Raw genomic sequence first — 72,089 nt, 5'->3', positions numbered from 1 at the left:
GTGAATTTTCTGGCAATTTTGGTTTACAGCTGCATTAAAGAGTGCCTATTAGGCTATTGCATCAATAAAGTTTGATTCTAGTTTTTTTAGGAGAGATAAAACTCAAATCTACTTCAGTAATTTTTATGTTTTGAGATTAATCTCATTACTTTTTAACTAAGGAAACATTTTGTTTCCAAAAAAAAGAGTGCCTATTACATATGATGCCAAGTTAAAATAAGAAGATAAAATCCGTGTTAATGTGACTGGATGGTCCAGGTAAAAAAGCAACGGGGCGCGCTTTTATGGTTTGAGTTTAGATAATATACGCATATCTTTCACTTTCGTTGAAAGAGTGCCCCCAGCCACTGTAGGTAAGATTCGTTTTTGTTAATTTTGGGTGGGTTTTTCTTTTCATTTGCATTTTTGACAACCATGTCCATTTCTGCTTAATCATTTCCGTAGCTTTCATGTCACCGAATCCTTGGTCAAAATCAATTTTAAAAAAAACCAAAGCCTTCTTCTGAATCAAGATCTGCGCTACAAACCAAAATTTTACATGTATGTTACCACTCGTATATATGCGTCATTGCTTAGTCCCAATAATTTCAATCACCAAAGTTATCTATCTATTTCGTTTTTGTTTTTTACCGTTTATTTTCTCATTTTTTGGAGAATTTTTTTTTGAAGTGGAAGCTGCTTGGACACCAAGTTACCTAAGTCATGAAAAGTGTTATCAACATGAAGTTCTTCTCTACTGTGCTGTGTTTGACTAGTTCGACTTGTTTCAGCGAACATATCCATGTGATCACTTCATTAGTTCATTAATATTAACGTACTTATGCAAATTATTCGTTCGGTTCTAAAACATTTACCTGGCAACGTGTTTTCATATATATATATATATATATATATATATATATATATATATATATACATTTAATATTCTGCATACAAATCTAGAACGACCGGTTCTGAGAATGTGAGGGCGCTTTTCATTTAATATATAATGTAACGTATAAAAATAATTATTATTTAATTAATGAAACTAATTGGTATTAACTTAATCGAAAGCATGTAGTGTTTACTCGAGTCAAGGGGTTTAATATAAGAATCAAACATCTGTTAGGTAGGAGAATAGTCTGACTTGGGGTCTTGAGGTGTCTCTGAAACTATTTTGTATTCACAAATTGCGGAGAACTTGACAATTTCTTTTGTCAAGAATGTCAAGTGTCTATCCACCATGGATATAAAAATGCAAAAAATATATATATTTCACTCACATAGGATATCTAGATGGAACTTGAAAGATTGATTAACTAAAGTTGTTTATATATATATATATATATATATATATATATATATAACAAATCCTAATATCAGATAATTATATTATGAATTTAATATCTTGTAGTTTTAAAACATCATAAATATAACTTTTAAGTTGATGGAAAAGTGAATAAACTTACTATACTTTTAAAAAAAATATAATTAAATAATAACATAAAAATCTCTGTATTTATTTTTAAATAATAATAGCGATATTCTCTTTGAACATTTTCTTTGGGATACTCTTTCTTTAATGGATTAGAATTGATTGAAAATCAATTATTTTGCTAGACTTTATTTCTGAGTTAATGCTTTTTAATAAATTTTAATCAATTAAAAAAGTATTCAAAACCAAATATTAAAAAGAATGTGGTTATCATTCCTCGTCTTAAATTATTGAATCAATGCAAATTGCAAACCTGCAGATCTTCTCCCGCTGTCTAAAACAATTTTTTTTTATGCATTTCAGTCATTGGATGGCATCTATCTTCACTTTCCCTGATCTGCTCAGTGATCACTCAAATTGGAAATAACTTTTAGTATAAGCGCTTTTTGAATCACTGCGTTCAAATCAATAACGTTTTTTTTCCCATGTTGGTGCCGTCGTCGCCTAATATTTGTTCAGAAAGTTCAGAATGAGAAGTTTCGTCCTCAAGCTACAATCACAATCCCACGTTTGCAAATCAAATTCCTTCTGAATCGAGGGAAATAAAAAGATCTGAAAATTTTATGCGAATATGAAATGACAATTGAATGATATTTTCAACATTTTTAAATGTATTCTTATGCTTCCTTTTCTCCCGTGACGTTTTTTTTTTTGCATAAATTATTTTTTTACAATTTCTTATAATTTTAATTTTTCTCTTAAAAATTTTGATATGATTGCTGTACTTACATTGTCACTCCACACGCCCCAACATCAAATGTACTTATAGCATTATTTTGGTCAAACAAAAATATTTACTGTACAATGTATTTATAATGATTATTTAGATTATGTAATATATTAAAGAATTAATCTTTAATTCCGGGTAGAGATATCTCATATTCATTCAAATAAAGACACTATTTTAATATTACATTTATATACTATTTTATTTTATTTTTTGTTATAAAATATATTGAATCTTTAAACAACAATAAGAAGAGTCAAAATTAACTATAAAATTAAAAGTATAATCACCTAAAAATATATATTTTATATACAAAATAAAAAAACTTATAAAAAATAATAATATAACATGTATATTTATGTTATTTTATATTTATCAATTAGTCAATGACCAATTTCGTTAAACATTTTTAGTTAACATTTTTAATATAAATTAATTTTGTCTTTTAACTAACTTATCTGATATTTTTGCTATTTTCTTATTAAAGATATTTTTAGTAATGAATCGTATCCTTTTTCAAGGTCTTTTCATTTACTATATGTTAAAAAAAAATATCTTTCCGATTATTTTTGTCCTTAGTCCACTTTCTTACGTATATAATTGTGAGACTATAATCTGTAAATCAATATTGACTAAGTAAAATCCTTTTCAAAATAATAACTCTAAATTCACCTGTAACATAACAAATAAAGTTATTTAAGAAGACTTGTGTTATGATTTGCTAAGAAAAACCATTCCGATAATGACTCTGTTATGATAACAATAAGGTTTGAATTTAAAATCCCATCTGAATTACTTAAGCTCTCTTCAACGACAATGACTCCCCTTTTGATCTATAAATAAAATTACTATGATTTTTTTCATATATATAAAAATGACATTTTAATGTTTAATCATTAGAAATGAATCATCATTGAACTTGTAGATTAATTGATCGACCGTGAGAAAGTTTTGCTTCTCATAATATCTTGTTACGTGACTTAAATATGATTATTTTAAGAATAACTGTGGTCTAGAAAGAAAAAAAAGACTAGAAACGAAGCAAATAAGCCAATTATCTTATTTATTAAAATTCCAAGTAAGCAATTAATTTTGACGAGTTATTAAACCCAAAAATGGATGCCTCCACATAAACAGATAACATTTTAGACGAGGGATATTACTAAAATCCAAACCCTTCAAAGACGAATAATTAATAATTGAGAAGAAGGAGTGAGGAAACAACGACCAATGAAGGAAAAAAGAGATGACGAATGCAATAACGCAATACTTTGAAAGCTACGTTTGGATGAAAAGGAGATACAGATGCCATTGTGCCCCACAGCTAAGCCAACTTTATCACAAAAAAACGTTTTTCGTCCAATGCGGAAGAAGAGAAAATTAGAAAAGGAAAGAAGTAAGTTGTGTATAGGTAGGATACACCCACTCATACGCTATTCCTTTCTTTTTCTTTTCCATCTCCCAAATTCTTTGCACTAATCATGCCATTTTTTTTTAGTTCAAGATCAATTGAAGATTAGTATGGGGTTGGGGTAGATAAGATAAAGGAAAATTCTACTCCTCTGTCATATTACAATGATTTGGCCTATGCTACTTTGTGGTTATATACATTATTAGAAAATATGATTTTAACATCGATTATTAATTAATATTGAAAATATCAACATTGAAAATAATACCGTTAACATCGTTTTACAAAATCGATGTTAACATAAAAATGACAACATCGGTTTTGTAAAAAATCAATGTTATATAATAAGAAAAATAAAAAAAGTCATATATATCTCCATATCAACATTGGTTTTTAGGAGAACCGATATTAGTAGTCAGCCAACAACATCGATTTTTACTAAAAATCGATATTATTTTCTGATAATCGACATCGGTTATTGGTAAAAATCGATGTTGTATGTTCACCAACAACATCAGTTCTATAGAAACTTATGTTGTGAGTAAAACTTAACATTGATTTTTTCAAAAATTGATATTAATATATACATACAACGATTTTTACTTAAAATCAATGTTGTTTTTTTCTTAATGTATTGTCTGTTTTTTTAATAACCTCAAATTAATTTGTAAATTTAAAAGCAGAACCATAGAAGAGATAATTTTTAGTCTGTTTTCAAACAAATTTTAACAGAAATTCCATAAAAAATTAAATATTTACTATGAATTAAAAGAATATTTAATGTGCATATTACATGAATTGAATTGTAAAAAATGTAAATTAGTTAAACTACAATTCTAAAATTACTTAAACACTAATTGTTTCATTTTTAACTTTCAAATAATAGGTTGTCCAGTGGATGCGAAACACCTTCAATCTCTCTGGTTCCAATAGTCTAGCATCATTAAAATACTGTATGATATAATAAAACATAAGTTAATAATATATAATACCAATCATAACAAAATGAAATATGTTTGAATTAAATAATTACCGTTTCCCAATTATTGTTGAAACTTCCTACGATTATAGTTGACATCCAGTGCGTAGCGTAATACCCACACTTAGTGCTACCTTTATGTTTATTACACTAAATACATTATGAAATTTAGATATTGAATGTTAAGTACAAATTAGTCTACACAATATTAAAATATAACTAGAAGCTCACATATTTTATGAAATCCATTTTTCCTTTCAATGCAGGTGTGGTGATCAAGAAGCTCACATGTGCATAGTATCTAATAGACTGCACATTACATACAAATGCAACAACAAAGCATAGTGACATGGAGAAACATTTGATTGAAGAATTAACAGAAGTTTTGTTGCCATAAAATAATTTGGTATCAAAGTCATTGCTTGCAAAAATGCCAATGTCACAACCCACTCTTGGGACATGACCGGCGCACAGACTATGACTTCCTTAGTCTGGCCAGCCTATCCTATACAACATAACCTGTAAAAGAACATAATATACATATATATATCTAGACAAATCCATATGCTGGTATCTCATCTCATCCATTTAATAACAAAGTGGATTATAATTACTAATCACCAAGTGTCTCAAAATATCATAAGTTCATCATCATCATATCTACAAGAGATAATCATTTACATTTCAAAATATAAGAATTCTCTCTAAATCTCCTACTACCCTCGCCCCTATAGCTGCATTATACTGGAGTTACAACCAAAATATCCATCAGACACAATGGGGACCTACCAAAAAGATAATCAAGTTCCTGGGTGTGTCAGCAAATCCCAGGAAATCGGTTACTCCACTACTGGGTACATGAGAAAAGAAGTAACATAAAGGGGTAAGTCACAAGGACTTAGTGAAAGCATAATATACTAAGCAGACATGAAAGAGAGCACCATTTAACATGAATCCTTCCATTTCAAAAGATATTAAAATGACATTTAAATAAATAATGAACGAAAGATACACTTGCTTTTAGAAATCCATGTACGCAAAGAATATACATTTCAGAACTTCTCATAACTTGGTATCCCAAAATAATTACTTTAAAATCAAGTACTTATTCTACTATGTGCACATAGACCACATTATCTCTTCGTTGTGGTGAACGGTAATTATATAATTACGACATTTAGCTCATAGGCTGCATTATCTCTTCGTTGCAACGAACGAGACATATAAATATACTATGAGAATTTAACTCATAGGCTACATTATCTCTTCATTGTAGCAAACAACATATATCATTTACTATAAAAAAAATCAACTCATAGGCTACATTATCTCTTCGTTGTAGCAAACGAAAATATAATCATTATATTATGAGAAATCAACTCATAGGCTACATTATCTCTTCGTTGTAGCAAACGACATATCCTTCATGAACTCAACATAAATAAAATTAAACAAACAGTTCAACATTCATCCTTATATATTATCAAGATCTCAAAATATATATCAAAGCTCACCAAAAACATATATTTTCGGAAGTATACTTGTTCCTCCATAAAAGAACTTTAAGGAAATCGCTAAGTATATTAGCTACTCACCTAAATAACGCAATCACTGACTTCTACCGCTGTTAGGAAGGTCAACCATTGTATTTTCCACAGAACCTAAGCATTTACATAATAGAACAAGGGATTAGACAAAATCCCCAATTTTAGCAAACCTAGGGTTTTGAGAAAATCACAATAATCTCTAATACTTGGTTTCTAACTCTTTTTCTCACAGCCCATGACTAATCAGTGCTATAACAAACTCATCTAACATAATGGGTCATAAACATTTACCTTAAAGAGATCAAACAGAAAAACCTAGAAAATGTGTAGTGTTTTCCCCTTTTTCCCGTCACCTCCTCGTGCTTGGAAAAACCCAAAGGTATAAAAAGCTTGCAAATTTCGAAACCATGGGAGGAGATAAGTGAAAAATCAAAAGATTAAATTTGGGGGGGGGGGGGGGGGAGAAGGGATAAGGTCAGAGAGGTGTGGCTATTGCAAGAAGAAAAAGAAAAGAAGTTTTTCGGAAATGGGGGAACTCTCGGGAGTTTAAAAAAAACTGCAGGGGAGTGGGTTTTGTTATATTATTATTATTATTATTATTCTTTCCTTTTTATTTAAACGGTGCGTTTCAGCCAATAAGTGAACTAAGAGTCATTTCTGTTGTAGCAAGAGTGGATGCCATGATATTGTTGCAGATTGTTTGAATGCCTAAAACCCCATTTTTCAAGGGATCTTGAAAACAATGCAAGGGAGTTTCTTGTGGAAAGTAAAGGTACACAAGTATCACTATCACACCATTGCTAGACAGGTGTACAGAAAGTAAAGGTAGCTTACAGGGAATTATTATGTCTTTGTCAGGACAAGTCTTTTGAAAATGTAACGCATAATATGTTGTATATGATACAACATAATAAATTTGCAGATATAATAACTATCTTGAGTTCCCAATAAATTATAATAGCCATATTTTACAGAAGAGCCTCCAAAGAAAATAATCCCAACCAACTTTCAACAAGCTAAACTCTAGTGAGATAAACAACAGAACATGGACCAATAAAAAAAGTAAGCAGAAGATTTGCTAAATTGAATTACAAAATGACTGGAACCTCAAATCCACCAATGTTTCTTTCAATAGTTTTCTAGTGACTCATTTATTGAGAATTTTTCATAGGTCAAGTCTGATTCAAATTCAAATTTTCTTTTAATGAAATTTTCCTTATTGATATTTTACTTGGCCATACTTGCAAGTTGCAACCTTTATGGATCATTTTATTTATTCTATACACAAGAAGTCGGTTTTAACTGGTTGAATTATTAAAGGTATAAGTTCATATCAACCTACACTGTCTCTGTGCCATACTTTTTCCCTACCACTAAACATTTACAAAGCAACACCTAGCTCTCCTTTTCATTCCTCAAAATCAGCCCCCCTACAACAATATGACATTTATTATTTTTTTAAGGTCATACAACAATATAACCTGACTTCTATAACCAGCATAAGCTAAAGAAATCCTTAACAGGATTTTAGTGTAGGTATGTGACAAGTGTCAGACCCTAATTTCATCCGGGTATAATGTTTTTATTCGGATATGATGTTTTGATCATTGCTAATCGAGTTACGATGTTTAACACTAGTTACAGTGCAAGACCAAAGGGTCGCATAGGGTTTTAATGGTTGTTTGTCAGTTCTAGAAACAAAAGCCACAAGGAAGGGGTAAAATGGTCATTTCCTAGAGTTTTTAAACCCTAAACTCGCCCAGGCTAGCATCTAGCTTTCCTAGGCCATGACATTTCTTTAGCCCTAAGCAAGCTACTCGCCTGGGTGAGCTTTTCCTGCACCAAATGGTTTTTTTTTTCTATAAATAGCCATGCAGAGGGAAGGGTTTAAGGGTCAGGAACTGAAGAAAACAGAGGAAAAACGCAGAAGGAAAAGAAGAAGAAGAAGAAAAGTAAAGCCGAGGTGCTGCAGAATTATGATTATGGATCATTTCCTTCGTCATTTCTCTTGTTAGCCTTGTGACCTACGCAATGATCGATTAGTTTTTCTTAAGGATCGGGTGTAATCTTTGTACCCTTATGTACCCCTCTTGATATTATATATGTAATATTTTCTACTCAAATATCACTTGAGATCGTTTCAAGGTCCAACGCCTTAATGAGTCTTTGTATGCAATTAAAATAAATCTTTTAAAAAAAACATAAAACCAATTCAACACACAAACATTCAGACTTAAAGAACTACGTAGGTTTGATTTCCTCATTGCACCTGAGGATACGTAAGAACAAGGATAACACCCTTGTCGATTAAAAAAATAATATTAAATAAATAAAAATAATATAATAAAAAAAAAGAAAAGAAAAGAAATTCATCGCTCTTGGAAAAATAATTAATTTTGTAGTCACATTATTTTTATTGTACACTCGATCAAAGGTTTTCGTTCTTCGTGACAGGTGCGTGGGGTGCTAATACCTTTCCTATGCGTAAACAACTCCCGAACCCTTATTTTCAAAATTCGCAAAACTCTTTTGATTTTTCTAACATTTTTCTTGAATAAACGTTGGTAATAACTCCCATTCGTTTTCTCCCTAGGAGACGAATGTTGCTTTCTTTAATTTGCTTTTGTCATCCTATCGTAAGGTAGGTTGCAATAGAAAGAACAAGACTAGTGTCAACTTTTATATATTACCAATGTGGATGTTCAAAGAGGGCAGAAGATGGCAAACAAAACAACGACAACATGTTTAGCATACACATAATGACTAGGTGCATGGAGACTTGTGCATCAGATCAATGACTATGAGCCTGTATGGTTCAATATATACTTTAGTAAATAACTTTGAAACATACTACAAAATCAATCCAGAGTTGATTTTTTAATAATTTAGGTAAACTACATGTCAAAGCTTTTCAAGGACGTATAATACCATATAAAGGGACATAAGCAACTGATAAATGAGCCTATAAAAGTCAGACTATAACATGGTTGAATACTTGAATATCTACTCTAGAACATCATCTAATGAAGTAGTGTTTTGTATTCATCAGTCCCTACCATGGATCTCTAGTCTCTATTAGACATTTACCAGCTACAAACAACTATTTGAACTTTTCAAAAGTAAATGTCTAATTAGATGAGATAGGATAAGTTAGCTATGTGGCCTACTAGTTAACTAAACAAAAAGGCTTAAGGAATCACTTAATACTCAATTAAAAGCCTTTAAATCATGGATTCGAGTCAAGAACAAATTCAATAAATCACTAGAAGGCACTAACAATAACAGCTATCTCTGGGAGTTACAATCTTACATTGTTTGAATTGTTATAGCTATCTCAGGGAAAAATCAATAAATTTGAAGAGAAAATGATTCAAAACTTACAGAATAAAAAATGTCCAATGGAACAACGAACTCGCGAACCTACTGGACAAGTTTTATGTTCACAACATTACCCTTCCTACAAACTCACGAACCCACGAACTAGGAGCCAAGAGTGCGTCTAGAACCTATGAAACAACGAACTCACGAACCCACTAGAAATATTAATAGCAGTGAAGAAGAAAGTCTTTACCTGATTCTTCAGCTCACCCGTGATTGATGAGCTCACTATGTTGTGTCTGTCGTTTCTTTTGCTTCAGATTTTCGATTTTTACTAAACAAAAAAAAGAGAATAGATGTTTAATGGAATGAAGAAGAAAAAATAAAACTTTTGAGACCAAGATGCATGTTTGAGCATCCAAATACCTCAATCGTGGCAGTGACAAACCCGAACTCATGGAGGAGCGCAGTTGCAGGTTGAGCGACAGTGACACGTAATACCGGTTTGCGGCAGTGACACGAACCTCAATGGCAGGTTGAGCGGCACAGTGAGGAGGAGACGACGGGGAAGAAAATTCTTTTGAGCTTGAGCGATGAGGAAGAAAGGGAGAAAGGATTTGTGAGACTGAGCGCGCGGCGGGAAAAGCATTTGGGGTTTTAACTTATGGATAACACAACATCGGTTTTTCAATAACCGATGTTAACGTTCTAAAGTTAACATCGGTTTTTTTGAAACCAATGTTAACAAATTAATGTTAACATCGAGCTTTGGCTAAACCGATGTTAACATCAACTAGTTAATATCGACTTTTCTGAAACCAATGTTAATTAACTCAACTTATTTACGAAAATGTCATTGTACTCTTGTTAACATCGATTTTTTAAGAAACCGATGTTAACCTTGTGATGTTAAATCTATAAATTCTAGTATTGATAGCATGACAATGGGTCCTATATTTGCAATATTAGTTATATTTATGTTGTATGATTGACAACAGATAATAACACCATGAAACTTTGCCATCAAAAGATTAATAATGGAAGCAAGAAGTTCTAGATTAAAGCAGGTTTGTGGGGACCCAATTGAGGCTCTTGCACGCGACATTATTCATAAGGTTATTTATATCCCAGTCCATTATTAAAAGCTTAATAAATTCATATTCATAACTAACGAACTAAATTTAATTAAGATAAAAATCGTTGCTCATTATTTTGTAATTAGTAGAATAAGTTTGTTTGGCATGATTTATTTATTATTTAAACATGCAAAACAAAATTAGAAAAAATTTATCTATTCCTTCAATTCTTTATTTTGACAGAGAGATTTGTTTGCTTAGTGACAGTCTTCATACTTCTGATGAGACCTCTTCAGTTTCAATCCGCTAAGAGCATTTTCTACCCACAAATCCACTAAAGTTTCTCTTTTATTTTTTAATAATATTTCACATTTTGTTATGATATCACAAATCCGCTAAGACCTCTACAGTTTCTCTTTTACTTTAAATAATTCAATGAAATTTTGATTCCAATCAAGCAACTCACAAAAGTTTCTCAAATGAATCACACAACAATTTATTGTATCATTTTGTTGCAAACATGACCCACTTTGTGAAAGAAAAAAATGTGCTAGCAAGGATAAACTCATTAATCAAATGGGTTGATTTCCAATGGTTTAAATTTGCATTCACGATTTGTCATACTTTGGAAGTCAAAAGAGCACTCCCCATTGAAGTTTCTCTAAGCGAAAAGAACTTCTAGCTTAGTCTCCAACTTATCACATGTCCTCTTTTGTATAAAGTTTCTCGCTAAGCGCAAGGATCACTCATTGAGCGAGCAGTCTTTAGTTCTCATTCTTTGACTCTTATTTTAGATGCACTAAGACTATGTAAAAATAGAACACAAACCTAATAAGTTTCCTAAAATTAACTACATAAAAACTAAATCCTAAAAAAAGGTAATTCTTGACTAAATGGAGCCCAACAATGCAATAAATAAGAAGAAAATAAGATAATCGTTGTAAAAATTAAGTACAAAAACAAGTATGCACAACAATTATCAAACACTCACCTAACATATAAAAATATTGTCTCTTATGTTTAGCACAAATGTTCCAATGTGGTCCCAACAACTCTTGATCAGGTTAGAGATTACTTGATTCAATTTAATAGTGATATTTTTAGAAAGTTGAAAGTCATATAAAAGGTATTCATGAGCAAACTCCATAAACATTAATTCTATGTTTCTCATTAACTTTCGTTGAGAATTAAGAAGAGGGTGTAATCTTATTTTGTCCTTGGAAAGACTTTCCTAGTATCAAAAGTCCATAAATTGCTAGGTCAAGTTAGGTGATAAGATTATCAAGTTTTTTTTTACTAGTAGTGATAGCCAGAAATATAGTAAAACCAATTATTACATAATTAGAAATATAACTCCAATTTCATGCATTGAATAAATTTTGAAGTTTGTTTTTTTTTATTGTTTCAAATTCAAAATTCAACCTAAAATTGTTAAATGGTTTGGTTTTAATTGTTCTTCATTGTGATTTTTTTAATAAAAAGGATATTATATTATAAAGTTTAATTTGCAAACTTCTTTTAGTATTCCTATGCTAAGTTATTGGTTGTTGAATCTTGGCTCATATTGTTAAATCCAAGAAATAATTGATTAATTTTCTAACATTAAAGAGAATTAACCAAGTAACAAAGTTTTCCATCACATATCCACTTACACTTATGGAATCTCAAAATCTTTGCATCATTTACATTAGCAAACAAGCATTTTAGCCTTGGTTTTGTTAAAAAAATGTTACAACCTATGTATAAAAATGTCACTACACAAGGTGTCTTACATATTTGCTTGCACAAAGGTCTCACCAATATCACGGATCATGTCCATTAATGGATCTCTTATATGTAATGATTCTCTTTAAGAAGAATTGGACTTCCCATTATGACGAGAAACATTTCTTTGAGAAGTTTTCAGAAAAATGTTTCACCTCACTCTTGTATTGGTCCGTCCCTTGTGTAACTACCATTTATTTAGGTATGATCTATAACTATCTAACAAAAATCACAAGTTGATAACATTCATTACTGGTTCATAGTGTAAACAACATGCTATTTATCACATGAATAAATAAAACAATTAACAACACATACATATGAATAAATCACCATTTTATGATGTTAAAAAAATCATATTGCTATGACTCAAAATAAAGAAATAAAAGCTACATGGTAGTTATAGCAAGAGTTTTAACACAATCTTAAAGATTTGACCTCTTTAGGTCCCAACAACCAAGTTTTTCTTCAACTTCCTTATTCAATCTCAAGTTTTCCCTGCACACATACATGCAACATAAAAAAGATGTTGCAATTTAGTCTTGAACTATAGTTGGATGCACTCAGTAATCTAAAGGTATATAAAAAAATCACCAATATGTAATTTAAGAAGGAGATGAACATGTGAGAGTCACATGTTGAGTTGAGATTGAAAAACTAATTATGAATACTGGCCAAGTTGACTTACACCATAATAGCCACTGCATAACTTGCTAAAATGACTTTTTGTCAATTATCTCAACACTTAACAAGGACATCCCAACAACATGGATCAAAATAAATAATTATAGAAATATAAAAATAGATAGTTGTTATACGATATAAAATGATAAAATAATTATATTATAACAACTAGAAACGTATTTAAACTTGTATGCATATGATTGCTATCCTTAGTCATTCAACAAAACTGTTAAAGTGCAGCAAATGCATCCGAAAGGTCCCCTTAAAAACCGATTCATAAGGGGGTGACCTACCCAGCTATATAAGCACTTATCATTTTCGTTAACCACCCGATGTGGACCACTGGGCAGAACCTAGCTCTGATAGGATGTTAAAGTGCAGCAAAGACATCCGAAAGGTCCACTTAAAAATCAGTTCATAAGGGTGTGACTTGCCCAACTATATAAACACTTATCATATTCGTTAACCACCTGATGTGAGACTCTTAACAAAAATTAATATTCTCCTTGAGAATTTGAATATAATCAAAGGTAAAAATATTGTTCCCATTCAACCAAATTTTCTTTATAAACAAGAGTTAGAATTTAAATCGTTAATCACTTAAGGGATATAAGTCCATCATCACTACTAAGATTAATTAGTTATTGATAAACATAATTAAGCCAATTTGATATTATTAGAGGCAATCTTAGCTAATTTATTATTATAATATTAATTTAGTAGTATCTCTCATACTCATATGTGATTTTTATAAACCTATTTAAATACTTCTATCAAAATTACTAAACTTATAATAAAAACTCTTTAATCAAAATTACTTCCATTTAAATATTTCTATCAATCTATCCCATATCCAACCAAACACATTCCATTGAAAGACCGATCAAGACTTTTCCAAACAATAGAAACATTGACAAATACTATTAATCAAAACAAAGTAAACTAATATTGGTTGGTTTGGTTGAAAGTCATAGAAGGTGGGCTGTACTTGATGTTACAGTGTTGTTGTCTTATGCGCTATACTCCCGCCACGGTGAGTCACCCTCACACCATTCACACGGTGACACGCCCACAGAAAAGGCTCAACGTGGATCCATGCATGATGATGCATCTGACACCGTCCAATTTCATTCGCTATTAATCAATGTGGTCAATGGACGGTGCTGCTTCATTCAATTTACAACAGTAACAATGTGACATTGTTTCGTTTCCTAGCAAAATTTGTACACACAGGGGGCCACACAAAACAAAACAGCCCACGGTTTATAATAATCAAACACTGTCTTACGGGCTTACCATTTATTTTCTCTTCAATCAAGATATTCCCATAAGGTCATAATTAAAAATAATGAAACTAATCTTTGAAAAGTAACAAAGATTATTGAAATGAATTATATATTTTTAACAAAGTCTTCTCTCTATACACACTACTATCGAATTAAATCTCAATTTTAAGAAATTCAGTCAACTATTACTTGGATTGGATTTTTTAAAAAAAATTCTCTCACTTTATCTCTTTTTGAAGAATGGAATACTTAAATATTATAATATTAATTCATGTTTAGGTTATTGCGATTTAGTTATTAAAAACATGTGTTTTTATGAATATTTTTATTTTATTTTTATGCCTTAATTAGAACATCTCGTTTAATAATTCAACTTCATCTCTATGAAAATATGAAAATAATTAGAGCAAGAGAATTGTTTATGTCTAAGACAAGACTTACGAGTAAAGTGTGATTCAATATATATTCTAAATTTTGGTTATAAGACTACGAATTCAAATCACCTTTCGCATGACATAGCTCTTGTATCTTTTTCTTTTTTTATAGCACTTCTAGATTCTTTAAAGTTGGATTTGATAATTCCAATTAAAAACAAAAAAACAAAAGGTGAGGGAGAGAGAGAGAGAGAATGAAACTATATAGCAAGTTGATTAATTTGTATTCATTTCAACATCAATAAATACTTTAATTTTTGTTTTATTGATGACTCAAATATAATATCAATATCAATATTTTAAAATTTTAATTGAACTACTGGCTTACTAATTAAACAGAACAATGAATAATTTGTTAACCGATTATATTTGATTTAATTATAATTCAATCACAAATTTAATCAGCTATATCAATCACATCATTTATTGAAAAATTTACCACTTCAATGTATATATAGTTCAATTTTTAAAACATTATAATCGAAGTTGACACATTAATGGTTTTGATTAAAATGTGTAACATTTAATTTACATTAAAGAAATCACTAGATTAAAACAAAAACTATGCTCAATCACAAAAATATATATATTATATTATGTTTTATATAGTAGGATTTTATAAGATGAATTGCTGAGCAATACTCCATCTATTAGCAAAATTGCAAAAGAAGAATGGTTAGCAATTAGTACAATCAAACTAAAAATCACGAGGAGCAAAGAATAATCTAATTGGAGAGAGAGAATGTGGGGAGTGAGTGGTGTTACATGTTGACCAAAGTTGTAAAGGTGACAATGGTTGACGTGTCATGTGTGTGACTTTTAAAGGTTATTGTCAAATGTGTCTGTCTGGGTATCTTCAACACATCCTTTGTCTCTTCATAAATGGTGTTTGACAGGTGTGCCCTCATTATCTTCCTACTTCCATTACCTCATGCTTCCTTCACCATTGCGTAATAAACCACTACCATGAAAAATATGTATTTAAAAATGAACTTTGCCTTTGGAATAGATGGAAATTAGTTCCCAACTTGCGGTACTAAATAAATACAGTAGTATCTGCTATTAGTGGGGACAAATGAATTTAATATTTTGGGAATATTTAATGGGCAATAATGATAAAAAAGAGAAACTATTCAATGTACAAAATATAATTTAATGTATGTCAAAGATCAAAATATTAAATACAGAATAAAATATTTAATGTCATATTATATTGTTATAGTATTAAAGATGAAAATATTGTAAAATATAATTTAATGGGCATTAAATATGAAAATATTAAGTGCAGAATAACATACGTTGGTACAATATTGATAAATTTTGTTATAATATAGTTTTCAATTTTAAAACTCATCTACATAATCATTTATTATATATTTTTAATAAATTCTCCAACAGTCTTGAATATAGGCGAAAAAATTAGTATAATTTTCATTTTTTAGATTTAAATACAATTTTAATTTTTCTATTTTGTTAAATTCGTAATTTTATTTTTTTATTTTAAAATAGAGATACTTAGTAATCTTATTTTAGAAAATTTGTATTTTTGGTCAAATTCTCAATTTTTGTCTTTATTTATTTTTATTTCTTATATTTTAATCAAATAAATTATTTTTTAATACCTTAAATAAATATATTTGGTTTAAAATTCGATTAAAAAACAAAGTAAAATCGAAGATTGAATCAAAATCATGAATTTTCTAAAATAAGGAGATCAATATTTCTATTTTAAAACAGAAAGAAGAAAATTAAGGATTAAAAAAAATAAAAATAACAATTATATTTAAGCTGTTTTTATTATACTATCAATAAAAAAAGTTTTTATTAACATCATAGATTTTGATGCACACATTTAATTCAATTTTATATTGAAAAGTATTCATTAGACTAAGGAAAGATTAATATTACGAAAACTTTTTTATGAAAATCTTTACATTTATTTATTTGGTTAAATTGATCTAGGGTTCTAATATTTTATCAAATTTTTAATTGGATTTCTAATTTTTTATTTTTTGATTGGTTCATGAACTCTTTTTTCAATTAGGTCCTCCGTCTAATTGTTTTTATAAAAAATTATCTACAAAAACCTAATTAGAAAGGCAGACAATCTGATATTTTTTGAAATGTATTGTAAGTACAATCAAGTCACTTGTGACAGTTATATTTTTATGTAGAAACAAATAATTATAAGAGAATAAGAGAATATCTGAGTTAAATTAACTTGTAGAGGTTGAAATCTAACATAATTAACTCAATTGTGTGAACAAGCTACAACACACTCTAATTAAGATGTTTGTGGTTAATTTTTTTTATGACAACAATTAATAGATAAGAGAATCCAATTGAAAATAACAAAATAATTTCAATTAAAATTGTGATAAAACTACAATGAAAACTAAGTTCATAAAATAGTTATTTTTTATAGGCAAATATTAGTTTTGTTAATAAAAATGATTAAATTTGTAATATTTTTTTTTATTTTCTTCTCCATTACCCATTCAACTCACCTTATATATCCTAACAAAACCCTCATGATTGATTTACTTTTCAATTGGTAACAGCTAATACTGAATAGCGAAACTATTAAAATAATTGAAAAAAAAAAGTGATACTTCAAGGTAAACTAAAACAAAAACCTCAGTTACAATATCTAATTTTCTCGTGTACTTATAAGGTGGAGAAACTTTGTTGTCTTTCACTTTCAAGTCACTTATATTATCTCATAGCTCTCAATTTTTATTTTGAACATATGTGAGGTACTGAGAGTGCACTCGAGAAATAACTTCAAAGTGTGGAATACCTAAGAAACAAACAAGCAATTTTTTTTTTTTGAAAGCACCTTCAGCAGCAACATTGACAAGGAATTATTTAGAGTACGGTTGCTTCGTTCGAGGCATTATATAGTGCATTGTTCAAAGTCTTCCGACAGAAGTTGCCTAACAAGTAACAACTTCAAATTTGACAAAACATTTTCGCACACATTGCTTTGCATTGTCCCACAGTTCAGGTGGATAGCATTACTTTATGTACCCAAAAAAATGTTTTGAGAATCAAATTGAATAATGAATTAGGAAAGCTTTCTACGTCATGATGCAATCAGTTTGCTGAGTTTAAGTTATAATTAAGTTACATTTGAATCGTATTTGTACTAAATAATATTTGAATCAGACATAACAAATTCATTATCTCACGGTTTCCCTACCCTGTTTATGTAAAAAATCAGTTAGGAGAAATCTGACCCTAAAAGTTAAAACAAATCTTAATATCATAAGAGATTAATCCTTAATTCTTGGAGAAAAAAAAGTACTCTAGGTTTATATATATATATATATATATATACTAGCGTGCACTAAATTTCTTCATTTTCTATAATTTTATTTTGTTTAAATGTTTAAAAAAAAAACTACACAAACCTTTCATTTTAATTTATAATATAAAGTCAAAAAAAATTATTCCAGTTACTGAACACTTTATTCTATATTACAATAAATTTTAATGATAAAAAATACATAACACTAAACTTAATTTTTACCATTGTTAATGTAATTGTCTAAAAAAATAAATAGTTTTACGTTTTTTGATGTGATTGTCTAAAAAAAAATTTTCTAAATTTTTTATGGTTTTTTTAATAAAAAAAATCCTATATGCTTAAAAAATCACTTGTTTAAAAATCACTTTTTTTTTATAAAAAAAATCACTTTTTTAAAGTTTAAATAAACCGGTCCATTGAAGCATTTGTAAATAGCTTTTGCATCACTCTTGACTTGTGTCATATAATTTGTTCAAGTATATACATGTTTAATGCTTGATATTCTCTAGATGAACAACAAGATAAAACACATTTTTGATAATCATACACTGGAAATCGATTTTGATTGCAAGTTTTTAAACATTGTGTGACAAAATTCAATTCGATAAAATCACGTTTCAAAATTAAGTCTACAAACACATTCATACACACATTTACTCACATCCTTTGTGAAGCCATATAAAGCAACTTATAGGTTTGGATATGGAATTTATAAACACATAACTGATGCATTTCCAAACATATGCTATAATAAGATATGTCCCCTGTTCCATTATAATTGTGGTACAACAGAAAAAAATTATCTCAAAATAATTTTCATTTTAACTTTTCAATATAATATTAATTATTTTTATCAATTATTTTCTTTATGATATTAATGGTGAACAATAAAATTTATAAATAAATTAATGATTATATAAGGTTAATTTTGTAAAATTATTATCCTCTTTTATCTATTTATTATTTTTTTATTTGTGTATAATGATTTAGAATGAAAATTATTTTGAAAGAGAATAAGTAACATGGAAAAATATGTTAAAAAGTGGGCTTTTGACCTTTTTTTCAGACTCCTAATAAAACAAGGCAACTACTTGGGACACCCTGCATTTTTGCTGGAACACTCAGCAGTTTTTCAAAATACCAAAAATAACCTTATGGGTATAAATAACAGGTTACATTTTTTCATTTCTGCAGCGCTAATTTTTTTCGTAAAACCTCACTCTCTTAGTGTAACTTGCTTCCGCTAGCCTCTTTTTTCGAGTGTTTGTTGTCTCCAGTAGTGTACGTGCATTGTTTACAGATATACAATGAAGTTTGGTGGTTTTTCATCGTCGGAAAAGAAGATATGCTTAATTTTTTTAAAAAAACATACGGATTGTAATACGGATTGTCAACCCGTATGACCATACAGATGGTTCATACGGATTGCTGATCCGAAGGGTTTTATTTTTTTTAAATTGTAAATATATTTTTCTTTTATTTTTTTTATTTTTTTGTAGTGTAATTTTTTTGTAATAGTTTTAGCAATTTTATAAATATTGATTTGGTGATATTATTTTATAGTGGTATAAAAATAATAAAAGATATTAATTTAGTAATTAGATTGGTAAAAAAATGATAATATATATAAACTTTTAAAAATTGCTAAAACTAACATTAGATTGCTAAAAAATTAATTTAGTAATTAATTGTAAATAATTTAGAAATTATATTAGATTAGTAAAAGTAACATTAAATTGCTAAAACAATTTTTTGTATACATTTAAAATATTTACTAAAGTTAATAATTAAACAATTTTGATATTTAACTGAATGTTATATTTAGATGTTTATTATGATAATTAATAGTTAAACAAATTTGATAGTTAATTAAATGATGTATTTAGATATTTATTATAATAATTAAAAATTAAACAAATATGATATTTAAGTGAATGATATATTTAGATATTTATTACAATAATTGATAATCAAACAAATTTTGTATTTTATTAAATGATGTATTTATTAGAATTTATATGATATTTACTAGTCATTTGTTTAATTATAATATTATTTTTAGTTTTTTATAATTGAATATTTTAATGAAGATATGTAGTGAAAATGTATTCTGTGGCTATATGATGTACAATAATTATTTTTTTAATTTTGTATACAACTAAATTTGTGTTGATAACAAATGAGGTGATTGTATAATTTTTTTTTAAGTTTTCTTTGTTTATCATTGAATTTGTTAAATGTTTTATTAAGATGGACGAAGAACAGTGGATGTATGATAGTATCATGTCTGAAGAAGTTGATATGAATGTTAAAAATGAGGAAGATGCTGGCGTGAAAGTAGAATACGTTGATTGTTTTGATGCCTTTAATACTTCTCAGATATTTGTCTAATTTATTGTTGGTACAGTAATTATATTACATAAATGTTAATTGATGTCAAACCTTCTTTGAATTGTGTTATAGTTATTTGCTACCCGTGATGAAGTTTTACATTGGGCTTGATTGGTGGCTCATGAAATTGGATTTGTTGTCGTGATAATAAGATCAGACACAAATACTAGTGTTAGAGGAAGGGTCTAATTTCTGTTAATAACTTGCAAAAGGAGTGGTGAGAATAGGCCTAAGAAAAATGATTTGGTTAGAACATGCATTGACAGTAGAAAATGTGGATGCCCGTTTATATTGCGTGCAAAGCCAGTTTTGAGAGGAGAAAGATGGATGGTGAAGTTAATTTGTGTGAGACTCAATCATAAAATGACAATGGATAAGAGTGTTTTTGTGGTATTTATAGATATTCAATTAGACTGCTTGTGTTATTTTTTTAAATAAATGTGTGTCACTTCCTATGTGTTGTCAAGTACAATATTGTTTCATGCTTTAATGTTGCATCAGACATGCATTGTTACTATCAGAACTAAAATAATTGAGTAGTCATTTCTATGTCAGTATGTAGGTGTAGTATTCATTTTTTTAAACACACACATGCAATTCACAGTGTGTTGTCAAGTTTGAAAATGATTTATGATGCTTAAATGTTGCAAAAAACATATATTCATAGTTTGTTAAGGACAAATTAATTTATTCCTCAAATCAATATTAACGACTAATTAACGATAAACGTATAACAAAATTTTGTATAAAATAATTAAAAACGTGTCCGTAAGTAACACATCAAAATTATAAATTAACCAAATGTTAATGTCAATAAATAAATGTACCAAATAAATAAATTATCCAAAAAATTAAAATTAACATATATATGGCAAAAAAAACTTCAATGATCGCCCGTACGCCACCTATATCTCGATCTATGACTTACAGTTGATTGGCCAATGTAGCTTCTCGCGATGCTTATATATTCTTCAGCAACAATATAGGCTTCTGTTCATTCGGTTAGGATCCTCAAGTTTAGTAACCTCTTCAATTTATCAGTAATTACTACATAACTGTCCTAGTAAGTGAAAAAACACAAACATAAAAATTATTAGTAATAAAATAAAAAATAAAACAACAAACACAAAATATGAAAAAAAATATATTTTCACTGTATGTCGAGGATGATGCACATTGACATCTACTTCATCAGGCGCCACTGTCGCCACCGGTTGCTGATGCACATCTGGTTCAACAAATGTGTCATATTATTGAACCGACAAAACTCTAGGAAGATCCCATGGCTGTGCCGAAGTCATAAACGGATGCAAAATTATGTAAAACCACTCCATGTAATTTGACGAACATTGATCAGGCACTATACAAATTTGCCCTACATGTGCAATATAGTCACTGAACTGTATCCATCTAGCATCCATTTATTCAACAGAAGCCAAAGGCGCATTGAATGTGGCGGAATGGTCTGGATATACCCAAACTGTCGTACAACTCTCTCTGGTCAATGAATGACCGTCAAGGGACCCCATCTAAGATGACAGGAAAACAAGGAGATGACCTCAAATTCTCTAAATGAACGGTGGTCACCAAACCACAAGATAATGGAGGATATACATGGAGAATAAGATGAAGAATAAGGAATTAAAGTGAATTAACCGAACAAAAAGATAGAGGAAACAAAAGAACATTACCTAGACGAAGATGCTTTGATACCACATGATGTAGCTCCATGTGGAGCCTGTAGGCCTTGGATATTCTTCATCAATGGAGTCCTTTGCTTCTTTAAGATTAATGGCAGCGGAATAGAGATGGAAGAAAGATGATTGGAGACGTCACTTCAAGAAGAAGATGAGTCAAGAAGAAGCTCACCACCATAGGAAGCCATGGATAAGAGCTTGAAGGTAAGAGAAAATGAGTGGAGGAAGAGGGAGGAGCATGAAATTTTGTGCCTCAAATGAGGTCTGAACTTTGAAGTGTAATTCACAAAACTGAAGGGAAATTGTTCGCTCTTCGACAAGTGTACCGAGTCGCACAAGTAGTATATACAGATTACTAATCCATATGGGTTTTTCTCCAAAAAAATTCCACTTTTTTCATCACCAATGCTTCAAACAACAACAATACAATGATTCAAACCCACAACGACAATAATGGAAGCAATACAATGATTCAAACAACCAACAACAAAAACAACGAATCAAGCAAAACAGTAAACAAAGAATAACTTACCTGGAAGAAGATGAACCAACAAAGAAGAAGAACAAGCGTGAACCAGGAACCATGAAGAAGATGAGGAAGCAATGAAGATGAACCATGAAGAAGAGGCGTGAACCACGAAGAACACGAACCAGGAAGAAGTGTGAACGAATGGTGGAAGAAGAAGCGTGAAAAAATGTCGAAGAAGAAAGCGTGAACGAGTGACTCGTACGGACGAGTCACTGTTTTTTTATAGTAAACAATAGATGAAAGATATTTTAGCCCTTTCACCTTGGTTGTTGGGTATCTGAGCAAAAATGTTGGGTGACCAAAGTAACTGCTATAAAACAATGGCCATGGACATTGGGTTGTTGCCCTTAAGCTCACAAAAAATAAAAACAATGGCCAAGGACGTGTTTGAGAAAAAAGTAAGGAAATAGGCTAACTCTTTAAAAGTCATGCAATTAATTTCATATCCGCCTTGATAGTTGTTCCCATGCCATGCTAGTCTTTATTAACATTGGGCCGCATGTTAATCCCTCTCTTCTATTCAAACAAAATAAAAACACTTTCCCATCATTGTTAGCCCCCATGCTCTGCTTTTATACAATTATACAAATTAAATTTAAGGTGGTTCCACAATTGGAGGTTGTTAAGAGTGTGTTTACAAGCATTTAATTTAACCTAGTTACAAACTTACAATGATACCAGCTTATGTATTGAAGAGGGGCTGTTACTTCCTGCACTTCCCAAGTTGATTCCGACACTCTTTCCAAAATATTTTTAGACCTTCCGAATTGGTCATTCTGGAAGGCAAAAAGGAAGTGCAGAGAGCAACGGGGAAGTGTAGGGAGCAATAGCCTTGAAGAGGAGGCCAAGCCTGTTAGTAGCCCAATACCACCAAACAAGGTCCAAACCCAAATAACTGTTAGACTATGAAGTTTTGTAAAATGGACTATGCTTACGCAGACAAAACCGCAGGGATAAATTTTAAAAATAAAGGGACTTAACTCAAACTAAGATCAGAATTCAACAGACCAAACCGTTGGGATAAAAAACACAATTAAACAACACAACAACAACAATAACAAAAACAACAAAAACCTCCTGTATGGTCTCAATGATATAGAATCCTAGGAAACACAAGGACGAAGCCTGCATTGATGAAAGTGCATACAAAAATTCTACATGCGAGTATTTGCAACTGCTAGTCTTAATGTTCATGTAAATTACGAAACATTTAAAATATTTGAATACAGCTCATGCAGCCTCTTTCCAAGCTCTTTATCTGAACTCTGAAGAATGATCAATGGACATAAAACTGATTAGTACTGTAAACTATTAAGGAATTACTGCAGCATTGTGTATACTCAGCAAAGCTATAAAGTAAAAAGATTGAAAACACAAAGACAACATTGTATATCCATAAGAACTATAGGATTTCTTAATAAAAAGGTAAATCTGTTAAAATCATATTAAAGGAAGGTTCTTGCTTGGCATTACAGATTGAGTCACCGAGGCAAGGTTACTAATTATTCTTTGTTGAAAGGTGGTGAACTTTATGGATATTTTAGCAAATTGTAACTTTATAATTTCCTAGGGTCTTTTGGTTTGAAAAAAAATTGTTTCATTTTCTGTTCATTTTTAATTACAGAAACACCACCTTGTTTTCATTTTATTTTTAGTTTCAAAAAAAGTTGTATAGGAAACATTCACAACTATTTAATAAAGCAGATATCCTTAGAAAGTTCTTAGGAATTTCCAATAGGTGCTTAGATAAAATAAGTTTGATTGTAGTTTTATTTAAGACAAAATTTAATGTTCAAGAATCCTTGTTCAGTTGTTCTACATTCCTCTTGGTACATGACAATGGATGTTTTTGTGTACAAATGAGGGCAAATTGACCTAATAGGGTTTATTTTACAAACAGTTTCCCAAAACGGGTCCATTTTGAAACAAATTACACACATGGTCTTTTTTACACTGGTTCTGCCAAACATGTTGGCGACAAAGTGAGTCACCATTCATGCTGGCGAGATAGCGCTGATGTGGAAGGTGTTTTGCCATTGGCATTGGCGAAACACATGAGGTAGGCATAGGTGTAGTAGGTTGCGCAGAGATCTGTCTCATCCCAAAAGATCTTTTTCTCTTTCTATATTTTTCTTTTCTTTTTCTCTCTCTATCCTCATGGCTGAGAATTTGGACGATGACGAGTTTTGGCTGTCGCCGCAATTCCTCGCCGACGATGATGTTGTCGTATTTCCGATACCCTTTGAAGCAAAGTTTTCACCTTTGTCTAACAATGCCGTTTTGTTCCCGTACAGTTCTCCCGTTGATTCCACCGTTGGTGGCTCCAGCGAGACCGAGAGCAACGAGGAAGAGCAACTTGTTGCCGAGTTAACTCGCCACTTGACTCGCTCCTCTCTTCAACCTGACACCGAGGCTGTGGTATGATATATAACTCTTGTCTTTCTTTCTCTTTTGTTTGGTGTGGGGCTCTGAGTGTTATTTCGGAGTTTTCTTTCTAATTTTTTGTAATTATTTTGGCTTTATTGCAGGGTCAGTTTGTGTCTGGTTCTCCTCAATCCACACTTTGCGCGTTTGGAAGTGAGTGTAGTTATGGCAAAGGGTCGAGCCACGGTAGCCCAGATGGTGTTTGCAAGTTGTCCTCTGTGAAGACCACTTGGGATTTGCTGCATGCGGCTACAGGGGAAGTTGAGAGGATGAGGTTGAAGCAAGAAGGTGTTTCACCATTGGCATTGGCTACACCTGCACCTGCTGCACTGCACGCCTAGCCTGCTCTACGCGCCTACCCCTGACTTGAGGTGTTTCGCCATTGGCATTGGCGAAACCCTCTCCACGTCACTGCCATGTCGCTGCTGGTATCGCCAGTTTGACTGGCGGAACACTCATGCCATTTCGCAACTGCAAATGGCGAAATCCTTTTCATGTGTCGTGTCCCATACATGTTTTGCCAGCATGCATGGCGAGTTACGTATAAAAAGGGACCCCCTCCGGAAATTGTTTCAAAACAGACCCAGATGGGGAATTAGTTTGTAAAACTAACCCCCTCTGGTCAATTTGCCTACAAATGAGTAGTTTATTGCATCTAATAAAAAAATGGAAGAGAGAACATGACAGTGCCTATTTACTAGTAACAGAAAGAAACCTTTTCTTCTTGTCTCATACCCACATGCATACTTGAATTTGTAAGGTCAAAGAGCTGGAACATAAAATTACCTATTTTGTAAGAACCTCTTTATGTGCCATAAATGAGAGAATAATATTCCACATCAAAGCAATAACATTAGCAGCAAGGACCTGAAATTATGTCCATATATTTTAAAATCAACAATAACATTAAAAAAAAAATGGAGAAGCAAATCTAAGAACTTCTAAGAAAATTGTAGATGCTATGGTCAGTGCATACTATCAACAACAAAAGCAAGCTGGGTGGTAAATTAATAAATATCCTTCTGCAAGTGTCAGCAAACATAACCAAAGATACCTCTATTTTACTGATTTCAGTGTGTGCATGTGAATGCTTGGTTTTACAAGCACGTACAAGTTAAACAATACTGTTTACACCCACCTGTTTAAGCTTGGGTACAACTTGTGATGGGCTTCCCTCCAGTGTCACCAATGTAGATAAGAAAACTCCGCTGAATATGGGTGAAAATAAGAACTGTGAAAATATTTCATAGCATTCAAAATTAAATTATTACACAAGCACAAAATCAATAATTGATACAAAGTGATAATAGACAGTGGAATGGGGGACCAATGGGAATATCCCACCTGATCAAGTACAAGCCGCAAAAGGGCACCTGATGCTCCAGGAAGTGTAACCAATTTACTCATATACAAATACCTATAGATCCAAAGCAAATGTCAGGAAAGACAAGGGAATGAGACTTAACAATTATTGAGCCTTCATTCAAACTCCTGTGACCGTGATATATGTGAAATACCTCCTAAACATACACATCATAAATATCAGAAATCAATCTTCATTGGATTCTTCTAATAATATTCATTAGGAATGAATAAATATTTACTATATTATAAAAAAAAAACTACACCCAGGACCTAAGAACATATTGCATTTATGATTACTGCCATTGGAATGTCATTACATTATTTATTATTAAAGTATTATAATTTATAAAAAAATTCATAATTAATAGACTATAAAAAAAGAGTCTACTTTCAGGCATAACAAAATAGATTCTAGAGCATTACCAGAAATGCAATGTTGGACCCACTAAAGCAAAACCAAGAAAAGTAAAGACAAATGTCCTCTTGAAATCCAGTGATGGCACTTTGTCTATCACAAGCTGCAGAAAATAAGTTTAAATTTATAAAAAAAAAATGGACATATATAAATGAATGCATAGACATACAATGCTTTGAAAAGTAAATTAAGTATTGCATGTATTGGCCTAAAATAATAATCCATTTAGAATCAAATTCAAATATAATGTCACATCAGGCTTGACGCCATAAGCAAAGAGGATAGACCAAAATGTCATGTAAGCCAGAGATAAAAATTCAAAAGAAAAAAAAGAGGAATCCCACTAATAAATTGTGAAAATAACAGAAGATACATAAGACATAGACATAAAGTAGGGCATCCAGTAACGCCCAGTTCTTTGTTGAAATTGGAGCTTAATATATTGCACGTATCTATCATCTTAAGGACTATCAGTTAGTTTGACAGTAGTTCAGCAGTCTGTCACTCCTGTTAAGTAATTTAAACCAGACGATCTTGAGCAAATGACTTGGCAGGGCTAAACATGTATGCTTTTCGTTGGAAGGTAATTAGCAGTAACATTGCACTACTTAGAGGGAATCCAAATCAATGTATTAGTAACTTGATAAGCCAACCCCACCATCAAGGCATTTCTTTTCCTGAATGTAGCTTAAACTCAATGTTCAAAATATTTTCTAACTAGCACTTTCAGTTTATGGCGAAATTATCATGAATGTTCTATATAAACAATGCAAATCTGATGTTGTTTGGATTTCTTTAAATGTTGGTTCCATAGTCTTCATTCATAATGTCACATCCTTATTCCAAACAACTCTTGATTCCACGAATTTGAGCATAATTCCATCTTCCCTGACGCTCTTAAATTCTAGGGGAAACTTTGCATAGTCCAGTTCTTTGACCACACACAAGCTGGCAAATTAACATAGAACAGAGCAGTTGAGCCATGCTCAAGTAACATAAAAATAAAATAAATACTCTATTCTACGCAAAAATTGTTTCTACGTATATCATACATTTTCAAACTGTGATGAGACATAACCAAAACATTTTGAATTAGTGTAATACCTCGCATAACAAATCTCCAATTAGATTCAAAATTGCAGATGTTAGAGCTTTCACGGCAACAGGGTGTTTTCCAAGAAGAGCCAAGTACCTGTAGTAAAACCATGTTAGATCTTCAAAAGAAAGCTATATTCAGATGTAAGTGTGTATTTGGATGGGCGTTGACCAAATGGATTTTGAAGTGACATGCTTTATGTTTGAATATTCTTGTTATAAAAATGAGTTAGTAGCAAAACTCAGTATAAGATTTTTATCAAACGCAAAAGCTACATAGAGTTGCTTCAACTCAAAATCAATTCCTTAACGAGGAATTAAAGATGTGAAAAATTACATAAAATCACGTTAACTAGTGTTTCAATTGTGAGTTCAAGGTGAAACCAAACACGCACTAAGTCTAAGGGTATGTTTTGGTTTAAAAAGTACTTTTGGATGCTGAACGTACTTTTGGACAGTAAGCTCAATTTGTGACATGTTTGGTTACCCTCAAAAGTACATTTGCATGTTAAAATTTTGCCTGGAAACTCATTTTTGTAGAAGCTAGACTTGGGTTGCTTTTGCAAAGTCAATGCATGTTTGGACTTCCGTCGCATGAACCTTGAAAGTACGTTTATAAAAAAACTCGGTGTGTATTTGTTTTTTCGTTGAACAAGCTACAAAAGTACGTTCAAGGAGAAGTAACAATTTGTTGTTTCTCACAAAATGGTGCATCGAAACACATGCTGACGGATTAAAACAGTAAAACAAACACACCCTTATTTGAGTCAAACTTAAGTTTGCAAACTTTAAACCAACCAAACATGCAAGTAAGAGTTTTGCACACACTCAAAAGAAGATAAATGGGCTTACACTAAAAAAATGAAGGACACATAATGAAAACATAACATAACCATAGAAAGTAGGGTATATATTGAGAGTTATGAATTTTTTGTTTACCATGACAAGAAGGACTACTTGTCTCCTCCATCGCCTCCGCCGCCGGAATTCGGACCGTCAGAGCCTCCGCCACCGCCACCGCCACCGCCGCCACGTGGGCCGCTTCCGCCGAAGCCGTCGTTGGGGAGGGCGGAGAGGAGGGGGAGGGTGGGTTTGAAGGGCGTGGCGGAGTTGTTGAAGTTGAAAGGAAGGGACTGAGAGTGGAGCGGAGTGAGAGTTTGAAATTGTTGAAGGCGAGTGGTGTTTTGACGGCAATGGTTGAAGGCAATGGGCAAGAGAAGGAATTTGTGCGCGTGTGGGCATAATGTTCCTCCATACGACATTTACTTTGTTCAATTCAAAAGGATTTTTTTGCTGTGTCTGTGTCTGTGAGTCGAAGGATATGTGATTTTGTGTAGACTAAACGCTACACTGACTCTGCACCTTGGTGCCAACCAGTGAACAAGCTCTATATACTATGAGAAAAATGGACATCCATTTGTAAAAACTTTTACACAGTTACTTATCGAGTCACAATTCACTAAGTTTGTTGAGTTTTTTGTTTGATCTTGATGGTAATTGAAGATGGTGTTAAAGATGTATAATAATTCATCCATTTTACTTAACCAATTAAAATAGATTATAAGTTTAAGTTTTGGTTAATTTTAAAAATAAGATGAATACTAACAATACTCTCTGTAGGCAAATTTACCTTAGGGGGTCAGTTTTAAAAACTATTTACGGATTGGGGTCTGTTTTAAAAGTATTAACGGAGGAGGTCTGTTATATGGGTGGAATCCACCATAGCCATTGGCGGCAAAGGTGAACCCGCCATAGTCACTGGCGGCATAGGTGAACCCGCCACTGGCATTGGCATCACAGGCGGAGAGAGGAAAGTGCCGCCTCCTGCATTGGTGACACAGGGGCCACGTAGGAGAGGAGAGAGGAGAGTGTCGCCTCTTGGATTGGCGACACAGTCCATGTGGGACTCGCCTACAGTGCTGGCGATACACCCCCTCCCCCATTCTGCTTTCTCTGCTGGCGATACAGGTGCTTGCAGCAGATGCTGTGCATCTCGTGATAGCTTGCAACAGATGGTAGTTTAGGGTTACAACTTTTCTAGTATTAGGGTTGCATGCATGATTGAAAACACAGAGTAGGCTTAACTTAGGTTTTTGACCGTTGCTTCTTTACATTTCCTTCTATAAAATTAACCTCCAGCATCTTAAATTTTTACGCAAACTTATCTTCTCTTCTCCAAGCTTTCTTCTTTCTCCTTTATTGAGTTTCAGTGAGTGTGAGTGAGAGTGTGTACGTGTGTGCTGCACTTCCATTGTTTTGTTGTGTATTTGTCTTCCATAATTCATTATGGTAAGTGGTTTTCTTAAATAAGATTTATATATTCTGATTTATAATTTCTGTTGTTAATATTATAAAAATATTAGGTTAGTTAGTATTAATAGGTATTGTAAATTTAGGTTAATTAGGATTAATATATATTATAAGGTTAGGTTAGTCACTATGCTGTTTTTAATTTTTATGTATTAATAGATATTTGAAGGTTAGGTTAGTTAGTTTGGTTTGTTGTATATATTTTTAGATATTATATATGTGATATAATATTATTAGCTTTAGAAATATTAGGCACATGTAATATACTTAATATTAGGGAAGCACACGTAATATATTAATATTAGCTAGCTGTAGAAATATTAGACACATGTAATATTAGGTAGTTGTAGAAATATTTTTATTCAGCCACACTTATTATTAGCTTTAGAAATACTGGGCACACATAATATACGTAATATTAGCTAGTTGTAGGAAATATTAGGCACAAGTTAATTTAAGGTTTAATTATATATTTGTAAATTTTAGGACAGGCGTAAATTTTGTGTTTTTGTAATATTAGCTAGCTGTAAAAATTTAAGCATTTCACACGTAATTCCATAATTCCTTTGCTTTTGCAGAGTTTCATTGAGTGTCTACGCTGCTGGTGCTGGTTCCTTTGCTTTTGTTCCTTTGCTTTTGCTGAGTTTTTCTCTTCCATAATTCCTGGTAAGTGATTTTCTCAAATAACATTTATATATTATGATTTATATATTCTGTTGTTAATATTATAAAAATAATAGGTTAGCTAGTATTAATAGGTATTGTAAGTTTAGGTTAATTAGGATTAATAGGTATTGTAAGGTTAGGTTAGTTAGTATGAAAAGATTATTTAGTTTGTAGTATATATTTTTAGATATTTTATATGTGATATATATATATATATATATATATATATATATATATATATATATATATAATACTTTAGTAAGCCACAGCCAAAGGTTCCATGAGGTTTAAAAATATTAGACACACTTAATATTAGCCTTAGAAATATTAGGCACAGGTAATATTAGGTAGCGGTAGAAATATTAGGCATAAATTAATATTAGCTTTAGGTACATATTTGTAAATTTTAGGTAGACATAAATTTGTAGTTTTTGTAAAATTAAACATTCCACACGTAAATAAATAATTGTAATATTAGAGACGTGTAAATTTGTCTTATTAGTGTTATATTTTTGTATGTTATATATAAATAGTATAGTTTTAAATAAATGAATTGATAAGTTAATATTGTTTGAGTTAATTATTTTTAGTTTTTAGTTATATATATATATATATATATATATATATATATATATATATATATATGATAAGATAGTGTTAGTTTTAGTTTGTAGGTTAATATTATTTATTTTAGGAAATTTACGTTATTAAATATATGATACATTGTACATTATTATTATTTTTGTATATATATTGTTTAAATAATTTTTTGCATTTCAATATTTGTTTGTATTATAAATAATTTGTTAGTCCATATTTTATTCAATTATTTTTTTTGTTAATTGTAGAAAAAAATTATTTATTTAAAGTTTTCTTCACATGTATTTTAATTTATCTATAGAATATATTAAAAATTGGCCATTTTGATTTTTTTTCAAATTAATTGTTATATATTTAATAATATTTTTATAAATGTGCGTAGTTTAATTTAATTTATATTATCTACAAATAATGTATAAATTGATTTGTGAATTTATTGTATTATATTTTATTTTGCAGTAGCAATGACATCTTCATCATCATCTTCATCACATATTAACATTAAGTCTGGCCTCATCGATACTGATGTATTATGGATGCAACCTAAGCATGTTTCAGAACATGTTTGGAATGGGGAAGAAGATCGGAAATTACATATCAGACGAGCTGTCCTCACGTATCAAGGGGAAGAACAAATTCCAGAGCAAATTTTCCCTTTTGCTTCTACAATCTGATTTCGCCTGGATTATCAAGATGGGGTACTTAAAAATAAATGTCTCATTAATTAGTGTTCTGATAGAAAGATGGAGGCCGGAAACACATACGTTTCACATGAGATGCAGAGAGTGTACTATTACTCTCCAAGACGTCTCTGTATTGTTAGGTATAAGTGTGGATGATTTACCATTAATCGGTCCAACAAATCTTGATTGGGCTGATTTATGTGAGGAATTATTGGGAGTCAGACCACAAGAAGGTGAAATTAAAGGTAGTGTGGTTAAATTAAGTTGGCTGGCTCACCATTTTGCACAAATAAATAACGACGACGACGAAGAACAGGTACGAAGGTTTGCCCGTACATGGATACTGAGATTCATTGGAGGTGTCTTGTTCGTTGACAAAAGCAGTAACAAAGTTTCGCTAAGGTACCTTCAATTTTTACGTGACTTTGAAGAATGTGACAGATATGCATGGGGAGCTGCCGTAGTTGGGTCAGGGATTAGTGTTCATGCCTCATCAGAAGGAGAAATTGCCACTTCATTCCCAAGAGGCCTCCACTGTGCGGAGTATGCTTTTAAGATGTGCTCATTGGTGTAAATAACATCTATATATTGGTAGTAGTTCATGCTCACGTAACCACAAGCTGCAATAATGTGTGAACATGGATAGTGAAGCGCAGAATACCTTCCGCATTGACAATAATGACCATTCAAGTTAACTGCCCATTTTTGCCCGCCACGTTGCGTTATAGGATTGAAGGTCTCCTCTACTTCAAAACTTGTCGAGTGGATATCATACACGCGAACGATGTGCGAACAAGCTTGTTCTTGATTTTTCCTAAGTTCTGTAACAAGCTTAGAACAATAAACTTGGCCTTCTCTTAATTGTCTTTGGGCTTGGCGACCACAATCAACAAAGTACTTTCGGCACCTACTACATGTTGACTTGACCAATGTTGTTATTGGAATGCTGCGACAATCTTTCAACACCTTATTCACACATTCTGATAGGTTGGTTGTCATGTGACCATATCGTCGTCCAGATGTATCGTAAGCCATGCTCCATTTTTTCTTTGAAATGCGATCAATCCATCTTGCTATGGCTGGACTCAATTCATATATTTTTTCTAAGTTTTGATCAAACACATGCTTGCAAGGAGTATATGCTGCATCAAATTTGTTATCATCAAAAGTTGTACGTAGACATGAAACTCAAATTAAATTAATGTATAAAATAAACCTTACCCAATTTCTTGAACATCTCTTTTTGTTTCGCGTTGTTGAATTTACGATTGAAATTGCTGGCTATGTGTCGGACGCAGTACACATGATAACTGTGGGGAGGTTGCCAACCAAGTGCTTCGTTAGCGACAGCAGACTTTATACTCGCGTGATGATCAGATATTAGACAAATTCCATTCTTATCTGTGACGTGTTCACGCAAGTGGGCCAAAAACCATGACCAAGCTGTTAGCGTCTCGCCTTCGACCACGGCGAATGCTAGAGGAAGAACACCACCATTTCAATCTTGCGATGTGGCCATTAACAGGGTCCCACGGTATTTGCCATATAAATGTGTGCCATCAACTTGTATGATTGGCTTACAGTACTTAAAAGCCTCTTTGCATTGACCAAATGCCCAAAATACTCTATGAAACTGACGATGTTCGCGACTCACCTTATTACCAACAATAAAATCGTCATGTAATATTTGAAAGTAAGAGCCAGGAGAATGATTTTGCATGTGTGTTAGCCATGACGAGAGTTTCGCATACGACTTTTCACAATCGCCATATTCAATTGCAATCGCCTTTTGTTTGGCCATCCATGCTTTTATGTATGAAACCTTATAGGAAAATTCATTATTTATCCTTTCTTGAATCAAAGAAATTTTTATTGATGGATCTTCTCTGATCATGCCTGTAATTCAAATAATTAAATAAAATTACAAATTAAAATAACAAATAACACAAAAGTAGGATAATATGAACATAAAAAACGTACCTACAACGCAAGTTGCAATTAAATTTGAATCAAGCTTCTCATGGTCTTGTGTCATAGTCATATTTAGACATGTGTGCGGTCCACCCCATTGTGTCACTTTCCATGCATTAGTTTTTTTGGATAAAATTGCCCTCATATAAAAGGGCAAGGAGACTCTTCGGTGTTGTTGGGGCAACAAACGATATATTTGTGTGATTTCGTTTCAACAACCTTAAAACTTTGATGCACCTTCATCACATATTGTTTCAGTGCATTTTTTACCGCATCTTTACTGTCAAAATTCATGCCAACATATAATTCTTGTCCAACATTAAAAGTCGTTGGCATGTCCAGACCACAAATGTCCTCCTCGTTCGGATGACTCCAATTGATATTATTATAATGCATAGCATCATTCCAAAATGGATTTTGAATTTCTGGTACACCTAATAATTTATAAAAAAAATCACGTCAACAAACTACTCCTATTTAGTTACCATTAAATACAATTCTCATAAAAAGATAGATGTATTCAACTAATTTTGTATTTCACAAACATTTACCTTCGCTTGGGTGAACAATTGAAACTGGTTCAACGATGTCAGTGACTTCATCGTCTATATCAGATATTCCATCATCACTATCATCTTCATCGAAAGACTCTTCAACGTATGAGTTAGATGCAAGATAATCATCATCATCATCATCATCTTCATCAACATGTAAATTGCTTATATTTCTTGGCAGTTCTGACTCATGATGAGATACATTACGTCCACATGACGTAACAGAATTTGCAACATGAAATATAGAACCACCAGCAACATCCTTTTCTACGTACAATTCTAGAACTGAAATTTGTTGTTGTTGTTGAAAACTTTCGATCATAGTTTCAACATCTTCGTCATCACAAATTTGCAACGCAACATATTTTCCTGAAACTAAAAATCTACAACTTATAGTAGAAATAATTTCATTATTTTCTAACTTTACCTTATCTCCAATTTTTTTTTCAAAGCATTGAAACTAATTCCGTGTTTAATCTGAATCGCCTTTTTACTGCCTTCAAATATTACACTATCATTGTCTTCGTATACTCTTCCGTTGAAATACAACACTGTAATAATTGAATTCATGATATACCTACATCAACAAAATTAAAAATAATTAATCATAACAACATTCTTTTTAAAATAAATAAGTGTATTTGCTTGCTGCATCTACTAAATTAAAGTTAAACTTAAACTTAAACTACAGATTAAAATTTCATTCTAACTTCAAAAAACTATAAGGGAATCATGTAATTATTTGTAACACCTGTCCACCCATTAACAAATGCTTCTAAATAATTAAACATTATTAAAAAATAACTTCAAAGTAAAAAACCTAATTACAAAAATTAATACGCTTTAACTTCACGTATTAATTTTTTGTCTAAAAAAAAATTTATTACTTCAATTAAATATTTTGTGAATGATAACAATTAATAAATGTATTTGCTTGCACTATTAAAATTTCCTTAACAAAAACATTATTTGTAAGTCAGAAAAAATTATTACTCCAATTAAATAATTCTAATAAATTATTACTCGAATTAAATATTTCTAAAAAATTTCCGTAACTTCCAAAAGTCGAAGACTCACCTCTAAATATTTGTAAGTCAGAAATAGCATCAACAAAAGCTTATAACCCGAAGGGTCACACGTCAAATTTCTAAGCCACAAAAACCATGAACAAAGACGCTTACAAATAATTACTGATAATAATTTTAAAATAACAATTCTAATTCCAAAAATTATTACACTTAAACTTTACCTTCAATTTTTAGTCTAACAAATAAATTTATTACTTCAACTAATATTTTGTCAATCATAAAAATAAAAATATTTATTTTCTTGTTCTATTAAACTTAAACTAGACATTCATATTTTATTCTAAAAAAAATTATTACACTAATTAAATAATTTTTGAAAAATTCCTCAAGTTCAAAATTTGCAACTATCACATATAAATATATTCTTAAGGCTGAAATAATTAGTGGTAATAATTTTCAAATACAAAATATAATTAAAAAATTTGTTACACTTAAATTTCAGCTTCAAATTTGATTTTAACCACAAAATTAATTACTTCAAAATAAACAATTTGTAAATGATACAAATTATTAAAAAAATTAAGTTGAAACAGCATCAAATAATGCTTCTAAAAATTTGACTCAATAAAATTTTATTCCTTAAAATAAATTAAAAAGATCCTTACTTTCAATAGAACTTTGAAGTTGAAGATGAAATGAAGTAACTTGAACCAAAAATAAACTTCTAACAAAGCGTGTGAAATTTCAGCCTTTTCTTTCTCTCTTCAAACAACCAGTATTTTTCTTTCTCCTTTATTCCTTAAAATAAATTAAAAAGATCCTTACTTTCAATAGAACTTTGAAGTTGAAGATGAAATGAAGTAACTTGAACCAAAAATAAACTTCTAACAAAGCGTGTGAAATTTGAAGTTGTATCCTACTCTATTTAAACAAAAACTACTTGTGTCTTGCCATTATTAAAAGCATGCAAAATTTTCCCCGAAGTCATACATGTGAGCCTCTGAATCTACACTGTATGCATGTGATCCTAAAACCTGCAATGCATGTGAATAATCTACAGGTGTAGCCTCTGAACCCTAACCTGCAATGCATGTGAACATCTACAGGTAGCCTTTGAACCCTAACTTGCTTTCAGACCTTAGCTTTAGTCTCGTCATGAACAGGGAGAGCATGCGTAACCAATCTCCTACGTGGAGCATCTCGCCGTTAGCACTGGCGAGATTGCCCTAGTGGTGTATGTCGCTGTTATTGCTGGCGGCATCAGTGCCTACTCAGCAAGTATCGCCAAGAAGAATGGCGGCATGAGTCCTAGGTGGAGCATCTCGCCCGTGTTGCTGGCGGGACTGCTTTCTCGCTTCTCCTGCTGGCGGCTTCACAAGGTGAATCGCTTCTCCTGCTGGCGGCATCCATGGAGTTGCTGATGCAGCTGGCGGCATCAAATGAAAAACAGACCCCCCTGCAATTTTTTTCAAAAGGGATCCTGATGCGTAAATTGTTTATAAATGTGTCCCTCTACAATAAATTTGCCACTCTCTTTAACTCTTTCCTCGTAACAAGCACTCTATGATAGGCTGATTGGCTCGAAACTAAAAGATCATGAGAATAAATAAGATGTGGGACTCATGATTTTTTTGAGTAATTTTTAAGAAATTTCAATCAATCATAAAAGAGAGTGTGTTATTAACATTTTTTTTTAGATGAGTTGTCTTAAAATAATTCAAATGATGATTTATAATTGAATAATAATATAAAACTGTTTTATAGTGTTAGTTGATAAACCTAACTATCTGATTTATGTGTATTGATTTATTCAGCAAGAAAACATTTCACAAAGAAGAATTTTTTTATACTGGAAATCATAATAAAATTTGCTTGATTTGGTTGGTTATAAATATTTTTAGCTTTTAATTGTGCGAACTTGATCTTTAAAATATGAGTAAATACCTATTTAGTCTTTGAAGGTGTGAGACAATAATTAATATATATATATATATATATATATATATATATATATTTTTCAAATGTGAAAAAAGTACAACATCCTCTGATATAATCGATCAAGAAAAATAATTATATCTTATAATAATCAAGTTGACTATGCATAGTTAAAAATAAGAGATTGAAAAAATTTGATCAAAAGCAAAAAAAAAAAATTCAATCTAAAAGCAAACTAAGCACTGATAAAGACATCAATATAAGAAACAACAAAATGTAAAGGAATTTATAAAATCAAACTTGACACTTCTTAACACACCTAAAAATAAGCAATTATAACTAATTCCATGTTTAAACTTTTTTTTAGAAAAATGGGTGATACTTATCTATACCAGAGTAATCTGACTGAAACAAAGAAAAGCATAACATCAACTTTATTTTAATATTACAATACAAAAAGAAATGTCTTCCATTTCAACAACATGGGAGTCATTTATTTTAGCTACAAATCAAATGATGGGAATAGAAAGTAGTAAAAATGTAATATCATGTTTTTTCTAGAATTGTCACTCCTAATTATTTAATTTTATGTACACACATTTTTAAGTAAATTTTGTGAGAAATATAAATTCATAATTTTTAATTCAAGGGTCATTTGAGAGTATTTAAACAATAAACCAAACGCACTAAGTAGGATGTTTGGAATTTGAATCCCCACTCTTTCTCTCTAATTATACTACCATTACCAATGGACCAAATTTTAGTTTAATATATAAATTAAAATTATGCTATTTGTAACTTATATTGGAGTCCGAAATTTCACATATGCTTATTACTACTAAATAGATTATTTATCACAATGAAATAAATATGCAACTTAAAAGTACTGATGTCGAACTTAAAAAAAAAATTCTATACTTTCTTTATCAATGTATACAAATTAATATTAATATTACATCAGAGCTACTTGAAATGATCAATGATGGACTTTTTTTAACAATTCAAACGTCATGATAACTAAAAGTCTACATAAACCGAAAAACCTCCTATTATTTTCCCCCTAACAACAATACAACAACGTCAATCAGATGGAGAGTAGGCCAGATGGAGAGAAGACAAACAATTCGAGGCAGAAGACCCAAAAAGACTATAAGAGAGGTTATCAAAAAGACTATATATATATATTAGTTTAGCAGCCAACTTCTTCATGCAAGCCATTTTCTCTTTATATAAAATTGTTTCCTGATGTGCAAATTTTCGCTTCCGCATCTCTCATAAAACTCCACAGCAATGACTACCTATGTTTTTATACACATTTTATAACTTTTGGTAATACGTTTATACGCATTTTCACTATTACTTTTAATAGTGTTTGGTTTCCGAATAGTAGCAAAGACATACATAATGGCCCAGTCGGATATGTCTGGAAGTTGAGTTTTAAAAGAAAATAAAGGAGGTAACAAATATTCTAAAATGATGAGAAAACTATATGATATTTATAAAATAAATTAACACATTAAGGATCCGTTTTGTTTGTAGTAAAAAAAAGTTGAAAAGAAATTAATAGTAAAATAAAGTGAGACTCTCACTTTTAATTAAAAACTTTCATCTCAATTAACTTTCATTCCATTTCATTTTATTCTATCCAAGGGACCCTAAGTTTATGTTAATATATTATTTTTTATTTTAAAAATATCAAATTAAAAAATATTTGTTAGAAAATTTAGATCGTCCTCTCCTTTCCCTTTTAAAAGTTAAACCCTCATAAATACCCTAAGAACACCTTGATCTACAATAAGAATGTAACTTGAACGGATCAAAGTGCAAATCAGTGATGTTACCGGAGACATCTAATCCAATCTACAATTTACAATCTACAATTAAATACATATGCATCCTAGTCACAGCATAAGCACTTCACATTCAAAATACAAGGAGAGAAAGAGAAGAAAACCTTCATAAACTATCATAGCCATAGGCTTCTTCAGATATTATTTGCTAGTTGCATTGCACCATCATTTCTTAGTGCTCTTATCATATTCATTAATCATTATCATACATGCTGAAACATAGGTCCTAGCATGATTGTACACAATCAAGCTAACTAGAAGCACAGGCATGAGTCCCAGATGCTTGCCTAAGCTTCAAGAAAATAAAGGTTCTAAAGTGAGTTTATCTAAACTTTGGTCAGCATCAGGCTGCTTGGGAGAGCAATGGTAACACCATTCAATTTAACAAGTGTCTTTGCAAACACCCTACACTTCCTCAGGTCATCTTAACTCCATCGCTCCACTTACCACCTTTTAGAGAATCCCGCTGGAAGATGAAATAATCAATTCTAAAGTAAATTGATATACAACAGTGATTAACAGTTAAAATTTTACTTCAACCGACGTAACGGAATCCAGATCATTTGTCATCTCAAAATTCAGGTTCCATTAATATTGTTCAAAGATGATCAGATAAAAATATCCAATTAAGGGAGCATACTTTTCTTTTTGTAAGTGCTGTTCAACTATAAACAATTTTAGGGTGAGGCTGGGGTGATTCTGTTGTATTATACTACTCAAGCTATTCAACACGAACATAGGGAAATGATATTAAAATTACCATGTCCTCCAGTTTGTGCTGTTACCAGCAGCATGAACTTCTTCAATGTACTCTCCAAATCCAAGAACCAGATAAAAAGGACATGTGCAAATTAATAAATAAAAAACAAATCAGGAATATTTAAAAATATCCAATATACCCATTCTTGACAATCTTCGCTACCTGTAAATGCTCAAAATAAGCAAACAAATCCATGCTTTTTGGACATTAGACCCATTATCCAGCATTTTCAGTTATGTAACGGAAAATGCTGGATATTTAGAATTCCAAGATTAAAAAGTTCACTCGTTTCAACATTTTTTTATAAATAAACCTATACTAATTGTTCATAAATAATTTTTTTTTATAAAAATTACACTGAAACAGTATATGGCCAAGACAGCTAACCTGACAAAAGGCAACTCCTTAAAAAGTAGGCATTGAGCTTAATGAATGCTTCCTCCCATCCATTATACAATTTAAATGTCCTTGATCCCCAAATAGATTTAAAATATCCTTAAGGAGACATAATATGTTACCAGTATGTCAGTAACACATCATCTGATAAACAAAATTTGGGTACAGCTCTGAACACACAGAAACTTCTTACCCAAGCTTTAGGCCAAGCCACTAAAGCAAAAGCTCTAATAACATGACATGTTAACATGATAACATCACCATAAGACTATTTAACAATAAATGTGAGTTCAAAATGCCTCACAACAGAAAGACAACTTGGAGCACTAAGCTAACCAACTGGCAGATAACATAACACCATGAAATTTCTGAAATTCCACACTTTTCAACATGTTAAGAGTTGGCCTTAATTTTTCATCTGCATAATATTAGAAGACAAGTTCAATATCTGATGAAGCAAAGGCTATTTGAAGTTGAAAGTCTTAAACAGAATCAAGAATTAAATATTATCCTGTAGGAAGTATAATGTGACACTAACATCAACATTATTGTTGAAAGACTTTAAAATCACAAGTACTGAAGTGTGTAAAAGGAGATTTCACTCATGGATAAGTTGATTTGAAGCGATGAAATCACTTAAGAATCACTAAGAAAAAAAAATTGATACCTATAATGCTAATAGCTAAGGTCTTTCAACATTTATCAGCTCTTAGTGTGTACACTGTTAAATACTTAATGTACTTTATTATTTATCAGCTTTAGAATGAATTAGTCCTTTGGCCCAAAGGCCTAAATCAGAACAGAAAATAGGTTTTTCAGCTAACTGGCATCCACTTTCACTAGGTCATTTAATTTCAAAAAGGATGAATTAATTGTAATTAGCAGAAAATAATGAATACAAATGGAACAAATTTGATGGACAAATGAGGAGAATGGCTAAATGATAACAATATCTGTGATGACTCAAACTCTAACCATGAGGTTAATAAAATGTTCAAAGAACTGATCAGAATCTAGTCCAATAGATAAATAAGCAAGGGGAAGCATAAGGCTACATAATCCCTCGAATATTGAGTAATTCACCTATTAATACAACAGGAAAGACAAAATTGAACATCATTATATCATAATCGTTTGGTCCAACAAGTTTGAGTTAGTAGAATATCAACCAAAGACAAAAACATTGGGTAAAATATTGCTGTATAGGTGCATAGTGCATAACCTGTTCTGCAGTGAAGAGGTAAAAAAGTCTGAAGTCCCTCTTTCTTCTTGAGAAGATTTTCAGCACACTTGTTCTTCCTGATGTTCTAAGCCTCTTGTGCAAGAAACTCCATGAACATAAAAACTCTATAGCTCTTGCACAGGATGATTCACAATTTGAAATTGAATCAAAGGTAAAAAGAAAAAAGTGGAGCTACAAAAAGTAGAGTATACGAGCGGAGCCATGGGTCCTGCGAGAGAGAACCAACTGGGCAGGTGTAAAATGCCTTGATGGTAAATGTTTGTTATTTGAGAGCTAGTATGCATGGAGAACATGCAACAATCAGGAGATTTCACATGGCAAGTGATATATCATGATCAACAGAATGCAAATAAAACATTGCACAGGGTAACAAAAGCAGAAGGCAATGAACTCAATAAGTCATGTTAACAATTTCACCAAATGATCAAGGGGATCTATTCTCTTCACAATTCTCCAAGAAAGGAATCACCCAATCTCCTTGCCTTTCACCTTCCTCATTCACTTCACATACTACAGCATTACTCTCTTCCTTATTAGACTCATCATCACAAGCCAACAATTGTCTGGTTTTCCTATACCCTAACAACACAAGATCCAACATATTCCTTCATGCCTCATACACGGGATTTGGCTTAACCAACCCCCCTTTCCCATAAGCTTCCCTAAGAAAAACAGTTAGAGTCTTCCCTTTAGTAGACAAGTAAAATATACCAGGATGCCTCAGCAGCAATTCGCGCACATTAACTTCGATACCAAAGTCCCTCCAAAATGAGCCAGCCGATCAACCTCAACCATCTTCTCCACAGTCAAGCTCAGCAGCTCATGAAGAACAGCCACAGCCCTCTTCTCATACCACTCGATCCCTCCACACGTCCTCACCCGAACAACCTCGTTCCTCTTGTAAGGCATGGTGTAAGGAAGCCTCTGCCAATTCCTCAGCCTCTCCTTAAACCCTCTCTCAAACATAAACCCGGTTGGGAAGCTAACGGGGAATGCGAACTTGGTCTCGAACTCACTCAACCACTTTTCAGTGTACTCCCTCACCCTCCATTCCTCAACCCGAGCCACCGCAAATTCGGCGTCCCAATCAACCAATGCCACAACCTCCAAATCAACCAATCTGAAATCTCGATCATACCTTCCAATAATGGAGTCTCTGAAATCCTCAGGGAGACCCAATTCTCTTTTAATCAACCTTAAGGCGTGCAAACGAAGCGTGCCATTCACGGACATCATCAGCAGCTTCTTCACCCTCTTCACAGCTTCTGTTCCATTCTGCTTAACCACCACCCCTTCGAGAAAGGTCAATTCTTTCATCCTTTTGGTGACCCTGCAGCACGTGTTTTTTCTGAAGGGGTGGACGAACACGTGGAAGACGTGGGGGTATTTGTGGAGGAATGGGCCCACGGGGACGGTGAGTCCGAGGATGTTTCGCCAGCGGGAGAGGAGGGTGAGAGAGATGAAAGGACCGCGCTTGCGCGCGGGCATGAGATTGTGGGTGGGTTTTGAGGACAAGGTCGAGTCTTTTGAGGTGGGAAGCGAGTTTGTCGAAGTGGGGTTCTCGGACTCTGTCTACTAAGCGGGTTTGGGCGGAGACGGTGGGTTTCTTCCATCGCCGTTGGATGAAGAGGTTGAAGGGGGAGCGGGGTGGAGGGAAGATTTTGTGTCTGAGGATGCACGAGAGGGTCATGGGATTCAAATTATGCAGCGGTGAAACGTGGACTCATGGTTGTTGATGCATTGCGCTTATACTGTGTCGGAAAATGTTTTGCTTTGAAAGTTGCAGAAGACGCTGGTGTAATGGAAGGGAAGGCCAAGAAAGAAACAAAGAGAAAAAAATGGACTCAAGAGTTTTTTATTTCCCCAACAAATAACGAATATGCTTTAAAAAAAATGTAGTCACATGCAAGGAACACCAAAATATAGTGACTGTTTTTTCAACATCAATACTTGTCCTAGAAAATCAAATGGTTTTAGTAACTAAGTTCGATGAATAAAAACTATATTTATCCTAAAAATTGCTCTATATATACTACATACATTTTGATTAATTTTTTACTTGGTCTATAATGTTTGAACTAGAAGTAAAATACTAAACTTATGTTGATCTGAATTAAAGAAGAAAAAGCGGGAAAACGAATAAGAATTTTATGCCGAATCAGTGAATCCATTTTAAAGCTAAATAAAACCCTCCTCTCTTTCTCTGTCTCTCTAACGGGAACCAAACATGGCTTCCTTCCCTCCTCTAGGTTCACTCACTCTCTGCGAAGTCAATCGTGACCTAAGTAAGTAACTCTCTCTCTCTCTCTCTCTCTCTCTCTCTCTCTCTCTACCGCTTTGCTTCTCTAACTCTGAATTTCTCTCTCCAAATCTGCAGTCACTGTCGACGCCCTCTCTGACGATCGAGCCAACCAAACCTACGGAAAAATCCTCGTAACTATTCGCATCAATACACATTCCCCAATTCCCACGATTTTCCACTCACTTCCCGATTTTATTTTTTTATTTTATTATTTATCAATTTATTGATATTAGGGTTTGGTGTTCAGTCCCGTCCCGTTTCACAATCTGGAGAACGACGCTTCCGATCAGGATGGTGCAACGACGACGGCGACAACCGCCGGAGAAAGCGTTCGGAGGAAAAGCCCGGTGGCACTCTTGCAAGGGTTTATGAACAGCTATCTCGGACGCCTCTTTTACCCTGATGATGTATGCTATGCTTAATTCACATCACTGCTTGCATTACAGTGTAATTTATTGTGATTTTATAGTGTATTGTTAATTAGATGTTAATTGTTGTGCTGTGTGTAGGTGCATTTGTTGCCGGAGGTTGATCTCCAAGGAGTAAGCTGGCACCCTAATAAGCATATAATTGCTTTTATCTCTGCCCCAACACAAGTCTTAGTTCGTGATTACCAAGAGTCTGGTACTTGTTATGATCATGAGACATGTTACTGGCAACTTACTTTACGTCCTGTTTGGATAAATTTAATCAACAAAGCACTTATAGAAGACAGAAAATAAGAAAGTTAAATAAAGTAACCTTCTCCTATAAGTTAAAATTAGCTTACGGATAAGCTAATTCATAGAAGTTAAAAGACAGAACTTCTGGGGAAGGAACTTACGGATAAGCTAATTTTAACTTATGGGAGGAACTTATTTTAACTTATTGAAAAACTTATCCAAATGAGGCTTAGTTATTGTTATTTTTGTTGTTGTTGTGTTATGATAGGGGTTTATGTTTAGTAAATGATGATTGGTACTTTGACATTATAAATAGAGGGGAAGGATCCGAGTATTTTGACAAATGAGTCGCAGAGAGATGCTAGAGTGCTGGAGTGGAGGCCCAATGGTGGGAAAATGCTTGCTGTGGGTTGCAAGTGAGGTTTTGTCTTTCTTGTGTGTGGTTGTTATGGCAAATGCAATGTCAATTGGTTGACAATATGCTTTCTTGTTTACTGGAATATGGTGTACTGTTGCAGGGGTGGAATTTGCATGTGGGCTGCTTCTTATCCTGGAAATGCTGCATCTGTTAGATCTGGAGCTGCTTCCTTTTTAGGAGGTTTGTCCAGAAGCTCAGGGAATCGGTATATCCTGGTCGATTTTCTTCGTAGTCCATATGATGAGCATGTTAGTGCTCTCACTTGGAGTCCAGATGGAAGATATCCTTATTAATGTCAAAAAGTGCTTCTTATTGTCGGGTTTTGCTACATGTTTCCCAAATATAAATGTTGCTGTTCTGTTTCTTTCTTTTGTAAGAGAGGCTGCTGTATGATTGTAAATTGCTTTTCACAGTAAGTACATAAAAAATATTAGCCATGGTTGCCAAATTTACAAGTTTAAGGCATAAACTTGAGTGGTGACAATGATGGGCAATTTGAAAATGCTGCACAATTTTATTTTATTTTTCACTTTTTATGTTGTGCTTTTGATTACTTATGTGTGAATATGACAGTATAATACCCCCTCCCCCTCCTTTCCTGTCATTAAATCATGAATTTGTGGCTTGTGTTGCTTGATATGGATCTATTATAAGTTTTTTTTTTCTTTTTTTTTTAAAATTGTCATAATTTTTTAAGAATATAAATACATGGATTCTTAGTTAGCTATTTATGGAAGTAGGTATTAGGCAAAGTCAATGATTTTTTGAGACAAGTTTACTCTCTCCACAATTTCACTTCAACTTTGAGTTTGACAAACTTAATCTATATAAATTTTCAATTTTTGGATGTCTATAAAGACTGTGCAAGATTCAGTTGAAACTTTATTGGTATTTTATCTATGATTATGACCAACAGAAAGAATATATTTAAGTTTTTTTTTAATTTTAAATTGCTATTACACAACCGTTCTTTCTTAACCTATTTTTACATACTTAGCTTCTGCTTCATATGAAAGCTCCTCGTTCTCTGTATGGGATTTTGCTCAAGGTACAAAGATCTTTGCCCCCTTAAGTTGTTTTCACTTTACTTTGTAATATCCATTTGAATTTCAGGTTGTTTTCCATATTATTTATAGGTGTGGGAACACCCATTCGACGTGGATTAGGAGGCATATCAATGCTGAAGTGGTCACCTACTGGAGATTACTTCTTTGCTTCAAAATTGTAATGCAAAATGCTAAATATGAATTATTTATTGAACATGTACTGTTTATTCACAACCTCATTATTATGTTCTCATACAGTGATGGAACATTTTATCTTTGGGAAACAAACACATGGACATCAGAACAATGGTCATCAACTAGTGGTTTTGTCAAGGTATATGTAGTTTACATTCATGTATAGATGCTCTTTGATGACCTATTTATATTTATAATAAGATGACATTTAGTCCTTAACCTTTGCCTGTGTTTTGACATGTTTGACAATATGTTGATACCGTAAAAAGAAGTATCTTCAATAGTATGCAGCGCTAAAATTCTTCAGTTGGTGTTTAAAATGTAAGAGCTTTCCAGTAATATACTTTTTTTTTTTTTTATTTAGACTTTGGGACAATAATGTTGTTTTTGTAACTAAAGATGAATTTATTACCAAGAAAGAAAGTCCATGGTGGGATGATGGGATTTTAGGGATATCCTCTTCCTTAGAAGAAACCATGGAGAAGATCATTGATTAATAAAGTGTTAGGAGCTGAATTAACATAGAAGAAAAGAACAATCTTCCTCTAACAAACTCGTATTTATAATAACTGTATAGCTATAACAGCTCTGACTACGTAACTTCCTCCTGATGTTTCTTTAGTTTCTGGTCCACTTAAATTGGGCCCAGCATAAAGCCCTTCAATTCCCCCACATAGCATAGGAATTCTTTAAATAAACTCATGCAACGAACAACATAGAAACCAATTAAAAATCATATTTTATAGCACATCAAATGAAAACTTGTTTTTGAAAAACAAACACTTATTCTTACCACCTTTCCACCCCACCCCCCAAAGAAAAAAAATTACTATTTGTATTAATGAACTTCTTAAGAAATGTATTTCCACAAACTTTGCTTTGTTAGCCTGTATGGTACTACCAAAACCTGTAAATCTAGTTGCTGTTGAATGTATTAGTAGAATCAAAGAGTTCAAACCCTCCTATCAGGACACAGATAGATTCAAGATTCAGAACTTCTAATGTAAGTGGCAATAAGTGTTGAAATTTTGTATCACATTGTGGTGCCGTAAAAGAGAGGTGATTGATCTTCCCAGAGAGAAGCTTCTAGAGCATGATGCTAGAACCATCACCCACTTTAAGACAAACATGGAATAAAAAAATTTATCCAGGGAATTGATCTTCACATATGTCTTTTTATCTTCTGAGTTATTTTCTTAGCCTTCTAGATTTATAACCTAACATTTTTTTACAACAAATAAAGCATTTCCTCCCAGGAGGTTGTGGATAAGAAATTCTCAGAATTGGGAAATGTACAAGGAACGAGAAAAACTAAGGGTCTGTTTGGTGAATGTGAAAATACTTGTATAAATATTTTAACGGAGGTAATTCTCAAATAATACTTGTATTGATCTGGACTGCATAAATATTTTAACGGAGGTAGTGTAATTTTTCTTGTCTGATAGTTATCAAATAATACTTGTATTGATCTGGTTTCTACTTTCAATTGTGTGATCAGGGTGCAACATGGGATCCAGATGGGCGTATGATACTTCTTGCATTTTCTGAATCGTCAACTTTGGGATCTATTCACTTTGCATCAAAGCCTCCGTCATTAGGTATGTGACCTTTTCATTCAAAGATCTTATGTTAATTTGTTTATTGTTTTTGTATCTTGCTATGTTAATACTGGAAAAATGAAAATGGGGCATTGAAATACAGGAGCTAAATCGAAAAGGGAAAATAGAGAGAGAGGCATATGATATAGAATATATTTATTATTAAGGTCTGGTATAAATGTGACAAAATCTCCGAACTAACAAGTCTATTTATAGTGAATGCTGACCACAAAAAAGCCGACAGCAAAGACCATGACGAATAGTACTGGCTGTACTGCTCTTTTACCATAATAAATTTTGAGTTGGATTGAAAAGGGAAAAGAGTGATTGAGATGGAACAATGTAAAATATATTTCCCAAATGTGTTGTCTGATTGTAACCAAAAATCTCCATGCTAAAAACTATGACCAAGCACATATGCCCTCTACTTTGGGTGCACTGCAAGTAATGCATACTCTACTAGAGAACTTCTCAGAACACAGAATTCATTATATTTATCAACAGAAACTGTTAAGTTGATTGGATTAGTGGACTGTTGATATTTGAGATGTGGATTTATTATTAAAATTTGTATAACTTTTGGCATACATGTATTAGGAGAGTGAAACACTGTAAAAATTATGTCAGGTGTGAAGAAGGAAAGTTATAATTGGTTCATGGTCTACCACTGAAATGTTCCCTGTAACGGAGTTTCAGGAAACTCATTTGCAAGGATATTAGGGAGCTTGCACATAATATTAGTCTGCTAACTTAATGGAAGCATGCAATAAAATTTTGATCTGGTTATTCTTACGACTGTTTGAAGTCCTAGTATTAACTTAAATTCATACTTCCCTGTTCTGTTCATTTTTAATATGTGGTTGTAACATTCATGGTTTGCAATTTTTCAAATATTTTGGATTTTTTTTCTTCTGAAATCTGATATATTGATAATTACTCATTGTTGACTTTTCAGATGCACATTTGTTACCTGTTGATTTGCCGGAAATATTATCATTGACAGGCAGGTAGAGATGAATTTATGTTTTTATCTTCAATAATTCTTTGAATGTTTGTGATCCTAAAGTCTTATTATTATTTAAAATTCCTTCTGATCATTTTCTTAGGACTGGAATAAAAGACTGTAATAACATTTTTCATCACCAGCTGTTTTAGTCTTTTCTCCTCCTGGTCTATGATAATGCAATTCTGATTTGTATGCTTGAATTAAAGTGGGGTTGCAGATCTTGATTTTAGATTTTGTACTATATGTACATGTGTGTGTATTGGTCCTATTGTTGGATTTCTCGAGCAAATTTAAGTTAATTGTTGCTTGGTTGGTGGCCATTTTCATTTATATTAAAAATAGAAAAAAGGTGACAACATGATTGGCCTGGTTGTAATTGTTTACTATCTAGAGTGAATTCTGAATATTTTTATCTTATATTAATTGACCTTGTGCTAAGCTTTCGTTTTTGAGGGAAGCAAACTGGCAAGTATTGCTCCAGCAAAGTATGATTTCAATTATGGAATCTTCTGGTTGAAGCTGAAGACCCTTGACATTGTGCCTTCGATCTGACAGAGGAATTCATGAATGTTCTTCTGTGATGGACCAATTTACATATGCTCTGTAGCTCTGGAATGTGATTGGCTGCATTTTTTTTGTCTTTCGTAAATTAAATTGGTACATGAAGCCAAGTCTTGTGACCTGGAGGTTACGAGCTCAAATCCTAGAATCAGCCTCTTTGCTTACACAAATTAAATTGGCTAAAGGAATTCATTTCTTTTTAACTTTTTTTATTTATTTACTTTCATTTTCCCACTCCCACACTTAACAAATACACCTAAGGTATCCTTTGTGTTGTGTTCTTGACTAGATTCGTCATCTTCCTTTCTTGTTTTAATGAATATGGGAATTATGTTATGGTGAGGAATGAGTATTGGGAATTATGTCATGTCTTAAATGCAATGTAATTTTTTTAGAAAGTAGCCATCAGACAACGGTGTTGTGTTATCTTTTCAAATAATGACTTGAGGTCTTTGGATCTGCATGATATGGTTATCATGTTTGCTATTGTTGGAAAATGGAAACTATGTGGTTATTGATTATCTTATATTATTTCATTCAGTCAGGGAATTGAAAAGATAGCATGGGATAATTCAGGGGAACGATTGGCCGTGTCTTTTAAAGGTGGAGAGGATATATACAGGGGTCTGATCGCCGTATATGATACAAGAAGGACTCCTCTTATATCTACATCATTAATGTGAGTTCATGGTTGAAAATGGTCCAATTACTGGTCTCTCTGTTATTTTGTCCCATTTTTCTTTGATTGTTATGATGTTGGATTTTTTTTTTAAAATTAAGCATTCTATTATTTTGCCAAATACTATTTTGAAGATATTAATTATTTGACATGATTTCCCACCAATTATATGTTTTAGAGGATTTATAAGAGGGCCTGGAGACAATCCAAAGCCAATCTCGTTTTTATTTCACGGGAAGTTTAAGCAGGGACCATTGCTTTCTGTGGTGAGTTTCACTGCTTTCTTCTTTATTTCTATTTTCTTTTTCAAATCAGTTATCTACAATAGAAATATACCTGTGATATCATAATTAATTATAGATGTCGTTCTATTCTATGACATTTTTCCTCTACAAAAGAAAAAAAAAAGATCATCTGATTGAAGTATTAAGTTTTGTATTTTTTTTTCTGCAGTGCTGGAGCAGCGGGTTTTGTTGCACTTATCCCCTCTTATTTCGCTCTCATATGCTTCCATAAGAAGGATTTCTGTGAAATTTTGATGTTTGTATACGATTGGGGGGAGCAAGTTGACTTTGATGTTAATGTTATTTATTCAATTTTTTTTGGATTACTTTATGGTCTTCTTTACCATCAAAATAGGATGGTAACTGGATTCTGACTAAATGGGTATCGTAATCTTCCATAATGGATGGGGTATTTATTCATCACATGTCTTTGGGTTTGAGATAGGTAATTTACCCACGTAATTTTGTAGAGTATCATACCATCCAATTCTATCTATATTCGTATAATATATTTATAATTAAAATTTGAAAGCCTCAAATAATTTAATAGTTTAATTTATGAGAAAAATGTTTAACTGTGTAAGATATATTTATATAAGCATCCAATAGAAATTTATTATGAATAATTTTTTAATCAAATTAAAGAATAACCATTATAAATCAATTTTTACGTATAAAATATATGAAAAATTTGTAACAAAAAGTATATTTTAACTTTTTTATTTATAGTATCTACAGTTTCAATCTCACCTACCATGCTAATAATTTTTCTTTTTCAGCAAAATTAATTTCATTCTAAACTTGAAGAAGTCTAGTGATACTCTCTTTTTAATATTTTTTCTTTAATTAGTTGAAATTTGTTGAAAAGCACTCACTTGATTTCATTTAAATTAAAAGATAAAATCATAAATAATAAGTCTAACTCACTAAAATAATTGTTGATTTTCAATTTAAAGTCATCATATAGAAAATATTGGAAAAAGAAGGTCATTAGATTTTTTAAACTTTTATTTACAATTTTTATTTTTTTAAGCATATTATTTTTTTATTAAAAAAAAACTAATCTAAACACTAAACAAAAACAACAACTAATCTAAACACTAAACAGTCTTAAAGTTCAAAATTGTAATCCCAAACATGTAACCATCCATACGAAACAAAGAGTTAACTCATTGATGATTATTTTTGTTGATAGAGAGAGGGGTGTGGGTGAAGAGCACACCCACACATCACATCAACATGGCATAGCTTATCCTTAAATCCCAATTCTAATTCTCTTCTTCATTTCCTTTCCCCAAACAAACATGGCTCTTCTCTCTTTCAATTCCTTCACACTCTCCCCTCTCCATTCACCATTACTCCCCTCTTCTTCCACTTTTGCTCTTCCCACCACCTCTGGTACCTAACTCTACCCTTCCACTCTTTCAATTTCTTTCATTTTGATGTTTTTTTTTTATTCTTAATTTTCTCGAACTGTGACAGCTTCAAGAGCAAACGTGATTCTGCCCCCGAAGCCCTTGAATGGAGTTCGAATCTCGACACCCAAAAGGAGGACTGAGTCGGTGATTGTCTCCGCCGCCGCGGAGGACGCGAGTTCGGCTGTGGAGGGTGGGTCGCCGCCGCCTCCTCCGGCGGAGAGCGAGAAAGAGAGCGGCGCCTCCGTGGAGAAGCTTCCGTTGGAGTCGAAGGTGAAGGAGAGAGAGGAGCAAAAGCTGAGGATGAAGCTGGCGAAGAAGATAAGGTTGAGGCGGAAAAGGCTTCTTCGGAAACGCAAGTTGAGAAAGAAGGGTAGATGGCCACCTTCTAAGATGAAGAAGTTGAAGAATGTATGATTGTCAATTTCAATGTGCTTTTTTTTTTTGCAGGTTTATTTAAGCTTCATTGTTCATTTTCTCATTTTATTTTCAAATTAATGTGTATTGTGTATTGTGTATTTTGATAATTTCCTTAATTTTCGATCAAGGATGCTGTCCCCAATTTGGTGAATAAGGGTTTTGATTTGGAATCCATGTTAACATGATTGCCATATCACCAAAATGGATGGAACTTAATATGAACACAAAATGGATGATCAAATGCCCCCTTTATGAAATCCCTGGTGTTTTAGATTGCTTGGGAATTTGTTTTCAAGAGTTATTTGCAGGTTAAGTAATGGAAACAAAGAGTTTAATTGATGTACAATGTTTAAATTGTTGACTAGTAATTAGAAAAGTATGGCATGAATGACTTTTGAGCTAGTTATTTTGAAACTCAACAAATTTAGTGTACATTATACTTTGTGATGAACCCATGTCACCTAGTGGATAAGACTTTATTATTATTGTTGATACTTTGTAAGCAAATCAGTAAAGAACAGACAATGTCATTTAATTGAGAAGGAAGTTGAGGAATGGAACAAGTTATAATGCCAGTGTATTGATGATTTAGTGTGTTTGGAAAACAGTTCTCCCCAACTTAAACTGACATTATACTCTCAATGACACTACATTTTCGCTTCTCTGTTTACGGTATCAGAAAGTGTGAACAAATGGGAATTCAAATGCCTATCCAAACACTCCTTTTATGTCAATCCCACTTTCCTAGGTCGTTGGAGTTTAACACGAGCAAATGCAAATTCAAAAACAGCTTACTCTGGCTTGTTTTTCCCAAATGTAATAATGCCCATTCTTTTTCTTTATTCAAATTTCTGGAGTGAATTTAAGCAGAACTGCAGAACCGAATTCTTGTTATCTCATTTTCGTTTGGGGCTGATACGAATTTATTGTGACATAATGCTTTGGTAAATAACTTAATTAAGGATTTATTAAATATATACTTATTATATAAAACGAAAATAGAATAATTTTTTTTTTTACATAAGTTGTAAGTTATTTTCGTTAGTTATTCTGAATTAGTTATTGAAATAAACTGAATAATTCATGGACATATAAACTATTTTCATAAAGTCTCAAATGCAATATCCATATGTTCATCAAAATCTTTAAGTGAATCTAAGGAAAACCAAATATTAAGTTCCTTATTTTCAAAATTTTGGGAGCTAGTAGAAGAGTTAGTGTTTCACGTTTGTCTCTGCCGATCTGTGTCAATTTTTTGCTCGGCACATAGTACTCGATCCTTGTTTTGGAATCAAAATTCTGCACTCACCAATTGGCAGGGCAATGCATTCCAAAACAAACACATGCTGTAGACTTCGTTAACTTAGTTCACAATCGAATGACCGAGTACAAAACATCTAATGGTACTTAAAGGCCAAACGGAAAAATTAGTTTAAGGTTGGTTCCTAACCACCCTTTTCCCATTGGCATCCCACTATTATCTTTCTAGGTTTAAGGGTATAACGTATGCGTCTCTAATTTATTTGATGGTGGAGGTGGGCAAAGTACTCGAACAAAAAAGGATTTCTGTACAGAAAAATTGTTTTTATAAAACCCCTAGTAAGTACAAATTAAGGGGAGACCTTCTCCACCGTCCAACAATATATGCATACCCCATCATAAAATTAAGAACATTTTGTACTAAAAGATGTAAGAGCTTTATGGAAACTAATCCTAAGACTAGAACCCAGTAAAAGCTGAAGGGGTGGAGATGTCCTTTTCTTTTCTACTTATTACTAGTCAGCAGAGTATCAAATGTTCTGGCTCTCCAAGGTCAAGTTTGTTTTGAGCGATAATGCACCTCACCGTTGTTCAATCTTTATCTCAGAAAGTTCAAACCAATGTATCACCTCTAAGGATATTAAATTTGCAGAGCGGGCAAGTTGCTTTTGTCTGAAGCCAACGGCCGATGCATTCGCAATGAAAATGGTGCGTACAGGGAAGGCGATACAGTTCTGCTCCTTCAACATACGGACAAAGGCAGATACAGCATTCCTACAACATAATCCGAAGCAGTTCAGTTATCTTTCAGCAGTTGCACGATGCATTTCAACTGTATGCAAAGCAACAAAGAATCAGGGCAAGTAGGTTTCATGTTGTAACAAGTTTACGCCAATTTTCACTTCAATTTTCATTATGCATTTCAGGTTGCAACCAAGTTCACTTTCGAAAGAATCCATTACCAAGAATCCTTGAACATCAGTTACATAATTCACAGAGCCTTTGTTTACAATTTGGAAGCTTTCTAGTGCATAGAGAATGGTTCAGACATGAGTTACATCACTAATGCCTATCCTCTACCAGAAGAATATTGCAATTGCTAATTGAATGGCTCTGAATCAGACAGCAGAGAAAAGTGAGGAAAGTCTTATTAATTTGAAAAAAGTGTCATTGCTATCGGTTTATAAATATAAAGTAATACTAAGAAATGCATATTGATATTTTAACATGAAGCCTTGTGAGAGATGATGAAGCTCAGAAACTTAAAGCAAAATTCCAGTTTCCGTTAAAAAAAAACTTGTGCATGAATACATTAGATGCACTGGACAAAGAAAAAATGCAATGCAATTGAGTAACTACTAATTAAAGAAGGATAGATCAGACCAAATACAAGAAAATAACAAGACATTTAAATTTAACATGGAAAGACATCAGTTACAAGGTACAAACAACAAAATGATATTAGCACCAAATAATTACTACATGGGAGATATGAGAACACAGTCAGCACTCACAGAATCATCTGGATGGAGAGAAAGCGCACTCATATGGCTTCCATTGCATGAATCTACTCTTCCTTTAATAAGTTGCTTCTTGTTGTCATCAACCATCACCAATGAATTTGACTGACTAAACCTATACATAGGAAGTGACAAGATATCTTCTTCTGATGCACCTTCTCTGATTCTCATAGCATAAGCTAGTGCTATTATTGGGATGATGCAGAAGAGGGCAAAGAAAACTATACATGCCATCCCAATGCAAAAGATAATAAAAAATACGTCAAAGGCTAGAAAGACCACTGTTAACCTGCACAAATGTGATAATACATTATTGAGCATTCCATACACCCAATACATAATTTGAAAACATAACACTAAAGAACTACATTAGAAGATGAAGTAAGCAAACAGGTAGTGAATTAGTTATATATCTACTAATAAACTATATTACTTATTCTGGCTGGAGCTGACGATTTTTGACTAAGTCTGAAGCAACAGGCTCAATGAGATGCCTAATCCCAATAAAACAGAGTCAAGCATACAGGTTGGACAGTTACAGATCTAGTTTGAAATAGTAATAGTAACTACAACTCCTCAAGAGCCCACTTTTTGATCAAAATTTATCTCAAAAAAGAAATTGGGAGCCTTTACCGAAAAGACTCCTATATGCAGTTATGCACAGTGCCATGGAAAAGGTAACTCCAAATTTCCAGTGTAAGAATTAAAATGCAAAATTTCAACATAATGAAGCTTGTTACTCCTAAGTCCTAACCATGGCTCATATCATTGAACTACTTATTTAGTTAAACCAATAGGAATATTTTATTTCATCAATTGTTTCAAGATTGGAAAAGCAAGAAAAATGTAAATTATCTGGCTGTCTAGAGAGAATTGAGAAATAATAATGATTTTCCAAAACAATAAAGGATCTTGTTTAACTCCATCTCAATTCCCCCAAAATTCAAAAGAAATTAAAGAGAAAGTTAGAACAAAAGCTTAGATTATACTAACAGAACCTGAAATGCAGAGTATAATTTTTCTAACAAAGGAAGCTTAAATCATACAACAGAAGAGAATCCTGTATAGACTAGAAGCAACAAACAAGAAAGATAGACAAGAACAGAGCACTAAGAAGCTGCAATAAGCAGCCCTTCAAAGGCCACCCAGGTTCCCACAGCCAATGCCAAATTCTATGATATGCCCCCTCTTCTCTGTACCACTCATATATACAATTTGCGTTCTTTTCCCCCATGATTGCCAAATCCACTGCCACATTTATCAAATGCCACCAGTCCTTGCTACTATATTCTTCCCTCTCCTAGTCCTATCCTATCAATTCCTTCCACTCCCTTGCTCCTTTCATTGATTAGATTCATACCTCAATTGCCTGCCCCCTGCCCCTGGTACAATCATTTCCATCCTCTGATACATGTGCTGGGCATTATCATTGTTAGGCATGTTCTACAGACAGTCACTCCCTTTCCTTCTTTTATACATGAGAGTCAAAGGCCCATTAAATTACAAAGTTATCCCATTTGATTTGAAGTAACACATCAAGACAAATTAATCAAGGGCAGACATATGACAATTAAGTTTTCTCTTCATTTCACTCCACTCATTTATATAATTATATGGCATCCAATTGAAGACTGAAAATTCTACAATAATCTCCTTTTCCAAAAAATTTAAGTATAATCTTCATTTCTATCTAATCTTGCTAAGGAGTCAAGTAAGGAGGAACTTTTGAGAAGTAAAATTCTTGTTTACTTTTCAAACTATTGTTTAACATAAAGAAAAGAAAAAACAAAAAAAAGGTTACCAATTGTACAAATCTTGAGTAGTTCTATTATGCTTTCTTGGCACACATAATTACTTTTGTTATCTACCCCCCTCCCCCACCCCAAAAAACAAGAAATGCTATAGCAAAACAAAATCCAAATTAAGGTTCTTACTCACCAGTAGAGACGTGGAGAATCTTCCAAAAGTGCTTGGTCACCCACAACAATCCAATAAAATCCAAAGATCCACCAAACAGATGATGCCAGAGTGTTCATAGGCTCTAGCTTCTTCACAATACTAAAAAAAAAAGAAAGTGAAATGAGAGTAAGTTCAATTATCTTCCAATGCAAAGGAATAGAAAGGAAAACACACATGACTACAGAAGACCTTTATTACTCTAAAGACAGTGTGAAGGAGGTAAGAATCTTATAAAATAGCACATTTAGTTCATCACTACGAGGCGAACAAGTCTCAATATCTGATTCAGAAACAGCCCCAAGTAAAACAAAAGCACTTCCCTTTCCACCAATTCCCCAAAATTAAGCAACCATAATGGAAAAGCAAGTAAGCTTCACGAATCATGGCCAATCAGCTCCTCCCAATACACAATAATAATCCATGACCAATTTTAAAAAAGCAATAGCTATTCTAATAACTATAATTATAATTATAACCGTGACTAACACCTTATTAGTATAATAATTATAATTATACCCTCCCAACCTTAGACACACAATTCAGCATACACACTCCCTAACTTAAATTTCACTCATTACTAGCAATGAATTATCACCGCACCACCAATTCAACACCATCATCACAGAGCTCCTCATCATAGTTCACAGTTTTCAAACACGCGATTTCAATTTTTTATATAAAAAAACACATTAAAATTAAAGGACGAAATACACTAAAATTTCTGCGAGATTCATGAAAGAAAGCAAATTAAAATAATCAATTATTGACAGAAATTGCAAAAGAAAGTAGTGCTAGTGAAGTAGAGTATTAGATACCTCTGTAAACAAAAAAAAAAAAAAAACTAAACGACGAAATACACTAAAATTTCCGGGGGAGTGATGAAAGAAAACAAAATTAAAATCAAAATAATCAATTATTGACACAGAAATTGCAAAAAAAAAAAAAGTAGTGCTAGTGAAGTAGAGTTTACTTAGTTACCTATAGGCAGTGTGAGAGAAGGAGTCGCGAATTCCGGTTCGGAACTCAAAGTAGACGAAGGCCATGTGAAGGACGCACTCGAAGGCGTAGCCGCAGAGCCAGAGCCTCAGCGGCGTCGACGGCCGCTCGCGGAGCGTGGAGAGGAGGACGCCGGCGGCGACGACGACGAAGGCGAGGTTCCAGACCATGTCGAGCACGAGCACCGCCCGCGAGTACGCGCACTCGCCGGAGTCGCCGTCACCATCTCCGTCGTCGTCGGATCGGCGGTCGGCGCAGTCGGAGAGGAAGAGGCGGCGGCGGGAGGCGGCGACGAGGCGCGCGAAGGGGAGGGGGCGCACCGTGGGGAAGCGGAGCACGGGATTAGTAGTTCCGCTGCTGACGTGGCGCTGCTGTTGGTCCATGTTAGAGAAGAGGGGGAGAGTTTAGGTTTGTGTTATTAAAAAAGGGGTTAGAAAATGAATGGAATAGGAGGTGTAATAAGTGGTGGTGATTCTGGGAAAGGTGTGGGTTTGGGAGTGAAACGACGTCACATCGAGATGAGGACGTGAACGGGGTTTGTTTGGTTTAGTTTAAGTGGAGCGTGGCTAGTTACTAGTTAGTGATAATCATTGGCTCAGATGAATTCAATTCAATCCAATCAGTGTTAAGTGAAAGGGAAAGGGAAAGTGAAAGTGCGAGTGTTAGTGCTGGTGCATTAGCCACTCTTGTTGACTCTTGCTTTAACTACTACTACTACTACTCCTCTGTTCACAGTTCCCACTCTTTTCTATCATCACGATCATCATTCAATTTTAATCAATGCTTTTCGATTTCTATTAAATTTTTAAAGGATAAATAATCTTTGAATCTTGTTAAGCAGAGTGTTGTTAAAGTATTAATTAACAAATTAAAAGAAGACTTATTAAAAAAAAAACTAAAAGAAAGATGTATCTATAGTAAAAGATTTGTAAAAAGTAAAAAAATAAATATAAACAACATAATTTTATACATTTTAATGAAAATATTTATTTTTTAGTGTCTTAATCAAAACCGATTAACATTTCTCACGATGTTTTAGTCTTCTAACTCTTACTAACTTTTGTTTTCAATCCTTGGATTAAGTTTGTGATTGTCTTGAAAAAAAAATAATTATTCATAATTTTATTAACTTTCACTAAACAAAGTTTTATTTCATTAAATTTTAAATTATATTAACTAAGTTCTAATTTTGATAAGTTGGATCTTTATGGTATCACCCTTTATTAGATTATTATCAAACCACATGTAGATGTTTAGTCACGCAAATTTCACCTCAAGATATTTAATTTTGAGGGTGATGAGTGTGTTAAAAATTCTACATCAATTAGTGATTTGATTTAAATAAATTATATAAGTGAAGTGTAAATTTTACCTTACAAGTTGATGTTGTAGAGTTGAATTAAATTTATAACCTAAATTAAGATAGCATTAGAGTCTATTTTAAATCTATTAACATGCCACATCAAAAGTTGTTGACATGAGAAGGTGTATTAAAAAAAAACTTAAGTTTCACATTCTAAAACTTACACATCAATATCTAGGTCATACTTCTTACTTTTTAAACTTCATCCTCTCCTAGTTTAACCTATTTCTTTTCATTTTTATTTTATAATTCACAATCACAATTCTTTATAGGTTAAATTAGTTTTTTTGTTTTCTAATTTATTATTTACATTCAATTTGATCCTCTAATTTTAAAATTATTTTTTTGAGAAATATGTATTTTGTAACGGTTTAAAACCATTAAGTGACGGTTTTAAACGGCCACAAAGTATAATTTTTTACAATTTAATCTGAATCATCAAATTAAATCAATTTAAAAAATTAGATAATCAAATTAAACCTAAAAAATAAAAAAAATCAAATTAAATCTAAAAAATAAATTAAAGGACTAAAAAACTAATTTCATATTTTTTTTTATCAAAGTACCATAAGTGTGTGTTTTGGTTTTGATTAGATTTTAGATTTTTAAAATTCTCTTACTAATGTTTTGATTATGGACCTATTGTTACAATTTTTTTAAAAAGTGATTTTTATGTAAAATGATCTAGTGATGATTTTTTAAAGATTTAAAGAATAATGCATAAGCGAATTTATATTTGTAAAATTACTGTGAAAATCAATTGGTTTTTATAATTTATGAAAAAATAATCTTATTATAGTAAGATTTTAGATACTTTTTTTCACCTTTTGATTATTTTTTAAAAAATACTTTATTGAAAATTTTATCACCAACTTTAATTATATCACAAATTTTACTGCTTAAGTTCTTTTTCGTAAATTTTATTACTCAATTTTCATTATTTTATAAATTTTATCATCCAAGTTTTCAATTTTTATATATTTTATCATCATGTTAGTAATAAAACAACATCTATTTACAAAAATATAATAACTTTCATTTGGTGGCACATTAGTGATGATAAAATGTGTAAAAATTAAAATCTATGTGGTAAAGTTCGCCAAAAAGAAACTTAAGTGGTAAAATTTATAAAAATAATAAAAGTTGGATGATAAAATTTATAATTAAGATTTGAAAAATTGGAACGAACACTTGAAACGGAAAAAAAAATTAAAGAGTATTTTTTTTCTTCTAAAATGTAACAAACATGCCTACAATTCAACATTAAATAAGTTAGATTAAACTCAGACTGTGATCTACATTATTAACAATAAAAATAAAAAGATTACGTACGGGGCCTAAGGTTACAAAAATGGCCACCCGTATAACAACTCTCAACTTGACATATATAACCCTAGCAAAAGCTTGGCAATAGATGTCGCTTTAAGAGCATGTTATAATTGGTTGTGTAAACTAAAATTAAGATCTATAGCTGCGTCATCCCTCATTCTTGTTTTATGATCTTCTAATCATTCATTTTTTAATAAATCAAATACCGTCAATGAAACTGGAGGAAGTATGTCATTTATCTCGTTGTTAGCACTCTGAAGTGGACTTCGCTTTGGTACTATCTGTGTACAAAACAAACATATAAACATTAGATGTTAGCTTAGTTAATTATTATATGTATTGTTAGTTTATAATAAAAGAAAGAGAATAAAAGAAGTTATATGAACATTTGTTGGGTTTGCGAGGCTATTCTCATCTAATGCATTCTTAGATGTGAGCACTGTCTTTGTTGCCTTAGTTGCATTTGAGCTCTCAAATCCGTTTAGAGAAATCTTGAAATTTATTTGGTTGCTCCCCACGTTTGCAACCTAGACAAGTCAAATTGCTTTAAGGTCATGACATTTCTAGTAAAAGCAATTGCAACAAATTAATAACAAATCTATTAAGACCAAAATATAGAAAGGTATAGTAATTTAATTGCCCCTATAATTCCTTTTTTTTTTATTTTTCTTTGATTGGTATTTTTTTTTCTTCTAATCATAGTTGTCTGACTAGCTCTCAAATAAGTAGTGATTAAATAAACCCTTTTGTAAGTCAGATTCTAAGAATCTAATCCCATCCCATTGTAGGTAAAGTTTGTCTAAGATCATTTTCTGCTTCCACAGCAACCAATCATAGTTGGGCATCTAGCACCTTAAGAAAACAAATATAAATAACTAAAGCAAAGAGTATGAATCACCTTTATTTTTAAGTAAGTTTTTTTATCTTGGAGATTTTTCCAAAGAATTGCAGATGCAGCAACTGAATCAGGGTCAGGCGTTTGAAGTTGTGATTTTAAAAATGTTGCTCCATTTGACTCTCTAAACATAAACTGCACCCAATAGCTGGGAGTTCCATAAACCTGATTGGAATTAAAAACAATTGCAGCTGGGCTCCACCTATAAAGAAAAAAAAAATGATACATCTCAATGTGGCCATCATAAGCAATTGTTTTACTTAATTTTTAAATCCTCTTATCTTTGGCATTTGAATTGGACATTTGAGTGTCTTTTTATAAACGTACCATTCGTGTATTTCCCAGCTTCATAATATTATTTTTAATAATTTCACAAAAAGAGCATACCACTTATGTCTTATCTATAGGTTTATGAATAAAGAGGGATAGATGATAGAAATTTTATGGTAAAAGCACATACATCCTGTCATTTGCATTTACAAAAAGTGGCGCATAGCTAGCCATTATCACATGATCACTGCATCAGAAATGGAAATGGTGAGCACAAAACTAGTGTGATTATATTCGAAAGAACAAAGTAATTGAATCTCATTAATTTAAGCTATTCCTTGTGCTATTTTTACGAACATAAAAAACAAGCATAAGCCTCATTTGCTAGTAGCAAGGTATCCGCATTGTTAAAAATTACTAGACAAATCCTCGGTGCCTAGAGATCATTAAAATGAGTTTTATTTCTCTCTCAACAAAGACTTTTTCATACATATGATCAGAGAATTAAATTCATATCTACATGCTTATGAAAGTCAACCATCTAAGATCTTATTGGTCAAATATAAGTCTCATAAAAGAAATTATTAACATATTTTGATTTTTTTATAATAATAATTATTTAAGCACATCCTTCATTCATCTCAATTTTGGATGATTCATCTTCAAACACAACAGCAATAATTACAAGAGTATCAATTACTATAAATTAAGCTACAATTAACCTGTTTCTTTCTAATCCAATAAGGAATCCAGCTTCGGACACAGCTCCCAAAAGGGTTCCATGCTTAGCTTGTATGTCTCCAATTAGAGCATATTCACTCACAAAAGCCTGTATGGTATTCAAATCATTCAATTCAATAATTCAAGTATCAAATGCATACATAATATAAACAAACACCGATAAAGAAAGAAGAAAGTTCAGTGTGGATCACAAAACCTTTGGACCGTTTCGTGGTGTCTTATCAAACACATGAGCGTTATTAAACATTTTTATAGCTTCATGAGGATAAGTCTGGATAGAAAGTTAGAGTATATGAGAAAGGATAAAACAAAGAGAAAAACCAAAAATATACACATTATTTTTCAAAGTAAATGAAACTATGAAATAAGGAATGTTAATTGTAAGAGATAGGATATTACGTGATAATCATACATATCAGCTGGGTGATCTAACGGTTTAGACGAAGCATCACAATTTGAAATCATTTGAATATCCGGATAAGCATGTCGTATTGCCTCGTAGAAAGCTAGGTAGTTTCCTAAATGTTTTAAAAAAGATTAGACAAACCCTTTAACATTTATTTCTCAGTAACGAAAATTTTGAAATAAAATAAAGAGAATAAACTAAAAGAATTATTATTAATATGAAACTAAAAGTCACATGGTGGTGTTAGTGTGGTCATACACTATGAGTGTGTTGGGATACACATCCAAACCACATTCATTAGAGAATTCTCGTGTTTCGATGCAAAAATCCTAAAGCAACTTGGGGTTGCTTCCAGTGACGTGAAATATTATGTTGTGGGAGTAATACTCATATACAAAATTTTGTGTGAGCAATACTTATATTATAAATTAAATTTTTATATTGAATTCCATATTAAAAGAATAAATTATAATTACACTTGTATATTACATTAAGAGGATTTTAAAAACTTGTGGGAGTAATTGCTCCCATTATGTCTCAAGATAATATGTCCTTTAAACATATGATATGTATTTGTTAAAACTCTTAAATAGATTTTATTATTTGAGAGGCTAATATCTCACTCTTAATTAGTAAATACTTTGTGTTCACTCAAAAAAGTCACTCAATGTAAATACTTAAAAAAGGAAAAAGAAAAAGGAGAGCATGCCTTGGTAGTTTGTCTTCCCACAATCTTCATTTCCAATAGCAACATATTTTAGGTCAAAAGGCTTTGGGTGCCCCATAGATGCTCTAAGGGAACCCCATTTTGAAGTAGCCTCACCTCTGGCAAACTCAATACCATCAAGGGCTTCCTACAATTAGGTAAATTAACAGACATGACATTGTGAGGAAAATATTTATTCCATTGTTTCATAAAAGAAGAAGCGACAACAATATGGCATTAGGGAAGAAACAAGAGTAAGAAAATATACTTTCACAAAAGGTGTGATGACGCTTGTATCTACTTGATCAGTATGGCTGATGCCTGTATTATTGAATTAAACATACACAAAAGGACAAATTCAGCAATGGTCCTTACACCGTATTAAAAAGAAAAAAAGCATAGCATATAGGATCAAATCTGAAAATACCGTTGTTAAATACCCACAATGGCCTTGCACCAATGTCCTCTGCTAGCTACACACACAAAAAATGGCTTATTATGATTGAATTTCACAATAACAACAAAATGTGATTGTTATCATAATAAATGGACTTACTTGAAGACCCTCAAAATAACCAAATCCTTCATCTGTCCAATAACTCCAAACATCACCAAAGTGACCAGGTCTCTCTTCCCAGGGTCCAACACTATCTTTCCACCGAAATGCATTTCTTAATGTTTGTCCTTCAACAAAACAGCCACCTCTTGAAAGATAAAAAATTGCATTAAATTTGGAAGTTATTTGAACGCTTGATGACATAAAGACAAATTCGAGGAAGAAATTGGAAAAAAGATGGATCATGTAAAACAAAATGATATGATGTCTTTTAAAAATCCTTACAAATAACATGATCTCGGTATCCCAACCAAGAAATAAAAAGATAGGACAATGCTACATATCCAGAATGAAATCTACCCTAAATTTATCAACACTTACAAAAATAATGACAACTCTTTTTCACATAGATTTGGCGAAAAATATTTTAATGATCTATGATTTTTTGACATAAAATATCTTTACTTCAGTTAATGCATACCTGGAAATCTGAAAAAGGTTGGTTTCAACTCTAATAACATGTTAACTAAGTCACCTCGAAAACCATGTCCCTGTGATAAGACAAGTTTGGAGATTTACTAATAAAAAAATGAATATAATGAAATTGAGCATTGCCAACAATGAGAGTTTGACATTTATGATTTATTTTAATAAACTTCCCCACAAGTAATTGGAGGAAAAAAAATAAGAAAATAAATAAAGTGAACTTTTCTATAAGAAAATTAATTTATAGAAAATTAAAAAATTATCTTTTAGAGAAGTTAATATGAAAAAATTCTATAAATTAACTTATGCAAAAGTTAATTTTAGCTAAAAAAAGAAATTTATTTTATTTTTTCTCTTATTTTCTTTTCTTAGAAGTGTTTATGGAAAAAATTATCAGTCCAAAAGCTAGAAAAGTTTCATCATATAACAATAAATCTATGAAGGAACACACCTTATATGTGTCCAAAGGCATAGCAGACACTTGGTCCAGCAATATCACCCCTTTTTTGGTTGTTGTTAAATACAAAGATGAATTGGAACTTGATGTATCAGCTACCAATGTAGTCTCTATCCTTTTCCATTTTGAAACTTCTGATTCAGAAGCACTAAAGATCAATGCATTAATATAATGTCCATACACATAAGATACTTTTTATACGCCTTTTGAGCATAGTCTCTCAAGAATGTTGAAACAAAGTGCTCACTCGATATTGCTTGAAGCCAATATCCCTCCACCTTCAGTTTTTCTGAATGATACCGTCATATAAAGTGGTCCTTCTGATCTAACAAAGAAGACAATTTTGTATTTATTCCCTTGCACAATGTTCTGAAACAAAATTTCATGTTAGAAGATGCAAATCTTTTTCAATTCTGGCAAAAAAGAAAAAACAACTTCATAAAAAATGTTTTTTTCTTGAAAATAAATGACATAGAGTTAATTTTAAGTAATTCATTACTCCCTTGTCTCAAAATAAGTATTATCTTATTTATCTTGTTTTACACAAACCAATAAAAGATAATAAATAAATAAAAGAGGATAATAGTTTTATACAAAATTAACCTAATCAAATAGATGAAAGAGAGTACTATTGATCTTAGATTGAAAGATTAAAGTAATATTTATTGTGGGCATGGGTGGAAAAGAACAATAAATATAATATTAAAAAAATTAAATACAACACTTATTTTGGGATAAATTTTTTTTCCTTAAATTGAGACTTATTTTGAAATCAAGAATATATCATACAAAGAAGGGAAAGGAACATAGAAATAAGAGTTCATATGAGACACATTATTTATTATTCTCACCATGCCCCAAAAACCCGGGTTAGAGACACCAACACCATCAGAAGGGCAATTGTCACACAGCACATCCATTCTTAATGCTACCTTGTTGCGTTCGAAGCAAGAACTAAGCTCAGTTTGTAGTAAAATAGCTGATTCTTGTCCTACTATAGTCCAAGGTGCAATATTTGATGGAACTTGTGTGCCCCCAGCTTCAAAACCTGAATCACAAATTAATATATGAATGGAAAACATTCTATCACCACAGCAATGTAATGAAAACACTGTGTACTTAAAACATCATCTCCTATATAAAGTATAATGTGTAATAGTAATTTAGTGAAATCCTTAGTTATGTAAAGTTTAGGTGAGTTAAATTCTGAGAACTTATCAGGAGTCTCTTGACTTAATAAGACAGACAGAAATACTACTTGTATTTCAATAGTGTAAATCAAACTCATATTTTTGTGATGATGAGTTTATTTCTTATCAATTGGATTAATTTTTATTGATAGCAATATAGTGCAATTACTTGAATTTATAGTTTTTCTTTTAGACTTTTGCAAAGGCTCAAAAGAGGTGCTATCTAATTAAGTGTTACATGTTTTGGTGGTTTAGAAGAAGAATATAGAAATGGCGTCTAAGAATATTAGTACATAAATTCAAAAGAATTATGTGAAACATATTTTTGTGTTTGCATTTTTTATCATTTAAAAGTTTTAGAGAAATTGTAATGGAAATTAATGACCTCTGTTGTTAACAAGCTCTGCCCACAATCCACCAGCACCGGCATGGTTGATCTCCTGCACAAGTTTAAAACTTTGATCACTTTTGAAACATTTTAACAATAATAAAAAAAGATATCATCTAGTTAAAAATAACCATGCATTGTGAAAGGAAACTCAAAATGTTCTAAGAATTTTCAATAACCCTTAACATTGTGATATTAAAAAAATTTGTTACATTTAATCCTTAGCTAGACCTAGCACCATAATCCTTTCCCACCTCAAAGAATATTCCGAAAAGTGTGTCAGGAATTTGCCTTCCAGATTTAGAAGCATCTACAACCAGAGTTGTTGAAGTCTGGTTTGCATAGGCACAGCACTGTAAAACAAGACAAGCCACTATAACGAGGTAGAGCCCAAGAAAACTACAAGACTTTGAGAAAATCATTGCTTCTTTATTTTCACACGTTCAGTGTGATATAACACAAGTATATATATAAGCCAACACTTATATAGTTTTGATTTTTTTTTGGCTTGTATTTATTAAACTAATTAAACTAGGAGTAGGAACATTCCCAATAGATTTACTCTGGTCAACATACACTGGAGATCCGAATCTCAAGAATATTTGAGTGAAACCGAGTTATCGTAGCTCACACAAGTTGCGGAAGATGTTTACTTCTACGGATTGTCGGATTGTTATAAGCACATTGACTAAAACATTAGGCTTTATATTAGTGTTAGTTTTTTTTTTTTTTGATAGTGACGATTCTAGACAGCATTAAATTGTTCATATAGAGCTACAATACAATCATAATTTTCTTTTAAACATTGGACTTGATACTATTGTGTATTTTTTTTTCTTAGTAGTGACAAATATTGACAGAATCAATTTATTCAGGGAACTGCTATTGGCGCTATCTGTTTTTGCTAATGACACTATCCTGTGGGTGTTTTTTTACCCATATTTCAAAACTGCCCTCTAAAAAATTGTAACTGGGGTGAAATTGGAAACTTTCATTATGCAATTGGAGCACAAAAAAAAAAAAATACACACAGTGGAAGGACCTTTTGGTTGTGCCGAACGGAAGTAATTAATATGTTAATTTATATTATTATGAAAAAGGCTTTTATTGGCAGTTAAAAAGAAACATTACAACACCTCTACGTAGTACGTACATTAGCAATCGTAACTGCCAATTATGTTACCGCTAATAATAAAGGCTGGAATATGGAAACATACGTTAATTAGCAATATTCCATATTGAAACCGTTGTGAAACATTAGGAATTGTAACTTCTAATTATGTTAGCATTAATAAAGGTTGGAAACATATTTATTCCATATTCAAACCATTATCAAAATGTAGTGCTCAGAAAGCATCATGATGCGGGGAGAAACAAAATTTAATAAATTAATTGAGTCTCGGGGCCAACTTAATTTAAAGTCATGAAAAATCTTCATTTTGATGAAAATTGTCTTAAATAAAGAGAGAGTAGATCAGAGTCTATATATATATATATATATATATATATATATATATATATATATATATATATATATATATATATATATATATATATATAAGATTTGGCAGTCAAATTATGGGAAGGGTTGAAACTGAATTCTACTATATGAAGGTTTCCTTTAATTAATTGTATAAATTACTGTTAAATCTTAAATTAAAATTCTAGACACTCAAGTACATGCAGACAACAAATCATAACATAATAATTAAAAAAATCATAACATATCTACCAAATAAATATAAAGATCATGTGCTCTGGAATCATATTAAACTTGTGCAAGGATGTATCATTAGTTCAGCGGTGGGAGGTTTGAAGTAATATACACCAGGTTCTAGTTAGAACGATCATTGTAAGAAAAAAAGAAAAAAAACTCGGACAAGGAATGACATTTTATTTATAAATTGGTACGCTTCTTCCATTGTAATTCCAAAACATCAAGTGAAAGAGACAAAGAAGATATAACTTGGAGCATGCTACAAGCATCTGACAACAAGGCAAGATTAAGGAAAGGAGGGCACTTATCCATCAAAGAAAAACATCTTTTATCAAGAACATTCACACAAATGTTACCCACTCTCACAATAAGTGTGTTGGACATAAATTCCAACCCCTGTTGTTAATATATTAATATAATTCTTAGTATATCAGGTAAATCAAGTCAAAATTATTTTATTGAATGACAAAACATTTCGAAATATTTATAAACTAACACTACTAGAAATATGACTTTTTACGACAGTCATTCTATGACGGTTCTTTTAGAATCGCCAACGAATCGGTGATATTTTTATAATTATCTTAATAAAAAAGGCTTGTACGACATACATTCTAAGACGGTTATTGAAAACCGCCTTAGAATGTGTGTTGGTGATAAAAATTACGACGGGTTTTATTAAAACACCGTCGTTATCTTAATTGATATCCAGACTCTTGGTCTTCAACCTGCTTGTTTTAAACCCTTGACTCACTCACTCACTCATGTCTATCACTTCCCTCACCATGGCCGAGTCCTGCCTCCTCTCTTCTCCCTCCTCACATTCCATGACAACTCCCTCGTCTACCAGTCCAATGCTGACCCTGACCTCCTCGCCGCCTTTGAGACCGGCGACGCCGAGCTACTCTACGAGATCCGCCTCCTTAGCGCCTCGCAGCGCGTTGCCGCTGCACGCTTCCTCGTCGAGAATCGGTGCGACGGGAAGGTCGCGTAGGAGCTCACACGTGCAATGAAGGATTTCCCTAATAAGGGGAGGGAGAGTTTCAACTACACTCTCCCCGAAGATTGTCTTTCTTTTATGTATTACTGGTAGAGTAGGGAGCATAGGAACTCGTCGGAACAAAGGACTTCGATGTTGGGCATGGCGGAGACAAAGGCGACGACAAATGTGATTTTGGAGGAGTTGGAGGGGAAGGGTGAGGAGGGAGATACGGTGGGTGAAGGGGAGGCTGCGACGCGTGTTCCGGTGGTGAGGCTGAGGATTGGGGAGGTGGCGAAGGTGAGTTCAATGGTGTTGTTGTCGGTCTTCGCGACGGAGGAGAAGGAGATTTTGGAGGCATGCATAATAAGGTTCTATTAATTTGGGATTACATGCAATTTTCTCTTGTTTTCCATACTTAATAGAAAAGGATTTAATTGTTTTTGTAATGCTTATATTTGCTAATTTGATGAATTATGCTTAGTCTCTTACCTCCTTTAGGTTTTATGAAATTCCTAGGCTCCCTAGTAATTCTGGAAATTACTGTTAATGCCCCTAATTTTAATTTTCAGCAGACAAATATCCCTTTGGATTAGACCCCCTCCATACAGCCTTTTGTACGGCTCTATATTGGTGATAAATACACATAGTAGACAATACAGAGACAAAGAAGCTCCAGAATTACCTGAAAGTGGTTTCCAATTTTTGGTATGTGTCAAAGTATTTATAAGCTAATTGTATTTAATGTATAATGCATTCTCCTAAATATAAAGATTGTTCCTTGTAAACTACAGCTGATGGATACAAATGCACAACTTTGGTACATCATCAAAGAATATATCTCTAATTTTGAGGTAGCTCTAACTTTTTTTTTAATAATATTTTTTCCATTTGTTTTCTTGTGCTCTTCATCATCCAATTTGATGCAGGATAGAGGTGTTGATGCAGCTGACCTTATCTCATTCATGCTAGAATCAGTTTTCATGACATAGGGTGGCTTATTCTTGTCCTCCCATTTCCTTCTTTCCTTCTAATAAAATTTACTCTTTAAAAAAAGGTAAACTTTGAAAACTGATTTAGATGTTCCTTTAAAATGTATCTGCTTATGCACATGTGTTTGTATTTGTATATGGTTTAGATAACCTTTTGGGTTATACTCCATAGTTTGCAACTTGTGTCAAAGAAAGCCTCTAGTCTTTCCTCATTTTTTTCCTACCATTTGTGTTACATGATTTTTTTTATATTCTTTATTTGTGACCTATAAATTGTAAATTGATTACATGAAATGAAAAATAATTTTTTATTAATAAAGAATTATTTGTTGGGGTGGTGATTTTTGCTTACAAAGAGGAGGATAATGAGTTTTGTTAAAATTCAGTCAATTTTCCTTTTATATAAATGATGGTTACTTTGCTTTCTGTCATGAGCTTTTTTGTGGCAATTACATAATTTTGATGAAAGGAGATTTACAACTTTCCTATATTGAGGGTTGTGGTTTTAGCTTCATCCTCATGCTAACGTATACCTGCATAACTAATTGTATAACATATTTTCCTCCCCTTCCAATTAAACATCATATCTTGAACTAGAAAGAATATGAATTTGAATAGTCTGCTTTTTTTTTTGTTACTTTTCTCCTCCTTCCATAGGTTTTATCTTCCTGGATTAAATCAATACTCTTAGCACTTAGTGTTAATTAATTATTAAAATGTATAGCTTATGCCAAGCCAGTCTGTTTCAATTTCCACCTAGAATTTATAATTGCTTATATGTGATAATAAGAAATTATTTTTATAAGCCTTTTCACGTTAAGGATTTTATCCTTGCTATCAAGTGTCTATAGAGTAGGCTTGTTCTATTTCTTAATCTTTGTTTAAAACAGTCCTCTTTAAAATCCAATTGGTGATTAAAACTTAATTGACCCATTTTTGGTAAAAACAACTTTCATGTTTCTATCATTTGTAAATGCTCAAAATCATTGTCCTCTCTTATTTGGTTAGCAAGTTCGTAAATCCAGACTTAAGAGCAGCTGGAATGAGTTCTATAGCATGTCAATGAAGGCTAAATTTGTTTACTCAGTTTTTTTGGGTGTTTGTTTTGCAGCCTTTTCAATTCATATAATCCAAATTTGTTGATGTCAACCACATATTACAGAATGGATCTATATACCAACGCCATTTAGAGGAGGTAATAAAATTATGGACATATTTTAAATCTTTTACTCTTTTTTTTTTGGTAAATTTATTGTTTGTGTTAAGGAATCTAGTTTCCTAAGGTTAAAATTAGTCTGCTAGTTCTTGAACTATTTGAGAATTTTTAAATTGGTCTCTATACCTTCAAAAGTTTGTAATAGGGTCCTTGAA

The 72,089-nt window shown here is 32.2% G+C and overlaps 5 protein-coding genes and 1 pseudogene across 7 annotated transcripts; 2 read left to right on the top strand and 4 right to left on the bottom strand.

Moving 5' to 3' along the window:
• Positions 1-25,837: 25,837 nt before the first annotated feature.
• On the bottom strand, positions 25,838-29,188 carry LOC100781852 (peroxisomal membrane protein 2). Its single transcript, XM_041013941.1, has 6 exons — positions 28,884-29,188; positions 27,936-28,023; positions 26,840-26,934; positions 26,396-26,468; positions 26,190-26,282; positions 25,838-25,918 (listed from the first exon to the last, which is right to left on the bottom strand). The coding sequence occupies exons 1-6, from the start codon at positions 29,186-29,188 to the stop codon at positions 25,838-25,840; spliced, it is 735 nt and encodes a 244-aa protein (XP_040869875.1).
• Positions 29,189-39,632: 10,444 nt separating this feature from the next.
• Positions 39,633-43,977, bottom strand: LOC100808059 (protein ROOT PRIMORDIUM DEFECTIVE 1-like; annotated as a pseudogene).
• A 29-nt stretch (positions 43,978-44,006) lies between these two features.
• Positions 44,007-51,093, top strand: LOC100781306 (aladin). Of its 2 annotated transcripts, none has more exons than XM_006576697.4 (14): positions 44,007-44,207; positions 44,300-44,355; positions 44,458-44,631; positions 44,734-44,848; positions 45,203-45,302; positions 45,405-45,584; positions 46,294-46,352; positions 46,441-46,528; positions 46,609-46,684; positions 48,044-48,143; positions 49,099-49,150; positions 50,252-50,389; positions 50,568-50,655; positions 50,843-51,093. In XM_006576697.4, exons 1-14 carry the CDS (start codon positions 44,150-44,152, stop codon positions 50,903-50,905), a joined length of 1,347 nt encoding a protein of 448 aa, XP_006576760.1. In that variant the 5' UTR covers positions 44,007-44,149; the 3' UTR covers positions 50,906-51,093. The 2 variants fall into 2 exon arrangements, with proteins under 2 accessions (XP_006576760.1, XP_006576761.1); XM_006576698.3 differs by having other exon boundaries at positions 44,105-44,207; positions 44,472-44,631.
• Positions 51,094-51,969: 876 nt separating this feature from the next.
• LOC100527134 (uncharacterized) lies at positions 51,970-52,815 on the top strand. The gene is given in 2 exon segments (NM_001248480.2): positions 51,970-52,071; positions 52,156-52,815. Coding segments are annotated over 2 exon segments (444 nt in total). The 5' UTR covers positions 51,970-51,977; the 3' UTR covers positions 52,506-52,815.
• A 1,260-nt stretch (positions 52,816-54,075) lies between these two features.
• Positions 54,076-58,853, bottom strand: LOC100806994 (E3 ubiquitin-protein ligase At4g11680). 2 transcript variants are annotated; one of them, XM_006576696.4, is made up of 4 exons: positions 58,226-58,853; positions 57,227-57,346; positions 55,283-55,577; positions 54,076-54,600 (listed from the first exon to the last, which is right to left on the bottom strand). In XM_006576696.4, the coding sequence occupies exons 1-4, from the start codon at positions 58,624-58,626 to the stop codon at positions 54,565-54,567; spliced, it is 852 nt and encodes a 283-aa protein (XP_006576759.1). In that variant the 5' UTR covers positions 58,627-58,853; the 3' UTR covers positions 54,076-54,564. The 2 variants fall into 2 exon arrangements, with proteins under 2 accessions (XP_006576759.1, XP_003521096.1); XM_003521048.5 differs by having other exon boundaries at positions 54,076-54,542; positions 58,226-58,834.
• Positions 58,854-61,114: 2,261 nt separating this feature from the next.
• LOC100780771 (alpha-L-arabinofuranosidase 1) lies at positions 61,115-67,452 on the bottom strand. Its single transcript, XM_003520419.4, has 17 exons — positions 67,285-67,452; positions 67,028-67,082; positions 66,304-66,500; positions 65,700-65,821; positions 65,447-65,600; positions 64,991-65,060; positions 64,510-64,655; positions 64,381-64,426; positions 64,222-64,274; positions 63,957-64,101; positions 63,241-63,359; positions 63,038-63,112; positions 62,823-62,929; positions 62,291-62,347; positions 61,834-62,032; positions 61,322-61,462; positions 61,115-61,216 (listed from the first exon to the last, which is right to left on the bottom strand). Exons 1-17 carry the CDS (start codon positions 67,450-67,452, stop codon positions 61,115-61,117), a joined length of 1,956 nt encoding a protein of 651 aa, XP_003520467.1.
• Positions 67,453-72,089: the final 4,637 nt, after the last annotated feature.

Source organism: Glycine max, chromosome 3 (genome assembly GCF_000004515.6).
Source record: "Glycine max cultivar Williams 82 chromosome 3, Glycine_max_v4.0, whole genome shotgun sequence".
Classification (NCBI taxonomy): Eukaryota; Viridiplantae; Streptophyta; class Magnoliopsida; order Fabales; family Fabaceae; genus Glycine; species Glycine max.
The sequence above is the reverse complement of the archived record's forward strand: the minus strand, read 5'-3'. Positions and strand labels throughout refer to the sequence as shown.

Bases quoted from the DNA above. Each gene is read 5' to 3' on its own strand.
- LOC100780771 (XM_003520419.4), bottom strand. From the start codon at position 67,452: ATGATTTTCTCAAAGTCTTGTAGTTTTCTTGGGCTCTACCTCGTTATA. The intron at 65,601-65,699 runs GTGAGCACTTTG...ATTGATCTTTAG, and splicing joins TTGGCTTCAAGCAATATCGA to TGCTTCTGAATCAGAAGTTT. The intron at 61,463-61,833 runs GTGATTCATACT...TGACTTGTCTAG, and splicing joins AAACTTACTTAAAAATAAAG to GTTGCAAACGTGGGGAGCAA.
- LOC100781306 (XM_006576697.4), top strand. From the start codon at position 44,150: ATGGCTTCCTTCCCTCCTCTAGGTTCACTCACTCTCTGCGAAGTCAAT. The intron at 46,353-46,440 runs GTACAAAGATCT...TATTATTTATAG, and splicing joins TGTATGGGATTTTGCTCAAG to GTGTGGGAACACCCATTCGA. The intron at 49,151-50,251 runs GTAGAGATGAAT...TATTTCATTCAG, and splicing joins ATATTATCATTGACAGGCAG to TCAGGGAATTGAAAAGATAG.
- LOC100781852 (XM_041013941.1), bottom strand. From the start codon at position 29,188: ATGTCGTATGGAGGAACATTATGCCCACACGCGCACAAATTCCTTCTC. The intron at 26,283-26,395 runs GTGGGATATTCC...ATATTTTCACAG, and splicing joins TGCGGCTTGTACTTGATCAG to TTCTTATTTTCACCCATATT. The intron at 25,919-26,189 runs GTGGGTGTAAAC...ACATAATTTCAG, and splicing joins TTGTACCCAAGCTTAAACAG to GTCCTTGCTGCTAATGTTAT.
- LOC100806994 (XM_003521048.5), bottom strand. From the start codon at position 58,626: ATGGACCAACAGCAGCGCCACGTCAGCAGCGGAACTACTAATCCCGTG. The intron at 57,347-58,225 runs GTAACTAAGTAA...TTTTTTTTTTAG, and splicing joins TTCTCTCACACTGCCTATAG to TATTGTGAAGAAGCTAGAGC. The intron at 54,543-55,282 runs GTGAGTGCTGAC...ATTATGTTGTAG, and splicing joins CTCTCCATCCAGATGATTCT to GAATGCTGTATCTGCCTTTG.